The 72,089-nt window shown below is 38.3% G+C and overlaps 2 protein-coding genes across 3 annotated transcripts; one reads left to right on the top strand and one right to left on the bottom strand.

Moving 5' to 3' along the window:
• Positions 1-13,791: 13,791 nt before the first annotated feature.
• LOC306848879 (growth hormone receptor-like) lies at positions 13,792-38,726 on the top strand. 2 transcript variants are annotated; one of them, XM_079383657.1, is made up of 9 exons: positions 13,792-14,063; positions 24,230-24,330; positions 33,067-33,184; positions 33,379-33,548; positions 35,136-35,311; positions 35,412-35,565; positions 35,644-35,731; positions 36,386-36,458; positions 36,668-38,726. In XM_079383657.1, the coding sequence occupies exons 2-9, from the start codon at positions 24,234-24,236 to the stop codon at positions 37,202-37,204; spliced, it is 1,413 nt and encodes a 470-aa protein (XP_079239783.1). In that variant the 5' UTR covers positions 13,792-14,063; positions 24,230-24,233; the 3' UTR covers positions 37,205-38,726. The 2 variants fall into 2 exon arrangements, with proteins under 2 accessions (XP_079239783.1, XP_079239784.1); XM_079383658.1 differs by having other exon boundaries at positions 13,803-14,063; positions 36,389-36,458.
• Positions 38,727-47,905: 9,179 nt separating this feature from the next.
• Positions 47,906-57,223, bottom strand: LOC306847192 (phthioceranic/hydroxyphthioceranic acid synthase-like; the record flags this gene model as incomplete). The annotated part of the gene is made up of 6 exons (XM_079381005.1): positions 47,906-53,467; positions 53,570-53,751; positions 55,267-55,473; positions 55,906-56,066; positions 56,900-57,053; positions 57,166-57,223. 6 exons carry the CDS (start codon positions 57,221-57,223, stop codon positions 47,906-47,908), a joined length of 6,324 nt encoding a protein of 2,107 aa, XP_079237131.1.
• Between the last annotated feature and the right edge of the window lie 14,866 nt (positions 57,224-72,089).

Genomic DNA, 72,089 nt, shown 5'->3' on the forward strand with positions numbered 1-72,089 from the left:
GGTACCTGAACCTGGTATTAAACAAGCCTTGGGGCTAAATTACGATAAAACTGTAGTATCTGACGCTATCAGTTCAGGACCTGTTTTCAGGACCAGAGAAACTAAGAAAATAAACTTAAAATGTATTATTGGTATATAAATGTTATCAAGCCAACTGTTTCTATATGCAATAATATCAAGACATTCATTTATGATGTGTTTTTCGCTATTTGCAATCCAGAAGTGAGATCTCTCTTGCGTTTTCAGTCTGTGAGATTAATCCAATTTCATTTTCAAATTCGAGTTTGGCTTCCAAGAATTATGAAAACAACATTGTTAAAGTAATACTTTATTTATTATATGTAGGTGTTTATACATTTTATACCTTGGTAAATATGATCAAAGAAGGCTGTAAAAATTGATCTTTATTGTTAATCCTTTTGATCCTTTTTTGACCTTTCTCTAATACACATTGGCCAGAATTAATGGCACCCTTTTATTCAATACTTTTTGAAACCTCCATTTTTCAGTTTAACAGCTCTAAATGTTCTCCTATAATACCTGATGAGGTTAGAGAACACCTCACAAGAGATCAGAGACCATTCCTTCATCCAGAATCACTCCAGATCCTTCAGATTCACAGCTTCTTCTCTTCAGTTCACCTCACTCATTTTCTACAGGGTTCAGGTCAGAGGACTGGAATGGCCAGCAGAAGCTTGGTTTTGTGCTCAGTCACCCATTTTTGTATTGTTTTTGAGGTTTGTGTTTGGATTATTGTCCGGTTGGAAGATCCAAACATGGCCCATTATAAGATTTCTAACAGAGTCGGTCACTTATTGATTTTTTATCTGTTGGTATTTGATAGAATCCATGATGTCATGTGTCTAAACAAGATGTCCAGGACCTCCAGCAGAAATATAGGCCCACAACATCACAAATACAGCAGTATATTTCATTGTACACATGGGGTACTTTTTATCCCTGTGTTCACCAAACCCATCTTGAGTGTTTGCTGCTAAAAAGCTCATTGTTTAGTTTCATCTGACCATAGAAGCCAGTCCCATTTGAAGTTCCAGTCGTGTCTGATAACTGAATATGCTGGAGATTGTTTTTGGACGAGATAGGAGAATTTTTCTTGAAACCCTCCCAAACAACACGTGCTGATGTAGGGGCTGTTTGACCATTTTTTTAAAGGTTTTCTGACCCCGAGACTCAAGTATTTTCTGCAATTCTCCAGATGTGGTCCTTGGAGAGTCTTTAGCCACTCAACTCTCCTTCTCACCGTGCATTAGGATGATATAGACACATGTCCTCTTCCAGGCAGATTCATAACATTTTCTGTTGATTGGAAATTCTTAATTATTGCCCTGATGGTGGAAATGGGAATTTTCACTGCTCTAGCTCTTTTCTTAAAGTCACTTCACTAATTTGTGAAGCTCAATTATCTTTTACTGCACATCAGAAATATATTCTTTGTTTTTTTCTCATTGTGATGGATGATTAAGGGAATTTGGGCTTTGTTTTCCCTCTTATTTATATTTCTGTGAAACCGGAAGCCATTGCTGGATAATATCATGTTCGTAATCACCCTTGAGTGCTCAAAATTGTGAATATTGAAGGATTAGTTGGCTTTAATGATATGCAATTTCCTGATCAATCCTCTACTAACTGAACAAAACGGTCAGACAAAATAGAAATTGATTTTCACAATATTTTAGACCAGGGATTTCAACGCTACCAGAATAAGACGGACAAGAGGAAACAGAAGACGGAGCGTCGCAAGCGGGCCAAAGAAAGAACTGGAAGATCAAAAGATCTGTTTCAAACTAAAAGAGATTCTGAAGTTATTGAGAAAGCAAGAGTTGATGAACAAAAGAATAATGAAGTTGATGAGAGAGATGATTAATTTGTATGGTTTTTCAGCTGAGTTACAAATGTTAACAAATGATTTAGAAACAATGGCACTCCAAACTTTTATCACAGAAGTGTAAGTGTCAAAATGTTATGTTATAAGTATGTGCTGTATTTAAAGAGCACAGATATGAATTGCTTTGAAGTTATTAGCTATGTGGTTATTATGCTTGCTTTGTAAAAGAACGGTTACTGACCAGAGGATGCATTTTGCATTGTAGATGCAAAATGGAACTTCTAGTTAAAAACCAAAGCGTAAGGTGTTGTTCACACCTGCTAGGCGTTACGAGGTGTGTGGTCCACTTTTAACTCTGCCTTGAGAATCATCTATGGTAAAGGTTGCACTTCCTGTCTGCACGAGAGGCCGGGGCAGACACAGTCAGGGGGAGAGGAAAGAGGTTGTGTGCGAGAATGACACAGATGACTTGCAAGGCTATAAAAGGCTGGAAGAAGAGATGAACGAGGCCAGCATTTCCGTGGTGAAGACTTCTCGTTTGTTATTTTGTTATTTGCTTATGAGTTATTGTTTTTAAATAAAACGAAACCATTGTATTGGTGATTCGTTAAACTTTTAAATCCAGTCTCTGAGTAATTAATTATTAAATAACTAGTTATGAGAACCCGAATAAATCCTTATTTTGAGCTTCAAGTGGTCCGAACTTGGCTGAACTAGCACGGACACCAGGAGGAGAGATCTGAAACTTCATTTGATATCCATTCAACAGGAAGGTAATTATAGAATTGTCTATTATGGACCTGTTTTGAGAAATATGGATGTAAATAGTAGGTTTTAATCCCCCATACCGGTATAAAAATACTACAATATGAATGGGAATATACTTCAGAGATATTTTACTCATAAGAATTTCAAGGGGTGCCAATAATTGTGTCCAACGTGTATTAGAGAAAAACATTTATTTCATAATGATATTTCCCCCCCATTTTAAATTCTTATCCAATGAAAGCATATATTTTTAAAATAAAAGATTAAAAGGATTAATAATGCAGATCAATTTTCACAGCATGTCTACCTGTAACGGGGCGAACAAGACGTGAGACGTGCGGATCCATGTGCAAACCTTTATTTATAAACAGTCAATACACAGGCAGACAGGTATGGCATGGGCAAGACACAAGAGAGATCCTAGGGCAAGCGTGGGTCGACGATCGGCGAACAATATCCAATAGGGCAAGGCAGAGAGATAATCCAGGTACACAAGCAATAATCTAAACAATGTGCAAACAGGGTCCGGACAGTCAGGCAAAGGGTTAATCCAGGAAACACAGGCAGATATCAAAACACAAGGACACAGGCAAGGCAAGACTTAGAACAATTGAGTGGGCTCTGTAGAGTAACTATCGCTAGGATATGTGCTATACAATACTCGGCAGAGAGGAAGAGGATGTCCATGGTTTAAGTAGAGTGTGTGATAGTTCTCAGGTGTGAGCGTGATTAGTGCAATCAGCTGTATGTGTGTCGTCAGTGATGATGGGAATTGTAGTTCGTGGGTGAAGTGCAACAGTACTGTGGTGCAAGAGTCAATGTGATGGAGGAGTGACCTCTGGTGGTGAGTAAACAGAAATCTACAGACCAGATTCGTGACACTACCAAGGGTGCCAATATTTTTGTCCATGACTGTATATATTTATTTATAACATATAAATAAAACAAAGTGAATCAAATGTATTACATTGTTTATAGACCCACTACCATCTTATCAACCCTCTGTTAATATACTCAAGTTCTTATAAAAACTTTTTGTAGTTATTTTATCATCAATTTTACTTCCTGACATGCAGGTGATGCACAGATGTGAACAGGTTGGTGGGGCTCCAGGTTTTGAACCTTGGACCCTAAACCCATTTGTTTTTCAAGCTGTTTATGGAACATATCGCCAGCTCTTTGATGACATGGAAGACACAGTCCTTAATAGGTTAGTAACAGTCTTACTTGATGTTAACTAAACTCAGCATTTCACATTTTGCAATCCTTTTACAGTACAGGTTTTACATAAGTTACACTAACAATTTATTGAGGGCCATGACATCCAGGACAAATAAAAATTGCCTCCAAACTTGGTCTGCTCATGCAGTCCCAGTTACACCAGCCTTTGCAAACTTCACATTCAGTCAAAACACATAAATTAACAGTCATGCAAGTTTAAAAATACACAAAAAATATAAGAAATCAAGAACCAATCTCAATAACAGTCGGTGATGGGGGCTATGTGGATGTGAACGTATGCATCTTTCAGATCCACAGTCAAAAACAAGTCCTCGGGGCAAATGTGCGCAAGGATCTGTTTGATAGATAACATCTTGAACGACCGGAGCATAAGCGAGTGGTTCAGACGGCTGAGATCCAGAATGGGTCTGGGCCCGCCATCTCTCTTTGGGATGAGGAAGTAGCGGCTGAAAAGCCTGACTCGCTGTTTGCTGGGGGCACTATTTCCACAGTGCCTTCTGCAAGCAGCGTCTGCACCTCCTGTCGGAGAACGAGCGCTTCATTGTCCGGAACAGAGGTTTGGCGCTACAGTAGAGATGGAGTGATGGGATAAGACACATGCCTTTGGTGTGAGAGACCCGGGTTCGAATCCACTGTGAGACACCAATGTGTCCCTGAGCAAGACACTAAACCCCTAGTTGCTCCAGAGGCATGCGACCTCTGACATATATAGCAATTGTAAGTCGCTTTGGATAAAAGCGTCAGCTAAATGAATAAATGTAATGTAAATGTTTGATTGACGCCTCTGAAGAGAGGTGGTCTGCGAGAGAACTGAAGCGAGTAACCTCGCCGAATTGATTTTAAGACCCAACTCGACACTTCCGGAATGGCTGCCCAAACCGTGAAACAGGAGGCGAGAGGGTTTATTTTTTCAAATAAGAGCTCGCCGAGAGAAGACGGGGAACTCGCGGGCTCAGTTTTTCATTGGGGCTGAGGCTGCGGAGAAGCTTGCTATTTTGTAGCAAAAACTCTAGTCTACCACATCCAGTTCTCACAAGTCTCTTGAACAAATGTTCTGTGTTTTATGGCCTTATTTCAGTGACTTTAATTTTTTTAGTTTTTCACTACCCAGGCATAAACGTTGTTTTCTCAAAAAAAAAAAAAAAAAATGTTGCTCACATATTACTGTAGCCCAGTTTGTGGTGATTACAGTGTAATCAAACTTTAGCCATTAATATGTTACTGAATAAGAAACTGAAAAAACACAAATGTCAGGGCATGTAAAACTTCTCCAGGACCCTAAAACCCCCTCAGACCCCAGAGGGTTAATCGAGCTGTAGATAGCTGCTTACATCTTTTTTGACGCATTAGCACAGAATTTCTGCGTTTTCCCCATCTTCACTGCACTGCTAGCCAGTGTTGCCAACTTCTTTCAACTGAAAGTATCTAAAGCCTGCTTGAAAAGTTGCTAGATGACATCATACACTAATTAGCATATTCACAATGTAATTGCATCATATTGCCTTTTACATCTGTTTGCTGCTCTGGGCTCACAAAGCTCAATATTGCAGCCAAATTCTCAATAAAACTGTTTTCATTGATATATTTTTCAGTTTCTGTTGTCAGAAAACTGGATGAATATGAAGTAGTGACTGAAATGTGGCCCATACATAACCAGCTGATTTATAATCACAACGTTGTCTAATGATATCAAATACATATAAGATAAAGGCAATGGCTGTGTTGTGGCTTGTGGCAGTATCGACGAGTCTCACAAACTAAATAAGGTATTGCTAGATTTGTTGCTAGGCGCTTTTTTTGGAAACATTTGCTAAAGGGGTCTGAAAAGCGCTAAATCTAGCATTTTCAAAATGAGACAAATTCATTGGCTGAAGTCAATTTCTCGTGACCTAATTCGCCAAAATGCATCACATGACATGCTCCGCTAGCTCCAGTGTTGCCCACCTAGTGACATTTTGGCGAAAAACAAAGTCACTAGGAGGGCAACACTGGAGCTAGCTAGTGATGCTTTTTGGCGAATTAGGTCACGAGAAATTGACTTCAGCCAATGAATTTGTCTCCTGGTTTAGATCAGCCTTTATTTTTTCCCTACTGGTGAGCTCTACATAGGAAATGACCAAATATAGACAGACTATCATTATGCTAAAGAGAATGAGCTTTCCGGTGACACCAAACACTCGCTGTTTTCAAACGCAACCACAGAGATATATATGATTGAAAAATGCTAATCTTAGACAAAATAAAGAAAAACTAACAAGAGATATGAGAACAAAATTAATAAAAAAAACATTTATTGGGAACTTTTTTTTTTGGTCAGTTTTATAGTATCACTGTTAAGTGAAGTGAAGTGACATTCAGCCAAGTATGGTGACCCATACTCGGAATTCGTGCTCTGCATTTAACCCATCCAACGTGCACACACACACACACAGCAGTGAACACACACACACACACACACACACACACAGCAGTGAACACACACACACACCGTGAACACACACACACACCGTGAATACACACCCGGAGCAGTGAAATGAAAATGGCTGACAATGAAAATGTTACAGTGTGATTTTCCAGCAACATCAGATGTCTTTCTGTCACTTCCACTTCAGGTCAATTCAGTGTTTCATTATTATCATGGCTACTAATCTTTTTTCCAATCTACTAGTTTAATTTTACATTTTCAAAAACACGTTTAGTATGAAATGGCATGAACTTAAACATTTTATTGCAGTAATTCCAGATCATATAAAGAAAAAGATGTTGAGACACAGACAGAACGTCCAAAGAGACAAATAAGAAGACCAAAAAGACTGATAGAAGAAATGTGAAGATGTGTCCAGATCAGAGACAAGTTTTTTTTGTTTTCAGGGTTAGCAGAGATTGAGTGGAGAAAGTTTTGTTTAAGTTTCAAATTTTTGTGGAGATGACTAAGAATTGCTAAATGGTGAAATACAAAGAGTTATCTGTATCTTGTAAAGGAGGAACAAATATTGTTTGTGTATGAAGTTATGAAGTATTAACTTTAAAAATAAAAAAGAAATGAAGGGAAGATGTATTGATATGCGTTCCATGCTAAAATGGCCACTAGATGACAGTATAATGCAGCGGTAATCCAAGTTCAGGACTGTGTTAAAGGACAGAATTAATGCATTTTGATAACAATACTCAGTGTGTGAGCCTCCACAATACAAACATGCAGCACATCTCTTCCATCACCTTCCATGTTGGGACTGAGGCGCAGGTAAATCTATACTTCATCGGTACTATCTGTACTGCGTTAGGCTAACCAAGACTTGTAATAGCACTTGCACGTTGTTGCTCTTTTGTTGGTTTTGATTGCTTCTTATGTCCTCATTTGTAAGTCGCTTTGGATAAAAGCGTCTGCTAAATGACTAAATAAACGAAATAAAATCGGTATCCTCCTCCTGCTCCACAATGTTCTCCCACTCTTCCTCAAACTCTCTTCTTTGCTGCGGGGCCAGCAGCAACAGGTGCATGAATCATAATTAGAATTATTGGTTAGGCCAAGGCCATCAGGCTATGATTAATACATTAATTTAGAGACATAATAATAAAAACACATGCAAAAGAAAATCTCACCGGCTAGTTGATCAGCCCTTTCTGCTGCAGCCTATCTGACATCTCGCCAGCTGATGGATGTCCCTGTCTGCGTCAGTGAACATCCTTAATTGACTGAACTTCGGCCGTAAGAATATGGCCAGTTGTGAAGTGCTGGAGGTGGACTTTCTTCATTATCCACTCAAGGTGTTGTTGGCGGATAATTGCTTGGGAAGAAGTGTCCAACACATCTGGTTGGCAATGGCGTTTCAGTTTGTGTAGCCAGGGCATGACAAGGTTCAGTGTTGGGTATTTATCCCCCTCCAACTCTCTCTGTGCGTCATAGAATGGGTGCAGAAACTGCACCAGGAAGGCTGTACCTGGTTTGGCCAGACCACATTGCTTTAGGTATCGGACTAAAGTCCTGGCAGCCTGAAGGGTCTCTGCTACTTCTGGGTCTGATTCTGCAAGCTCATCTGGGTTCAAGGACAGTGTTGAACAAGTGGTCTTGACATCCAGTCGCCAGTATGCGTGAAGAGCGGCAACAATATTAACCCCCTGATTGGTTACCCAGACAACATTATTCATTACTGATGCGTCAAAACCAAGGACTGAGAGCACCACTCACGTCTGGTATTACGGTGAACATTCGGCTACATGTCAGTTGTCGTGCCAACATTGGGGTCAGAGACTGAGGCGAATTTGAGGCAAACTTTATCGCTCTTGTGGTGGATTGCTTCGATGCTTCTTTGGGGTAGAGCGGAGGCAGAGTATTTTGGTGAGAGCGCATGAGCAGATCATGAACTTGCGCTTTTGAATTTCTTCGTGAGAAATGGATGCCAGCGTTGGATAGGGCTTGCCTGAAAGCGCTGACAGAGTTTGGGTGCTAAATAGGAAAACGATCTGCCGCCCGCAGTTGATTTTGATATTCTAGGTATTATCAAATGGCCAGAGTTTTGAGAACGCAGCAGACGTGGAGGACTATAATGTGATAAGAGCTCGCTCAAGTACTGAGGAGCTAAACCATTCAGGGCTTTATAAGTAATTAACAAGATTTTAAAATCTATACGATGTTTGATGGGGAGCCAGTGCAGTGTTGACAGAACCGGGCTAATATGGTCATACTTCCTGGTTCTAGTAAGGACTCTAGCTGCTGCATTTTGGACCATCTGTAGTTTGTTGATCAAGCGTGCAGAACAACGACCCAATAAAGCATTACAATAGTCTAACCTTGAGGTCAAAAACGCATGAATTAGTATTTCTGCATTTGACGTTAAGAGCATAGGTCGCAATTTAGATATGTTTTTGAGATGGAAAAATGCAGTTTAACAGATGCTAGAAATGTAGCTTTCAAATGAAAGATTGCTATCAGACAGCACACCTAGGTTCCTAACTGATGAAGAAGAATTGACAGAGCAGCCGTCATCTGTTAGATAGTGACAGGGCCGTGCAGACACCTTTGGAGGGGCAGGTGCTCAAAGTTTAAAAGGGGCACATGGAACACGGCTTTTAATAGGGCTGTGCTCCTTGCTGATACGTGTATCGAAATGGATGCTTCTGTATCGATACAGCAGCAAATGTCATGACGCAGGTTTGAAAAAGAAACAGAACAGAAAAGACCATTTTAAGTTTAAATGTTAAAGACATTTTTTGCACCTCTTAATTACTCTGGAATGATATTATTATTATTATTGTTGTTGTTTAGTTTACAGGGTATGGTGGTTTTGCTGTTGTTAACACTACTGTTGTTGTTGTTGTTGTAGAAAAAATATTCCTGACTTATTTAAAGAGAATTCTATTTTAAATCCTGTTCTGAATTTATAATTTTTTTCAATGATAATGATTATAAAAACAGGATTGATAAGTATAATTCAGAGGACGATAAAATCAGTATAAGCCTGTTTTACCAGTGTTGTGATGATTATTTTTAAGGCACTCTACGTTTTTTAAATAAATACTGTAATAATAATAGTTCAAAGTATGAATAGTTTTTAGTCAGATAACATAAAAAAGACAATACACCTTGACGCGCTTTTCCCAATTAAACAGCAAGAACGAAAGAGAACAAGCACCTTTGTTTTAATTGCTGTGTGTAGAACTACGTTAGCTGCATTTTTAATATTTTATGTAAATTCGTAAAATTAAAAAAATATATGGTTTATGTGTGTTTTTCAAGTTATCTTCAGGTAATAAATACATAAACTATATGAAAAATGCAGTACTGACTGACATATCATTTAGTATAGAAACTATAAAATATATTTCCTGTATTATTCTGTGATAAAAATGGGGAAAAGGTGTTCGTAGTAACCTTTATAAACCAATCATAAAATTGTCATTAGGAAAACAGGAACAAAAATATTACAGCCCCTTGCTGCAGCTAACCTCGTTTCCACAGGCTACACACAGCAATATAAACAACAGCTGTGAATGATCTCTTCATGCCGTTCTTGTAAAATAATAATAATTCAATAAGTTTACAAGCACACCACTCCACTTACCGGCAGCCACTATATGCCTTCAATAACGTATTAAAGGCATCCTAAAGGTGTCTGAACATGAGGGATCGTCCCGGATGAGATCGTCAGGTGAAAGGTCATCACGTGGATAATTTTATTTACGGCTAAACTATTATTAATTAATTTTACTAATAGTTAGATTGGGCAGGCCTTCACAAAAGGGCGTTTAATTACAAAAAAAATTTAATTGCCTTGACATAAGGGCACTTTGGGCATCAAGGGGAAAAGGGGCAGGTGCTTAAGCACCCACCGCACCCCCCTCTGCACGTGCCTGGACAGTGATCTAGGTTATTACATGCTTTTGGGTCCTATGATTAGCACCTCTGTTTTTTCAGAATTTAGCAGTAAGATATTACCAGTCATCCAGTTTTTTATATCAACTATGCATTCTGTTAGTTTTGCAAATTGGTATGTTTCATCAGGCTGCGAAGAAATATAGAGCTGAGTATCATCAGCATAACAGTGAAAGCTAACACCATGTCTCCTAATGATATCTCCCAATGGTAACATGTAAAGCGTGAAAAGTAACGGCCCTAGTACTGAGCCTTGAGGTACTCCGTACTGCACTTGTGATCGATATGATACCTCTTCATTCGCTGCTATGAATTGATGGCGGTCAGATAAGTACGATTTGAACCATGCCAATGCACTTCCACTAATGCCAACATAATTTCTAGTCTATTCAAAAGAATGTTGTGATCGATAGTGTCGAATACAGCGCTAAGATCCAGTAGCACTAATAGAGAGATACAACTAAGATCAGATGATAAGAGCAGGTCGTTTGTAACTCTAATGAGAGCAGTCTCAGTACTATGATACGGTCTAAATCCTGACTGGAAATCCTGGAAATTCTGTTCCTTTCCTATAGAAGAGAATGAGTGGAATTGTTCCTCAGGGAATCTACAGTATAGTGAATCTGATGCGATACTGTGGCTGACAGCTGCACGGTTACAATTTTATCTCTGATAGTATCGATCAGGGGTTGCAAGTAAGTTTGACATCTGTCCCAAAAACTTTTTTCGCCACTAGATGGCAGGCCAGAACATAGTCAAAGGATCATTTAAGAAATTAATTGATAAAAAATACAATTACAATTGCCTGGCAGACTGTTACAGTGTCTTCTGTAACTGGTAGTGAGCTGTTACTCTGTGTTAAATCCTGTAGTAGGACAGTCATTAACAAAAAGCCACATTTGTGAGGCAGTGTCCGGCAGAGTAGGCTATGTGAGCGGAGTGGAGCGTCAATGATATTCCCTCCGCACTCCGAGCATTTAACAATCACTCCGCTCCGGGTTCACCATTTCCCGCTCCTGCTCTACTCTACTCTTCGCTCACTGATACCGCTCTGCCTTCGCTATCTCGTGAAAAGTATTTCAGTCGGTTTGAAATATCAGTTATGTTTATAACGTATATAAAAAAATTAAATAAATAACAGGAGAGTTTCAACATGGCTTATTGGAACACTAGTGTGCAAACTTTTTTTCCAACCACATGACAAGCTAATAACATGGTTGTCAGCTTTAAAAGGTATAATTGCTGCTTTTTGCAGTGAAAATTTGGTTTGTGATGAAAATAACAGTACGTTTTCGTAAGTTATTTTACCTACGGATCGATGCATTTCTTACAGATTTCTGCTCATTCGAAATCGGATACAGATGAAGTAGCACTGTAAGATTACATTTGTTTGAATGCATTATTGAGAACGATTAAATAAGTATTGTAGTACTTGTTTAAATCATGCCTTCAGCTGAAAATATTCAGTAAAGGAAAAAAATTATTAATTGAGAACTGCCTTCACATTCTTTCTGATTTGAGAGATCCTTTTCTATCAAGCTAGCTAAATATGTTTAACATGTGAATTCTTGCTAAATATGCGGTTATATTATGGGTTGTTGGCATATACTCGGGATGCAGCGGTGGTGGAGCGAATGAAAACCAAGACGCTCCGAATCACACCGCTCTCCGCTCCCATACTCTGATTGAGAGTAACTGTTGCTGTCATGACAAATCTATTTCAGAACCAGCCGCTATCAAAATAATCTGGCTACAGGCGTGGGCCAGTTTTATTTAATAAGCATTATCAAAACAAAAAGGTAATTTTTTTGTCAACACACACGCCTAAACTGAACTGACATGAGCTGAATAATGAGACTTCTGTCTTTTTAGATTTGCTTTACAGCAGAATTGAGATTTTCTCCATAACTGTCTGTTTCCATAATTGATTATGATTGATTGATTGATTCTACTACAGAACCAAAGGTTCTTGACTTCACTGAGAGTTTGTGGCAAAATGTTATGATCTCTGAACATCCTCAGAGCTTGTAGAGAGCTTTATAGGTGTTCACTGGAGAACATGAATGAGATATTTACTTCCAGAATCCAACTGGTTAAGGTTAAGCGGATGACGTTAACAGATGCCATTTAAGCAAATGAATGAAACACAGCCTGTTGATTCGTGTTGAGAGGAAAAAGGTTGTTTGTCCCACTGGAGCGGCTGAACTTTTCATCATCTCAATGTTTCTGATATCTTCATTAACGCTTGTCCAATTACAGCCGTCGTCTGTGTTGTTCATGTGTCCACCGGGACAGTAAAGGTCAGTTTGTTTTCTTCTGTGGGCTGGTCAAATCACTCTACCTCCCATGAATTAATGCATCTCACACAGTCTTCTGGTTCAGAAAAATCCAGGATTATAGAATGATAGTGAGGTGTCTGCTGATGTATCCTCATGCCTCGATGGACAGTGAAAAGTGGATGAAATCTATTGATTTTTGAGTTTTCCTGCATGACATAACTCAAACTCTTCAGAGCTGGAAGTGATTGTTTTTGCATGATTACTGTCTGTATTGCATCACCAGCACAGGTTCTGCTTTATTTGGTGGTCAAAGACTTTGTATCTTTTAAAAGACATCTTAGTGTCTTAAATCTGTTGTATCTAAGCAGACTTGGATGGTGAGCAGATTTAGGGTGACCATACATGCCCTTTTTCCCAGACATGTCCTGGCCAGGATGTCTATATTGCCTAAAATATCGTGGTCTTGGCTTTGTTTCCACACTTGTTGAGGATAATGATTGAAAAGTAGCTTGACCAATAACATGCAAGCATTGTACATAATTCTGCTGTACTACTGCTGCTGCTTGGTGTCTTTTTTAATGTTGTCTAGCCCAGTCAAGGTGGGCTTTTTGCACTTAGTTTAAATAGACATCCCATGAAAATTATTATTATTATTATTTATTAAAGGTGCATAGGCACCTATAGGAATCATTGGCGTTAAAAATAGCACTCAATGCTTATACCAATAACTTTTGAAACTTAAAGTTTTGAAGCAAATTTTGATGACTTGTGGTCAATAATTATAATGAGATATCAAAAACCAATTTGTGATTTTTCAGCCAGTCTGAGTAAAATCACCTTTAATGGCTCATTGTTCACACACAGATGTGACAGATGAACCCTACATAGAGCTTCATCATAACACACAGTGAACACTGGGCTATTTTCACATTAAAATGGCTGTTCTGTGAGATTTATAAAGACAAATCCTGCTGCGTTTGCAGTGATGGTTGCACTTCTGCTCTATTCAGCTTCTGTCAGGACAAACATCTCTGCATAAATAACCTTTAGTTGTACGAACATCATCATGCAACAAATAAAACAATACAAACAGATGTGCGGTGAGCTTTGTCAAATTTGTGTAATATCGAGTGATTAATTTGTGCTGACGTGTGTGAGTGAATCTGGTTTGGCAGGTTTTAAGTCTCATTCACAGGGACGTGCTGAGTTTCCAGAACTGTTTGTAAGCGGTTGTCATGTGATATGCTGTATCAGGATTGATCCATTATCTCATCTGTAAGAACACACAAGCAGCACATTACTTCATGAGGTGTGTGCGAGACACACATCTTACTGCATCTGACTGAAGAGTGAACAAGCAGCAAGACCTTTGTCCCTTCAGAGAGCCGTCTGAAAGAGAAAGAGACGAGTCGGGTTCAGCAAGGTAGAGATCTTCAGCTGTTAAGTGTGTTTGTGCTGAAGCGGCAGGTGGCATGAGAACTGAACATGGACTCTGTCTGAAGCGCTTGAAGGGAACTCTGGGTTTTTATCGGACTCAATCCTGCTGATCTTAAAGGTCTGTTAAGCTTCTTTTCTACATAAAGTTTCTGCATTTCTCCTGCTATGGCTTGCTTCCTAATCTAGCGTTCTAATAAACCTGCCATTACCTTCTCTGAATATAGCTGGCTCTGTGACAAACAGCTAGTGTTTCTTTATTGTAAATTGCTGTAAATTTACTGAAGTATAAGTACTTGAAAACAAACATATCTGTCACTGTCATGGATCCTGTTTGCACATAAAACACCTAATATATCTTGACAGCATCTCATTATATCTTTAATATCATGTGTTAATATGGCTGATGGATGTCGCCCAGTTTGAGTTTTTTTGTGCGTCACATATGTGACCCTGGAGCACAAAACCAGTCTTTCCATTGATGTATGGTTTGTTAGGATGAGACAATATTTGGCTGCGATACAACTATTTGAAAATCTGAGGGTGCAAAAAAATCTAAATATTGAGAAAATCTCCTTTAAAGTTGTTCAAATGAAGTTCTTAGTAATGCATATTACTAATCAAAAATGAAGTTTTGATATATTTACAGTAGGACATTTACTAAATATCTTCATGGAACATGATCTTAATATCCTAATGATTTTTGTCATAAAAGAGAAATGTATAATTTTGATCCATACAATGTATTGTTGTCTATTGCTATAAATATACCTGTGCTACTCATGACTGCTTTTGTGCTCCAGGGACATACAGTATATAACACATTATGAAGCAAAAACAGACTAAGATAAAACTGTTTCAATAAAACTTGAATCATAGAAAGACAACAGATATTGACTAAGTCTACCCTTTAAAAAAAACAGTAGCTATTGGAATATTCTACAAATCTTTATATATATATATATATATATATATATATATACACACACAGTTTATATATATTGCTATTAAACACATTTTACTGGACTTCACTGCAGAGTCCTTCACGTAAATAGGCACGTTTTGTTAACTGTTTGTTTTAGAATTTATTCTTGTGTCTATGTTAAAGGTATTATTTCATTTGTTTTCACCTTGAAGATAACCCTGCTGCTGACATGACATTAAGAAAATAATAAATGTGTCCCTGCAGCACAGAAGCAGTCATCAGTAACACAGGTATATTTGTAGCAATAGCCAACAATACATTGTATGGATCAAAATTATACATTTCTCTTTTATACCAGAAATCATTAGGATATTAAGATCATGTTCCATGAAGATATTTAGTACATTTCCTACCGTAAATATATCAAAACTTAATTTTTGATTAGTAATATGCATTGCTAAGAACTTCATTTGAACAACTTTAAAGGAGATTTTCTCAATATTTAGATTTTTTTGCTCCCTCAGATTCCAGATTTTCTAATAGTTGTATCTCAGACAAATATTGTCCTATCATAACAAACCATACATCAATGGAAAGATTATTTATTCAGATGATACATAATTCTCACATTTACATTATGAAACCTAATCTTGTTCATTCGTCATGCAGGATGTTTATCATCAAATGTGTTACTTGCTGATGGTGTGGATCATAAGACAATGAGTTGATTTTCCAGATAGTTGCTTTCAAGAACATCAGGCTCCATTTGTGAGCCAAAGAGAGAAAGACACATACTTATTGCTCTTTCATCCTTCTTCTGCCGTTACGTGAGCCTTGAGCTGGAAAACTGTCAGACTAAATTATTTACAGTTGTGTTTTTAGTTTCTGCATGCATATGGCATTTGGAAACGAGCCTGCTGGTCAGTCGGTGTGAATCTCACGAAAACGTCACATCCAGCTCACAATAAAGGTACGAAAATAACCGATTAAGTGTGCCTTAATGAAACTTTTAAAAGCATTATTTACTTTTTAATTAAACACCCGTATACATTCTTATTACTGAAATGTGCAAAATAATAAAAAAATAAAAATAAAAGGCCAAATGAGAAAATCATTCAAGGAAATCATTCACACATTACAGCAATGAGAATTTTATGTAAAATGTGTTTAACTACCATGGCACTCAGGCCTTAAAAATCGGCTTCCTGATAATTACACAACATGCATTTTGTAATTAATTAATTAGGTAGTTTTTTTTATTATTGGGGTGACTTAATCCTGTTTTTGTGAGATTCACCCATGCAAATATTCACACTCTGTGCTCTGCTCCACTTGTTGAGACTCTAAAGCTTCATTCCATCAGTGTTTTGTTTTCAGCTTCAAGTCACTGGGCGCGTTCTCACGTTAAAAATCCCCCTCAGGTCACTTTAATCAAACAACATGAGCAGTCAGAAATTCAGTCAGAGATGTGGCTCCTGTGATCTTCAGCATCTAGATGTTTTCACGTGTCAGATGCATCCGGTCGGGTGTTTTTCTCACGTTCACAGGTTGTAATTAGCACCTGTCACACCACAGGACATTTGATCCTGAATGAAGCAGCAGATTGCCGTGTCAGATGTTGCTCCAGTAACCCAAAGCCACAGACAGTAGGTGCAAAGTAGATCAGAAGCGGCTTTAGTGTTCACGTCCAGCATTACCTGAATCAGTGTGAAGCACATTCAGAGATATGGAGCTGTAAATGACTCATTTGCTCTCACACACACATATGCGGTTCTAAAGCTTTTTGAATCCACGCTGAAGTCCACACTATTATCACTTCTGTTCACAGCCTCTGTCTGTCTTATTTACTCATTCTGTCGCTCCGTCTGAAGATCTGGTTCAATGATAGCTGCCTGTGTTCTTGTCATCAGCGTGTGACGGTTGTACAAACTTGTCTGTGATAAAGAATCTTTACAAAATCTGACCGTCTGAAAACTGTGATGCATGCTTGGTTTGGTCGCTGCAGTGAGAGCCCAGACGTGCTGTTAGGTTAGTGATGTGGTGTGTCAGTAGAGGACTGATGATGAGCAGAGATTCTCTCCGTATTTAATGGCTGTAACCACAATTTCTGAGCTTTTTCAAATCAAGGAAAGCATGGATCAGTGGCGCTCGTCTCCTCACACTCCACTTGTTTATAGAGATTAGAGTGGCAGGGTCAAACCCTGTTATGCAAGCCAAATTCACTTACATTTACATGTATCTAGCAGATGCTTAAAAAGCAACATACAAAAGAGGAACAAAAGCAATTTGTCAAAGAGCCAACAATATTCATAATATGCAATGCTGACTGACTCCTCCTAGTGTTTGACCACACCCACTGACTGACTCCACACATCGGCTGACTCCTCCCATGGATTGACTGACTCCACCCACTGACTGCTCAGATATCTTACCGTTACTTCTACCAGCAGATCATATCGTTCGTGAACAGCATCTTGCCATTTACAGATGCAATGTGTTGCTATGTGTTTATCTACACCTTTTTTACACTTAGAGTACCTATCCACTGCTAAAGTTTAAAGAATACTCAAGCTCCGTGGATGTAGTGTAGTGCGTTTCTAAACATGGTCATAAGTCATAACCAATTATGATGTTTTTACTGGGAGTCATAAACAGACACACAGTTGCACAGTGATTCAGTCATAGTACAGAAGCACAGTTTCGGCCCGATAACAGTACCGTATGGGTGCATCCCTAACATCAGTGAAATCAAGTCTTTCTAGCGTGTAACTGGAGGGAGTGACAGTAAGAATCCGCTACTCATCACGATCAGAAAAGGAAGGACCATCCGGCCAACAGTTATGGAAAACTGTATTTACCTTGGCATAATTAAATAATAAGAGTTCTGTACATGGAAATGACATACCGTGAGCCTCAAACACCATAGATTCCTCCTTATGTAAATCTTGTGATTAAAAAAGACCACTGAAATAGAGGCGAATCAGAACATAACACCGACTGTTACACAACAGGCAGAATCACTACGACCCTAACATTTGCATAAACCCGCCCATGTTCTAGGCCAGCCGCCAGCTGAACCATCAGACGTTCTGCAGGTATTGTGAAGAAACAAGCGAGGACAACAGTGAAAATGGCAGATCATGGAAATAAATGTCATGTTCCAGGCTGTGCAGGGATGGGTTGGCGTCTGAATTCAGAAAGGCACGGAAAGCAAATAACGCGAGCCACTAAAGGGACATGGTTAGCTCCTTGCTAGCTGTAGCCTGTTACATTACAGTACATAAGACTTCACTTACCACATAAACAGAGTGAGGAGAGATGAGGATGATTAACAGATCCTGAGCACCACTGACAAGCATCTGATCTTGTGAAATGTGTGGTAAGTACTGCTGCTCCATGGTATAAACACAGTTCGTGCAATTGCGTATCTTGAAAGTGAAACTATAACGCGGTCAACTGATCGTTCAAAAGCAGTTTCAATGCCTCGCATATTAATAGCGGCTCCCTCATGCCCGCATTTTATATACAGTATAATTACCCGACGATATAACTGCGAGAGAAAGCATTTAAATATATATTTTCCTCCCTGTTACCTTCTTGCTGTGAAATGAGCTGCACTGTGAAACAGCCAATCAGAGAAGAGCTAAACATTGAGCAGCACTGTGATTATTATTCAGGACCCTTCCAAATAAGCCAATAACAGACCATTACATTGTAGAGTCAAATCCTAGGGTTGTAAATGGACATGTAAAATGGTTTCTGGAGATTTGTTGCCCTTACCTATATATATATAAATGCATCATTCATTCATTACCTAAACCACAAACCTTCTATGTAGATACCAGAGAACATGTATCAATGCATTCCATGGCACCTTTAAGAAGGAAAGGCCATGGATGGTTCAAAACAGAGACACAAGTTAAGGAGCAGCACAAGAGTCAAGACCAGCTACAAGACAGGTTCTGTCATTGAGTATTGTTTAATGTGACTTTCAAAGATATGCCGTATCATGTATATGCTGATTGTGATTCATTATTGGTCTGGGTGGGTATGTATATTAAGAAGCTAAGAGTGAACGCATATTTTAAAAAGTTATGATTTTTACATAAGTGCCTTTCAAACGTATATTGCCCTAAACTGTAATTATTTAATGTTAAGGCTTAAGGAATAACTTATGGAATTATAGCTTATTGTCACTGAAATTTAAAGTGGGCTAGCATGCATATAAAGCCTTCAGTGACGAGTAAGGCAGCAGTAGCTGCTGAGGCATCTTAAGATGAGCCACGGAGAATCCAGAGGACTCAAAACTGAATGATAAGAAAGTGAAAAGATGTGAACAACGACTCGGAGCAAGATATGAGAAGTGGAAGTGGTAAACGATTTAAGAAGGTAAACGATTGTTGGCTGAATTCTCCTCTAATGATTTGTTGCAATAGGTTATGCAAGATTGACGAAAGCCTCTGCAGGTTTAGGCAACATGTATGAAGACGTGTGTCATGGTCAGGAATGCACCAAATTCCTGACCATGACACACATCGTAGAGTAAACATCTGTGAAGCAGTCACATGAAAAATGGTGGAGCTGGCAAAGAGTAGTCTAGAGGGGAATAAAGAAGGTGAGATTTACCATTCATGGAAAGGAAAGGACACCACATCGACAAGTCCAGTGTGAACACAGGGATCTCTAAGACTCCTACACAGTCTCAAAGTAAGTCAAGAGCTTCATCTAAGTGTTCAATTCTTTCTGTAGTCACTGCTGAGGTTACTACTAATGAAGCTACTTTGGAAGTTTTAAGGGAACAGGACTGGCAATTTGAAGAAACGCTGTGAAGAAGAGGCTATGATGAAATTTGGAGAAGCTTAAGAAATGAAAGCAGCTAGAGTGAGTTTGCAGATATGATCAAAGTGAAGCTACACAGGAACATGAAGAAGACATGAGTGATCTGTTTCATGACTGAGTTTAAAAAAAGATCAAAGTGGAGAAAAAGTATCGTAAACAGAAATTTGTCAACTCAGAATATTACTGCTCCACAATTTGAGAGAAATTCACAAGAAGGTAGTAATGTCACTCTTGTGACATTGTGAGGGGTGGTTGATTGTGATTTAACTTTTTTCAACTTTGGTTAGTGTGTAATGTTGCTGTTTAAGCATAAACAATATCTGCAAAGTTACGAGACTGAAAGTTCAATGCAAACGGAGATATTGTCTTTTAAAATTATGGCAGTTTAATGGCTACAATTATGGCTGGTATGGACTACAATGAGTTACTTCCTGGGTTTGTGACATCACAAATCCAGAAATTTACATAAACCCCGTCCCCGGGAACATGCAACACAGGACGGGGCCATGTTGCGCTGCTTTGGAGAAGAGGTTAAATCAACCCAAAGTTCAGGGTTTAGCTGAAGGTAAATTAACCGTGCTTTCTGGAACATACCCCTGAAGTAAAGGTAGACACACTACCTGTCTAGTATCAGCCCAGCACTGCTAAACAACAGGGGTGTATTCCAGAAAGCACGGTTAACTTACCTTCAGCTAAACCCTGAACTTCAGGTTGATTAACCCCAAACCTTGCTTACTCGAGGTATGTGGTTCCAAAAACGCGTCCGGGAGTAAGTTCATTCAACACAGAGTATGTTCCTGGTTAAGACTCAAGACATTCTCAACAGAGCGACAAAGCACTATGGTCACTATGGAAACGGACACTAAGAAAAAGCGCATATACATACATATATATATATATATATATATATATATATATATATATATATATATATATATATATATAGCTATATTATATAATGTTGTGCGCTATCTGTCAGGCCCACTGAATGCTGCTCAGTATGTCATGCATACACTGTTAGCATTGAAGTGAACTAACCCTGAACATAACCTACTCCGGAGCAGCTTATCTTCAGAAAGCAAGTTACTATGGTTACTTACATACCCTAAAAGTAACCTCCGATATTGGAACCGAAAGCCGAGTTTATCAGCTTGCTTATCCTCAAACTTACCCGGGTACGTCACATAACCTGCTTTCTGGAATACACCCCAGGAATATACTTGTAACAATCAAAAGCTACTCAAAAGGACAAATGTTCAAAGTTTACACCACACTCAACAGACAAAGATTTAGACAACACCCAACACAAGTCTGGGGCAGAGAAGAAGTGAACCTCTCCCAGCAGTGTTCAGTCTGCTCTTTTGTAGCAGCACACTCTGATGATCACCACCTGTGGGAAATTTGCAACTGCCAAGCAAGCAGAGAGAGAGAGACAGAGAGAGAGAGAGAGACAGAGAGAGAGACAGAGAGTTTCGCCAATAAAGCACATATTGAATTGAATTGAGAGAGACAGAGAGTAAGAGAGAGAGACAGAGAGAGCACACAGGGGAAACATAACCACACCCAAAGGGGCTGGAAAACACAGTTCAACAATGAATTTTTAAATACATACATCCTAGGGATGTAGCAATGTCATCACTCTGCTTTTGTGCAACACAATTAGATCAAACGTTGTTTGTTTGAGGAAACGGTGTAGAGATTAACTGCGATTACTGTCACTCACCCAGTTTCTTAACCATGTGAATATCCTGGGTTTCTTCAGTCAGCATGATCTGAGGTGCTTGAAAGAGTCTTTAATGTTCTCTTAACTCATGTTTCATCATGTTTGTTCTTCATCATCAAAACGTAATAACTTCGCCTCTAATGTCAACTGTGTGTTATTTGCTTAACTAATAGTCAAATATCGCTTTAGTTATTTCATGCAGGTTTTCTGAAATCAAACCAGTATTATTCCGCTTACCACACCTCAAGACATCGATCAGTTTATACATTTCAAGGCATTTGTCCGGTTTTTCTACTTAAAACGCTGTTGTGAGTAGGATTCATTTCTTCCACAATGCCTCTGTTGCTAATTCCAAAATTCCATCATTCTATTTTAAACCTAGTAACGGAGGCTTGAGCCGTTGATAATGCAGAGAGAGAGAGAGAGAATCTCTTTGCAAACTTGTACGACTTCAGACAGTCATGCAGAACAAGGCAATGAGGACATGAGGGCGAGTAAATGCTGACAGAACTGTCATTTCTGAGTGAACGATCCTCTGTGAAATGCTCTGTTGAGAGCGACTGAATATTGAATTCATGGAGCTTTTTATTAATTAGCAAGGTTTTGGAGGTTAGAGCAAGTGTTAATGCTCAGCTTGCTTTTTTCAACCTTTGGGTGGTTTGCAATGGAAACATTATCAATAACGAAGTATAAAGACAGTTTGGGAAAGTTTTGCAGTGTTGACTATTTAGATTTACCTGCTAAATTAAAGTGAGAATTTATCATCAAACTCTGATAAAAGTGCTTTATTCTCTGCTGTGTGTGTGATTTCACATCCATGATGAGCAAACACTGAAATCATGCATTCAATTTTATAAAAGTATTTTCTCATGAGGTTTCATCATCATTTAAAAGTTAAGCTTTACTCTCACTATGAGTCTGTGTGGCAGTTCCAGTATTTCCAGTTCCCATCAGCCTTTGTCAACAGATCACAGGGCTTTTAGACATAAAAAAAAAAAAAAAAAAGAGGTGTGTGGCCAAGTATGTGACCCATACTCTGAATTTGTGCTCTGCATTTAACCCATCCAAGTGTACACTCAGTAGTGAACACACACCCGGAGCAGTGGGCAGCCATTTATGCTGTGGCGCCCGGGGAGCAGTTGGAGGTCTGGTGCCTTGCTCAAGGGCACCTCAGTCGTGGTATTGAGGGTGGAGAGAGTGTTGTTTATTCACTCCCCCCACCTACAATCCCTGCCAGACCTGAGACTCAAACCCACGACCTTCAGGTTACAAGTCCAACTCTCTATCCAATAGGCCACAACTGCCCTCTGAAGTTCTGCATATGCATCAGCCCTGACATATTTTGGTTCTCTCTCTCTCTCTCTCTCTATACATATATATATGATTTACACTACCAGTGAAAATATTTTGAACAGTAAGATTTTTTATGTTTTTTAAAGTCTCTACTGCTCACCAAGCTTGCATTTATTTGATCCAAAGTAAAAAAAAAAAAAATACAGCAAAAGCAGTAATATTGTGAAATATTTTTACTATTTAAAATAACTGTTTTCTATTTGAATATATTTTAAAATGTAATTTATTCCTGTGATTTCAAAGCTGAATTACCAGCATCATTGCTCCAGTCACATGATCCTTCAGAAATCATTCTAATATTCTGATTTGCTGCTCAAAAAAACATTTATTATTGTTATGTTGAGTAGATTTGATTTTAGGTTTCTTTGATGAATAGAAAGTTCATTTATCTGAAATAGAAATCTTTTGTAACATTATAAATGTTTTTATCATCATTGTTGATCGATTTAAAGCATCCTTGCTAAATAAAAGTATTAATTTCTATAAATGCTGACTCCAAGCTTTTGAATGGTATAGTGTGTTACATACACTATATTTCAGATAAATACTGATCTTTGGATTTTTCTATTCACCAAAGAATCCTGAATAAAATGTTCTCAACTGTTTTAAGTATTACTATTGATAATATTAATAATAATAATAATAATAAATGTTTTTTGAACAGCAGATCAGTATAAAATAAATTCAAATAGAGAGCAGTTATTTTAAATAGTAAAAATATTTCACAATAATACTGTTTTTGCTGTATCTCGGATCAAATAAATGCAGGCTTGGTGAGCAGAAGAGACTTCTTTAAAAACATTGAAAGTCTTACCGTTCAAACACATTTTGGATAACACTAAAACGTCAGGTTTGACAATATCGTGTCTTTTTAATTTAAATCTAGATGGCCCATGGAAACCTCCATGAACATAGCCTACTTGACTTGACTTGGCCAAACAATTGCTGGGGATGAATTTACGTTTTCTTAAAAAGTGTTTGCGTATTCTACTCTCACTGATAGGTTAGATGCCTGCCTCCGTTGCGAGTCCCTATCAATCACTTTACCGATTCATCTGCTCTCCTGCTCTCCTGCCTGACTCTTTGACCCACATCACGCACCGGGAAAAGCCAACGAGGAAGAAGTTGTGGTGAAGTGTTCTTTAGGTGGAGCAGAATACTTCATCGCTCTGTCTATAGCGCACTGGCATTGTGATTGGGTGGTATACGCTGTCAGTACAGGAGACAAACCAATGGGCCACTGGCTGCTCGCTGTCTCTTCGTGATTGTCCTTGGCAAATAATAATAACAAAAAAAACATTCTGTCGGCCCAGCAGGAAAATGCCCGGTATGCCCGATTACCAATCCAGCCCTAACTGTCAGGGATGATGCTGTTTATTTACTGTCAGCTCATGCGGTGAAGTGTGTGTATCTGCTGAGGTAGCTGTGCTGTGTGTTTGTGTTGCAGACACATGATGCTGTGCTTTCTGCTCCTGACGCTCCACTGGATGATGGTCTCTGTAGCGCTGCAGTCATCTACACACACCGCTGCTGGTGCCCTGAAGGAAGGTGAGTGAAGGACATGTGTGATCGTGGAAAACATGAGTTATCTGTTCGGGGTGGGGTTTGCAGAACTCCACACACTGGATGAAAAGCATTATAATTGCACCAAATCTTTGTTGATGTACTATAAAAAGTCTAAAATTGCACATTTTACATCCTAATCTACATTTTAATATTAGAAACAGTTCTAATAGAATTTATTAGATGCCACAATATTGTCGCTATCCATTATACATTTGCATTTTAGTATTACAATATATTGTGTCACAATATATTGTTATACCCCTGCATTGTTTTGAATGTTGTACAATTGTATCAATATATATGTGTATATTCTATATCCCGCGATCCAACAGAGGATAAGAGGTACGGAGAATGGATCAGTTTTTATAGGGAAAGACTGCCTAGTTAAATGTTTAGCCATGTCACTCCTGATTTTTGAACTAATCAATCATGTTAACAACGTTACAGCACTTGTTGTGATTTTCACTGACACTGTAGTAGGGTCGCTTTGTGAAAACATCTAAATGGTTAATTATAGATCTAGTGAGACAGAAACTCACCTGTTCCCCACTCATATTGGTCTGAAAAGGTAAAGAGGTGTTTCAGGTCTCGGGAGACTAGCGTAAATTGACCAACAGCGCCATCTGCTGTTTTTGGAAAAGAAAGTTGCTCAATTGCACTCGTGTGAGAAAATCAGCCTGTCGCATTTGTGAGAAAATCAGCCTGTCGCATTTGTGAGAAAATCAGCCTGTCGCATTTGTGAGAAAATCTGCCCGCACTCGTGTGAGAAAATCAAGCCAAGTTTCCTCATAAAAAGGCAAATGAGTCTCACAGTTGTAACACACAATACATATATTTGTCCATACCTCTGCATTTTCTCTCAAATAGAGTTTTGTATTTGAAAATCACTTTGAGTTTGTTTGAAAGTCGAGTTTTTCTTTGCAAAGCAGATTGTGTTTATTTGCAAAACACTGGAGTAGTTTGATGAATATTGCCACAAAAATCGCTCCATACGGATTCCCTCTGGCGATCTCTTTTCTGGAAAATGACACAGATGTGTGACCCTGACTGACTTTACATCAGCTCTGATGCACAAATACATGGTCTAAATCAATTAGTTAACATCTTTAGACTTTTAAAATATGATTTTAGTCCTTCTTTGCCAGTGTTGGGGAGTAACTAGTTATATGTAATTTAATTACAAAATAAATGTAACTGTAATCTGTTACAGGCGCTGAGAAAAAAATGTTTAGAACTAAATTAAATAAATTATTTATTCAATTATTCATTTTAAATTTAGAAAAGTAATTAAAAAGCAATCAAATGTAATCATTTACATTAAGCAATTGAAATAGTTACACTCTGTAACCTATTACATTTCCAAAGTAACCTTCCCAACACTGTTCTTCACAAACTTGTTTACAATCATTTGTGCCTTGGTGTGAAAGAAATTGCTAGTAGTGTGAAAAATAAGTTATGATCATATTTCATGGGGCTCTGGTTTTCAGCTTTCCTCAGGTTTATCTTTCACGTGTGACGTCAACATATGATGACAGGCTGTTGTAAGTAAATAAAGCGGTTAGTAAACACTAAACCATTAGATCGGAGTCCTTCACTCACCCGCTAAATCATAGCACATCGAGTGTGTGGTGGGTGGTGATGGCGCAGTGGATAAGACACATGCCTTTGGTGTGAGAGACCCGGGTTTGAATCCACTGTGAGACACCAATGTGTCCCTGAGCAAGACACTTAACCCCTAGTTGCTCCAGAGGCGTGCGACCTCTGACATATATAGCAATTGTAAGTCGCTTTGGATAAAAGCGTCAGCTAAATGAATAGATGTAAATGTGTGTGTGTGTGCATATAGAAATAAATAAGTAATTAAATTGAATGGCGCAATGACTGCTGCTTATATAGGCTCGTAATGATGATTGACAGATAAGACCCATGTTTGGAACTTCATTTTACAAAAACAGTTTTTGTTTTGTGTATCTCTCCTCCCAAACAGCAGAACGTGGAACTTCTGACTTAACCTGAATTTGGGGAGGGGCTACCTGACTGACTGACAAGTGTTTGGAAATGTGTCAATCATTGTTCTGTGTGTAGATGCAGCAATGACAAGCTTCAGTGTCTCCTACATCGTTTTCAGTACAAGTTTTGTTTAACAGATACCAGAATCGAGTCTTGGCACAAACCTTGGCAACACGTTATTTTAAGGACCAACTCTCACCATTAACTAGCATGCATATTACTAGCATATTGGCTGTTTATTAGTACTGTGACGAGTCGACTGCCTCCCCCATTATCATCATCACCACCCCGTCCCGTATTCGCCACCCTTCACCAGGCTCCCGACGGGAGTGGGTGTGTGAGAGAGGAGGGGCTGGCGGCGTGTGATGAGGCGCACCTGATGTGAATAGAGCCTCATCACCGCCGCCGTTTAAATGCCGAGCGCGCCTCTCCTCAGGAGACCGGTCTCTTCCCCGTGCATGCACGCTGGTGTCCTCGCGGGTCCAGGAAGGGAGAGCGTCGAGAAGGAAGACTGCCGCACCGGTTACGGCTGACGGGCCAGGATGCCGAGCCATTTAATCCCCCAGAGGCTTCGGGGGCCAAGGAGTTGGACGTAGCCGCTGGAGGAAGCCGCCGCCGCCACTCGCTCTCGGATCCGAGAGGGGAGCGTGTGCGGCCACCAGACTCCGCCCCTTCCCTGGACCCTTCCCTCCTTCACGTACCCCGCAGCACGACGAGGACAACAGATCCCCTGTTTATTTTGGACACTTTTTCCCCTTGGACACTATTATTGTTTAATAAAAACCTCTCCGAGGCCTGACGTCACACCCACTGTGTTTGTCGTTTGCTCCTCCCGCCACAGTACTTATAAAGCACATATTAATGCCTTATTCTGTATGTCCATATTCTAGATCCCTTAAACCTACCCCATATGAACTAAATGAATAACTACCTTATTAACTATTAATAAGCGGCTAATTAGGAGATTGTGAGTAGTGAATAGTGAATATGTGATCCCTATTCTAAAGTCTTACCAACCAAATGAACTGTCAGAGTTTTGCTCAGATTCGTCTGGGGTTTTGAAGGCTGTGTGATGAAATGTGGCTCGATGCCAAACGCAGTTACCTGGTTGACTCGCGCGTTCAGGTGAAGACGTGTCGTGGTATTTCTGTAGGTGTTGTTCGTGTTTTTCTGCTGCTTGTGTGACATGAAGAGCTTGTTTGGCTGTGAAATTGCAGGCTGGTTCAGATATGTTTGTCATGTGAAAGGTCATGAGACCGGAGAGGAAGAGCAGAGAAAACATAGAAAAACAATAAATGTATATGTGTGTGTGTGTATCAGTGTTCATGTTCAGTCTTGCTGGTGTAATGGGTCCCACACGGGGACTTGAACCCCGTTCTCAGGCGTGGGAGACGGACACGCTAACAAGGAGACTAAAGACTGCAGCCACTACCGACATTCGCTAGTGCATCTCTTGAGATCAGGGGAGTGAGGTTTACCTGCACAGCACCTACTAGCTGGCCTCCGTTACACTGGCTTCTAAAGGGTGACATTAATTCAGATTTATATTCTCAGGTGTCTCTGCATTATGTATTAAATGTTTTCATATTATGTTTTTACTGTGAAAATTGACAGTGAGTATATCTGAGATATCAAATCGCCGGCAATGGCTTCTCAGATGATCCTGTATGAACTCTTCAAACTTTGCTGAACCTTTATTTCTCGGTCACAACGCTCTCTCTGTGTCTGTGTTTTGTAGGAATGTGTAGCTGCTAGCATGAGCACACATGTCCTAATCTCAAACACACTGAAGGCACAGCAGAGAAACCTGCCTAATGGAGTGTTTAGTGTTTTGCTCTCAGCAACTAAACTTGTAGCTATATAAGTGAGTTGATGAGCACACGTTTGATCTGATTAGCACATTTAATTCAGCAGGTCAGAACAGTATAGTAATGTAAATCTATGAGAGTTGCATGTTCAGGCAGGATACTTTAATGTAACTGTCAATCAAGCTCACATTGAGCTCTGCTCCGCCCACTATCCAGTAACATGAAGTTAAGTATGCTGTGTAGTGTGCGTCGCACTGATGAGTGACTTGCACTACAATCACTGGTGTGCTGTTATTAGATCACTGGATTGACCAATCAGAAGACAAGAACACAAATATCCATTTTTTAAATGGATTTCGGATGAGAATTTTGGACACTATGCGCAATAACCTTAAGTCTTACTCAAATGCACATTTTAGCTATCTTATTTAGTCAAACTTGACTAAACAAAAACAGGACAAGGTTGACTAAATAAGATAGCTAAAATGTGCATTTGAGTAAGACTTAAGGTTATTGCGCATAGAGTCCAAAATTCTCATCCGAAATTTTCGCACATTAAAAAATAAAAACAACCTCATGTTGTGTCAATCATGTTTACACACTGCCTCTGAAACTTTTGTCCATCATAAATTTTTTTGGACTGGGTTCGATTCTCTGCGTTTTTTCGCATCTGTAGCATGCATTTTGAGAGATATTTTGACAATTCAGAGCCACCCTACAAGTGAAAGCCAAAATCCAGAATGGCAAATGTCAAGTTTATCCACTTTGTCTCGGAGCACAAAGCACTGTAAAGATCCTTGCACACCGAGTTCACAGAAATTGATGGTCTTCTTTTTAATATGTGGCTCTAGTATCGTTAGTAAAGCATCAAACTGAGCCACTGACATCCTGAAGTAAACTTTGAATCACCCCTGATAATCCCGCTGCTCCTTAATAAGGAGGGGGAACTTATGGAGTCAAAACAATGCCTCAAATATTTGCAAGAGAATTGAAGTATTGTTAAAGAAATAAAGTTTTGCAAACGAAAATGAAAGTATTGAGAAAAAATAATGTGCTTTTTGTAAACAAAAATAAAGAATTGCAAAAGAAAATGAAGTATTGTGAGATAAAAATAATTTTTTTCAAATAAAAATAAAGAATTGCAAAATATAAATGAAACGGTGCAAAAGCAATAATTTTGCAATACAAATTTTCCATGGCTATATCTACTAATTTATTTGCAATGCTACTTTTTTATTGCATTTCAGTCAAGTTTGAGCTTGCGATACCGTTTTTTAACTTTGCGCTTCACGTTTCTGTGCGTCTCGCTTTGTGGCACTGTTTTGACATGGGGGCGGAGTCAAGGGATGGGGGCGTGTCCAACAGGCCTGGGCATGCCTCCCTGGAAGTGACGTCATCGGCCCCAGACACAGATCACAACTGATCCAGTCATTGAGCAGAGGCATGCGGGTGGATCGTTTCCTTTTATTCACTAGCTTTAAAACAAACATGCATGTTTTCATTGTATTAACAAATGTACAGGTCCTTTTCAAAAAATTAGCATATTGTGATAAAGTTCATTATTTTCTGTAATGTACTGATAAACATTAGACTTTCATATATTTTAGATTCATTACAACACAACTGAAGTAGTTCAAGCCTTTTATTGTTTTAATATTGATGATTTTGGCATACAGCTCATGAAAACCCAAAATTCCTATCTCAAAACATTAGCATATCATGAAAAGGTTCTCTAAACGAGCTATTAACCTAATCATCTGAATCAACTAATGAACTCTAAACACCTGCAAAAGATTCCTGAGGCTTTTAAAAACTGCCAGCCTGGTTCATTACTCAAAACCGCAATCATGGGTAAGACTGCCGACCTGACTGCTGTCCAGAAGGCCATCATTGACACCCTCAAGCAAGAGGGTAAGACACAGAAAGACATTTCTGAACGAATAGGCTGTTCCCAGAGTGCTGTATCAAGGCACCTCAGTGGGAAGTCTGTGGGAAGGAAAAAGTGTGGCAGAAAACGCAGCACAACGAGAAGAGGTGACCGGACCCTGAGGAAGATTGTGGAGAAGGACCGATTCCAGACCTTGGGGGACCTGCGGAAGCAGTGGACTGAGTCTGGAGTAGAAACATCCAGAGCCACCGTGTACAGGCGTGTGCAGGAAATGGGCTACAGGTGCCGCATTCCCCAGGTCAAGCCACTTTTGAACAGAGAAGCAGCACTGGACTGTTGCTCAGTGGTCCAAAGTACTTTTTTCGGATGAAAGCAAATTTTGCATGTCATTCGGAAATCAAGGTGCCAGAGTCTGGAGGAAGACTGGGGAGAGGGAAATGCCAAAATGCCTGAAGTCCAGTGTCAAGTACCCACAGTCAGTGATGCTGGTGTTGGTCCACTGTGTTTTATCAAGGGCAGGGTCAATGCAGCTAGCTATCAGGAGATTTTGGAGCACTTCATGCTTCCATCTGCTGAAAAGCTTTATGGAGATGAAGATTTCATTTTTCAGCACGACCTGGCACCTGCTCACAGTGCCAAAACCACTGGTAAATGGTTTACTGACCATGGTATTACTGTGCTCAATTGGCCTGCCAACTCTCCTGACCTGAACCCCATAGAGAATCTGTGGGATATTGTGAAGAGAAAGTTGAGAGACGCAAGACCCAACACTCTGGATGAGCTTAAGGCCGCTATCGAAGCATCCTGGGCCTCCATAACACCTCAGCAGTGCCACAGGCTGATTGCCTCCATGCCACGCCGCATTGAAGCAGTCATTTCTGCAAAAGGATTCCCGACCAAGTATTGAGTGCATAACTGAACATAATTATTTGAAGGTTGACTTTTTTTGTATTAAAAACACTTTTCTTTTATTGGTCGGATGAAATATGCTAATTTTTTGAGATAGGAATTTTGGTTTGGTTTTCATGAGCTGTATGCCAAAATCATCAATATTAAAACAATAAAAGGCTTGAACTACTTCAGTTGTGTTGTAATGAATCTAAAATATATGAAAGTCTAATGTTTATCAGTACATTACAGAAAATAATGAACTTTATCACAATATGCCAATTTTTTGAGAAGGACCTGTATATGTGTATTAACAACATTTGCTCAAGTTAAAGAAGTTGTTAATATGAACATCTGCTGTTTATTTCTCTCAACGTGCACACTTTTATAGCATTAAAATGATGACGTCACTTCCAGGGAGGCATGCCCAGGCCTGTTGTACACGAATGACTGAAACGCAATAAAAAAGCAGCATTGCAAATAAATTAGTAGATATGGCCATGGAAAATATGCATTGCATTTATATTTTGCAATTCTTTATTTTTATTTGCAAAACTTCTTTTTATATCACAATACTTCATTTTCTTTTGCGATTCTCTATTTTTGTTTAAAAAAGCGCATTATTTTTTCTCAATACTCGTTTGCAAAACTTTATTTTTTTATTTTCTTTTGCAATACTTCAATTCTCTTGCAAATATATGAGGCATTGTTTTGACTCCATAGGAACTCTCCTTCCTCTTTATTTCTCAGGATTGGATGGACACAATGTTTCCTTTCTTTTTCTCCTTTTAAGAAGAGAGAGCACAATAAAATCATTCTCACTGCTTGAAGACTCCATTTAGAACTGTTTTGTGAATTATTTCACAATGGATTAATTAATACGCATTAGACTCAGTGTGCAAGGTTTCAGTGTGTGACAAATTTTTAGGATAACGAATGTAAAAAAATGCATACGAAAATTTCGGACTCTGTGTGCAATGACCTTAAGACTAAATAAAAAATGGCTGCCAAAATTAATACTGCTGTACGGTTAATTAATAATAATCTTTTTGCAAAAATGTCAAGTTTTCATAGACTAAAACTAGATTAAAATGCTTCAGATTTTCTTTGACTAAAACTAAACTAAAATGTTGAGACTTTTAGTCGACTAAAACTAAATAGGATTAGGTTGACTAAATTCAGAGTTCTGGCATGAAACTCTCGATGGCGCATTCCGATAGGTCTATCTCAATCTGACCTAATGACATCATTATCACATGGCACAGCTGATTGGTTCTCTCCTGTATCGGTAGCCAATGAGTTCTCTGCACAACATTCAAATATATGACTAGTGCTTGTTGTAGCAGTTTCGCAGCGCGCTTCAGAAACCCTCCAGCTTCCCCAGCTCCACCTGTATAGATCTACTATGAGGTGAATCATATATGATATAACCCCCATAGCATACATGTTTTATTTGCAGCAGCAGTATTTCTTACATGCTCATAGCAGCATGTTGTGGATGTATTGGCAGTAGCAAGTCTCGGTACTTGCTCTGCCGCAGCAGCAGCGTAGCAGATCTTTAGATACATTAACATTGTCATGTACATTACCATGCAATCCCTCCAAGAGTTGTCATGACAGAAATATTATAAAAACTAACAAGGACATTTAGCACGGGACTAAGAATAAAATTTGAAAATAGCTGACAAAATTAATACTAACCAATACTAACCACCAGTGAAGGAGTCCAGTCTTGAGATGACAAGAGTTTGGACAAGTGTAAAGTTTTAATAATCTCTTTAACTGTAAAAGAACAGCAGTCCACACAACAACTATAACGATAACAACCAGATAAAGAATATCATTGGAATATATTTTTCACTTTTTTTTTTCCAGCTAATGAACAATTAAAAACATTGACAGCGTGAACTAATAATAAACGTAACGTTATCATGGATTCCTGTGAACGTTAATGTAGATGTAATTATAGTTGAATGTGCCTTGACTGAAAAAAAAAATAGTTTGAGTTTAGGATGTTCGATGTTCATTCTGACTCCAACTGTAGATGCTTCATGTAATTTGTCACTGCTACACTGCAATCAACTTCTTCTCTGAGATCTTCAGTCTTTGTTTCTTACATTGCAGATGACAAAAGGCCGTATATTTACCACTGCCGCTCACCCAACATGGAGATCTTCACCTGCTGGTGGCGTCCAGTTGCCAATCAGGACAACGTCACCTACACGCTCCTGTACACCATGGGGTGAGACATGAACCAAACGCACTTTACAGCGTGCCTTTCATGCATCTGTTTAATATTCAATCGCTTTGATTTATCGTCATTTTCACCAGATTAGTGTTTGTTATGTAGAGTGTAAATACCGCTGGTGATTAGATGATGAAATGATCCTTGTGAGAGTGCTGTGAATAGTGAACAGACGTCATGTTGCCCCGCAGTGAGCATGCTCCTCGGGAGTGTCCCGATTACGTGAGAGGCGGCTTCAACAGCTGCTTCTTTGATGCCAAACACACTCAGATCTGGGAGATGTACTGCATGAACGTGACCGCACACACGCGCATGGGACCCATCACCTCTCAGAGACACTGCTTGGACGTGGTTGATATAGGTGATGCTTTATGCTAAATATTAAATAATGACATTCAACCATTCACATGTACAGTTTAATATACAGTTATATATCGTATTGACCCGAATATAAGACAATGTTTTTTTCTTGAACTACATCTGAAAAACGCGGTCGTCTTATATTCAGGGCCTAGACTTTGACATGTCAGTAATACACCCACAACAATAGGTGGTGCCAAATACACGTAAAACGAGTGTGCCATGAAATATGTAATGTAATGTGTGTTGTAAAGATCACGATGGGAAAACAAAAGAAAAAGAAAAGCTTACAGCGGCATGAGTCGTGACTGTCATGTTAGCCTGATGGGAACAAACTTCCTCTTTAAGTGATTTTAAACCGTAAGACAATAGCCCACCCAGATCTGATAAACTACAATAAGATTTCACTTCTACTGATAATGGCATTTTTCTAGGCTACTATGAGATGGATAGCCTAATTGTTATATAATTCAGATGGGCTACCTGTTATTTTTATGGTATATCAAAAAGTGTATATTTCAAATGTGATTGTTGGTACATTTTACCAGTATTTACCATACTTTCAAAACTAAAATTAAAATAGTTTTTTTTATATATATTCAATTCAATTTGAGTTTATTTGTATAGTGCTTTTTAAGCTATAAATCGTTGCAAAGCAGTTTTACAGGAAATTAAGTTTCTACAATATATTTATATATTGTAGAAACTTAATATATTTAACTAATGGCAAAATTTTGTAATTCTGTATGTTGTCTTAGGGTTGGCATCCTCTGAGGGGTTGGCATCATCTTTTCTCAGGTGTTTGGTCATCTCAGATCATTTAAGGTTTGGATCCAGACTGAAGCTTGTGTAATTCCTAGTTAACCGTGGCAGAAACAGAGAAACAAATAGAGATGTAATTAGCGTAGCTGCTGTTCCATCCAAGCAACAATGATTTGTTCAACCCAAGCTAAAGAATAATAATGTGGATTTGAGCAGATATAACTGCAGTAAGAGATTACATTGTGCATTACATGAATGCTTGGCTAAAGAGATGTGTCTTTCATCTAGATTTAAACAAAGAGAGTGTGAGTGTGAAAATAATTTAAGAAAACATTTTCTTAATAAAACACAAGATTTAGTTTTCAAAAAGCCTTTTCCAAAAGGTACATCTTGAAAAAGGGGGGTCGTCTTATAATCCGGGTCATCTTATATTCGGGTCAATACGGTACATTAATTAGACTGTATGTTAATCTTGCCCTACACTCTTAAAAATATATATATTTTTTTTTATTGGCATTGACATTTCCATGAAAAACCTTTAACATCTTTGGAACATTACTATTGGACGAAATATACTTCATAGCATATAACTACCACTACGAGAGTTTTTCATCAAACTGCTGCTCTCTCTTCATACTGTCCAAATACTGAACCTACGTACAGCCTCAACAGCCTCCACACGGTTATAAACGTTCAGGCTTTCACGGCTTAGTTTGTCTTCGTGAACTCTCCTGTTCTAGGTTTCTCCTGAGGTTTGCTGGAGATGTTCATCAGCGCTGATGTTTCATCATGTGTGTTAATGAGTCTCGTGTGCTTTTGTCCCCAGTGGAGACCGACCCACCCCTTAACCTGACATACATCATGCTTAACGAGAGCATCGGTGAAGTCGGCCACAGCATTTTGGTGTCCTGGTTGCATCCGATTGAGCCACAAGTACAGGAGGGATTGGTCATGCTCTACGAGCTGCGCTACAGAAACCTCGCTCAGGCAGACAACTGGAGGGTACAGGCACAGAGAGTCTGTCTATCATGTCTCCATTGTTATGATAACTGTAGAAGAGACAGGAATGGAGACAAACATTTTGTTGTCTATTTGTCTGAAGGTAATGGAGCGTTTGCGCGAGCCTCATGTGGAGTTTTTGAATCTGCCGGTGGGATCGTATGAGTTCAGTGTGCGCTGCCGCTCCACCAGCAACAAACTCTGGAGTGCATGGAGCGAGTCCATCATCGTCACCATCAACGGCAGAGCTCTGTCCGGTACTCTCTCTCTCTCACACACACTTACGTATGCATCAACACGTCTGTCACGACTCTAAGTGTCTGTCTGTCTCTCAGATTGGATGTTGGCCTTGATCCTGGTGACCAGCATCGCCATCATGGTCTTCCTCATCATCAGTTTGGGGAACATCCCACAAGGCAAGAGGTCAGTGAAGCTTGTAGCTCTGGTCTCAGTATTGACGGACTGTCGACATGAATCACACAGATGTAATTCATGTCGATCTGTAGATCTGCATCATTAGCTCTCATGAGAACAGTTCAGTTCAGACACCTAGAGTCATGAATGTGGTACTACGCTTAGATTTGAGTAACAAAAGGTGCATAAACATGTATCAAAATATTAAAAAAAAAACCTAGTACATTACAAAAACCCAATATGTCAGGAAAATCATAATACATAAAAATAGAAACTAGTCTTTAGTAAAGAAATTATTTATATTTAAATATGATCTATTTTTCAAACTTTTGCAAACTCTTTTAACTGACCAAATGTAGGATACAATAAAAAAAAGACCTCCTCCTACACTGTGGGAAAATGTATTAATAAATATGCTAAATCATTTTTAGCTGAAAAGGTTAACATGCAAAAAGGTTTCTATGTGCGGTAGAGAATAAAAATACTGAAAATACTCTACTGGGATGTGCTATAAATAAAGATTTTCACATAGCAAAAAAACAGTAAGGGTCAGTGTACTGTTTATAAATACAATTTACAAGTCTATGGAAGGTCCTCGTTTAGCTAATGTGTCTGTGTGTTATTGTATCTTTGTCTTGTTTTTCACAGCTTGTGTTCTTCCAGCAGGATTACATCGTTCCTCCTGCCAGCTGTTCCCAAACCGCGCATCCTAGGGCTTGAACCCGCTCTGCTGAAGGTCTGAGAGTCCCGTCACATCTCACACACTAGTTACACTGTTTGCGTTATTAGTAGCGTTTAGATCAGCCAAACAGCTCAGATCAGAAAATATCTTAGCGACTGCATAGCAACATCACGACAACTAGCACAGCATTGTTGAATGATTCATTCGGAACCGTGTGAGGAACTTAATTTGAAGCTTCAGCTTCTGTTCTCTTGTTCCAACAGAAGGGGAAGATTGACGAGATCAATCGGCATTTCTCTAGTTTTCATGGCTACAAGTCGCCGCAGCACTGCACGGAGACGTGGTACCAGGTGAGCGTGGACATGAGTCCGGCTGCAACGGCCAGCAGCGTCCAGTCTGATGTTATACAGGAGGATGTGCCGATTACGCCAATCACTCCAATTGCACCGATCACGCCAATCATGCAGTACGTCACCTGCCCCAACGGACAGCAGTCTATTCAGACCAGCTGCACTCCTACACCTTACTGCCGTGGCCCCGCCCCCTACTGTGAGGAAGACACACCCCATCCAGACCCCGGCCCCGCCTCCTACTGTGAGGAAGACACACCCCCTTCAGACACTGGCCCCACCCACCCAGAGCTCACGTCTGTCCCAGGCATGGGCTACAGCATGATTCTAAACTCCGTCGGCGTGCTGCATCTGGTGCCCTACCTGCAGCTCAAAGAGAGAGCGGTTGACGAAGCAGCAGTTGGCGGCGCTGCTGGAGAAGCAGATGGAGGTGCTGTTGAGTACGATTGAGTCGGACCCGAGCGAAGCTGGCATGCATTCGCTAACTCATTCATCAGACAGGAGCTGCAGAAGCATCTAATAACACACATGCGATGTACGATCACACACACACACACAGTCTGTGCTGGTTTGTCTTGATGGGAAACGTGACTGGTGTTTCAGTTCAAGCTGAGCCTGATTCACAGTGCAAGTGTCAACAGAGACAGAAGAGTGTCTAATATCGTTCAGAATACTGAAAACACACATGCCAGTATAATTATTATTATTATTGTTCATGTCATTGTCATTTCAGACCAAACCGCACAGACTGCATCAAAACTCACAGACTGCACTGCAACACACACACACACACACACACACACACACACATGAACCGCTGAACTCGAGCTTTAATATAAGCGATCGCAGGGCTGCGGTCTCTCTTTTAAATCAGATACTGCAGGAATATTTTTGAAACAATGGACAGATGAGAGAACTGAAGACGATTCTTCTGTCCAATCACCTTCTGTCAGACGTCTAGATGTAATTCTTAGGGATTAGAAGCATTTCCAGCCCATGAATACAAAACATTGCCCACCAAAGACACATTGTGAGCGCGTCACGAGACGAGTGTGCTGAACTTCAAATGCTGTCAGTGGCAGCGAAGCAGAAATGTGAGTCCCGTCAGGATGAACATTATTTCTAAAGAAACTCTGTTGTAACACGGGTATATGGTTTGCTCGTTGAGTCATCGACGAGCTGAACTCAATAGTTCATAACACCCTCATTTTGAGCAGCTTATTTTATTAAACTTTGAATGTGGTAAACTCTGGAGTTTCTGTTTAAAGCATTGGACACAAACCCCAATATGTTGGAGTAGGTTGAACTACTATTATCTTACACAACATTAAAAGTCGTTCGTCTGTACCTCGTCAAATGTTTGAGTGACAGATTAATTTAAGCAAAAATGTTTTTGTGTTTGTAAGTGTGCCTTTTATTTGATCAGTTTTGTGTAATTTGTCTGTGCAATGTTTATTACTCGAAGGTCAAATCAGACGAATCAGGGTTTTAATCGCAAGAAACTCTCAGTCGTGTTTGTGCAGATTCATCAGCTCCGTTCACCATAGATGACTCTGTTTTGTACTGCATTCATAAAGATTGATGTTTAAAACACTACTGAAGATTTGAAAAACACTTCATGGTTAAAAAATGGCTGTTTTATTTTTATGAGTTTGTTCTTGGCTATGAAGAGGCCCTTATAAGCTCCTTATATAGAGAGATAATGTTACTGTAACGAGAATCTGTCTGTGTGTGTGTGTGTGAGTGTGTGTGTGTGTGTGTGTGTTAAAGAGACTGAAGCACTGTTATTTGTTCATGTCCTCTTGATGGATTATTTGTGTGTGTGTGTGTGTCGTGTCTGTGCCTTATAACTCCTGAGGGTTAAAATGTTCAGAAATGTTCTACCTGCAGATCAATTATAGAAACACGTTAGAGAAGTTCTGATATATTTGAAGAGAGGTTTATAGAGGAATAAATAAATCAGTTTTCACAGAAGTGCAGTATGTATTCTAACTAAAACATTGTTTTGTGCAGTAGATTATTTTAGTGTGCTTTTTGTAACTTTATATCAAAACTAGTGTAGAAAATGGCAAATGTAAATCATATAATTGAATTTTCATTTTGCATTTACATTTCCCCACACCATATGTGCAATGTTTAATTTCAATACATAAAAACATTGCCATTTTGCATATTACATTTCAAAATGAATCATGCTACCCATATGCTTCCATAAAAACACGTTTCACATGACTCCAGGGGTGAATAAAGACCTCCTGTAGTGAAAAAAAGCTATTGCTACAAATATACCTGTGCAACTGATGACTGCTTTTGTGCTGCAGGGACACATATATAATAATGATTGTAATTTCCCTACTGTAGTGTAAAGCAAAAATAATATACCTACACTGTAAAACCCAACAAGTAACTCAAACCGTTTGAGGAAACCGATTGCCTTAAACCATTTAAGTTTTAAAACTAATACATATGAGTACTATGACTCATTTACATCGAGTTAAATTAAATGATCTTTTTAGTGTTGGCTCAGTCCATTATTAGAGTAAACTGAACTTAAACATGTTATGCTAACAAGTCTTAACAACTTGGCTACTTAAACGGTTCATCAAACTCAAAGCAATAAAGTTACATAAGACTAAGCAAAAACACTGGTACAAAGAAATCATGACAGGAGTGTTTTCTCATGTATTTAATGAATAAATGTTTTCAAGCATAAAACTAAATCAGTGGGCTCTATATTCAAAAATATAACATTTAAGCTATCTTATCAGACCTTCCACCAAATAAGTCACGACCACACAAACCAGGAAATGTTTAACAAAATCCATTTTAAATGTTAAATATAATAATAATACTAATAATGAATAACTTAATTATTTTGTAATAGTTTTTCTGTAAAAAACAAAACAAAAACACTGCTTTCCTCAAGATTAACAGCACTTATATACAAACTTTAAGTAGTTAGTATACTGTAACTACGGGAATACTTTGGTTCCAAAAAAAGGACCGGTGCACTGACCCAAGACTTGGCAGTCATCATCTTCAAATACAAACAAAACATCCAATGGGTTTCAAGACAATGTTCCCTCTTCCTCCTTAACAGCAAAGATGGTGACAGCTGCCTTCTGTACCTGATCAGGCTCCCTTTTTCTAAATGCAGTAAAACGTTTTGTTATTGTATGTCACATACATACATGTTCATATTTAAACAAAGCGGACTTTATATTTAATGTTCATAAATGACAATAAAGGTGTGAAAGATCGGGGAAGTGTTTATTCAATCAAGTATGTGCCCATTTAAAACCCTGTAGTACTTTTTCACATCATAACTTCCAGGGTTGTTTATCAGCAGGGTTTTCAGGGCTGAATATAAGCTGAATGTTTTAGAGCTTGAATTGAATTTGTTCATTTACATTACTATTTCATTTGACAACCTAAGGTTCGTTAGAAAAACGGTGTTTAAAGTGATAGTTCACCCGAACATGAAAATTCTGTCATTAATTACTCACCCCCATGTCGTTCCAAACCCATAAATTCATCTTCAGAACACAAATTAAGATATTTTTGATGAAATCTGAGAGCTCTCTGACCCTCCATAGACAGCAACATTATCTGATCGGCTCCTCCCGACCACAGACGCAGGTTTACAAGCCACTTTTTCCTCCCTTATGAACAACACATTTTCGTACACTATAAAAGCTCTTTGTGTTTTCTTGGTTTGACTGATTTGAGCATGCATAAACAACGCAAAACACAGGCATTTTGAGTTTCTGCTACTGATTCCTATGGAGAAACATCACTTCCTGCCCTCCAGCTGCATTTCGCCCGTCATCAGAATCACGTGATTGCAAACAACCTATTCAAATGACTTAAAAACACCAAATGTTGTTGTTGTTTTCTTCCTTTTTTTTTTTTTTTGTGAATATCTAAAAATGCAGGACGTTTTGTATACGGGATATGGTTGGTGTGGGGGATAGAACATAGTTTGTACAGTATAAAAACTATTACGATTATGTAAAGTCTGTTTGCACTCACGTACAGCTCGAACATTTAATGTCACAAGCAGAACGTGTGGGGTTTCAGCAGATAGTAATCGTGAGCTTGGACGGCTCATGCACCCTCAGGCCTTCAGCTCCGGTTAGACTGGAATAAGGTCACCTTGTGAGTTAAGCAGAAATTTGAGGGAGCGTTGCACTTTATAGTCAAAAAGGAAAATATAATTTATGCTTGATTATATAATTAAATATAAAAACATTGTAAGCCATTCAAATAAAATAAATCACTAGAAAAAAAAGACAAGAAATATGTTAGGGAGAGGTGGAAATGACTAATGAGCCAATAAGTGCTCCTCTGCTGCCATCTACTGGTTATAGCGGTATTTTCCTGTCTTTTTTGGGGTCATCACACATTTACATTTATTCATTTAGCTGACGCTTTTATTCAAAGCGACTTACAATTGCTATATATGTCAGAGGTCGCACGCCTCTGGAGCAACTAGGGGTTAAGTGTCTTGCTCAGGGACACATTGGTGTCTCACAGTGGATTCAACCCGGGTCTCTCACACCAAAGGCATGTGTCTTATCCACTGCGCCATCACCACCCCATTACATTACATCACATTAAAATAAAATTTAAAATACCCCTATTATGCCATTTCTAATATTTCCTTTCATGCAGTGTGTTATGTCCCAGCAGGCACCAGACGTCTATTGAAAGTCAGGTTGACGTTGGACATGACGTCGGACAGACGTTGCATTTTGGTTGAACATGAAAATCGGGTTGACGTCGACGTTGACTTAATGTTGCATTTTGATTACACAACCTAAAAACAACAAAATCTCAAAGTCAGCTGACGTCGGTATTGGTTATAGCAGTGGAGTACTTGCTGGCACATTACTAAAGACTCCAGGAACTGAGATAGTGTGTCAGACGAAGGAGACGTTCATCAGCGTTTTGGATGAAAGTTAAAACACATGCATCACCTTTCTCCTGAAACGTTTAAAAGGATTAATCACTCAAAACAAAATTAAGAAGAAAAACGACTCGCTCCCTCTGTCGAAATCAAGGGGTCTGTCCATATAAACTTCCTCATCCACTTGACGAAGTGGAAGGCACTTCAGAATCCCCCTGGGGAGGTCCTTAGGGACATCTACGAGTATGTGTCTAAACCCATTGGAACGCAGCCTTGATCTCACCATCAGAGACACCTGGAGAAATCTTCCTACAAAGCTACAGTACTATGGAAAGTAGTATGCACTTGTGAGAAATGTACATCGAGGGTGTTTTAAAAAAAAATGCCATAAATAGATTTAGATTTCCATGTAGATTTAGCGTCTAAATTTCCTCTTTGGTATGCACGATTCTATAATTGTTTGAGTCTTGGTTCAATAAGACTATGTAACGGAGTTAAAAAGAACATTAATTCTAATGATATTCATGGTGTTGAATTACATGAAATTAGAGGGTAACTTAAATCATATGGTGTATTAGTGCCCCCTGGTGGTTAATACATTGCAGACATTCATTATTTTGTTCTTGCGCGCCTACCGTAGTTCAGCAGAAAATGGCTGACACTGCTGCGGGTAAGCATGTTTTTCTACTCTCCTGTTTATGGTGTTTACAAAAAGTGATAAAAGTGTGTTTAAAATGAGTTTTTCAAATGTAAACCTTCTTAGTGATTATATCAACAAATGTACAGTGAGCTGGACGGGTTTATATGTTTGATGGAAACTTATATCGTTGTGCCTCGTATCACATCTCAACAGTCATTCTGGTTTGGCTCAGTTAGAAGTTGAATTGTCTCTGAGCATCTGTTAGTTGTCCGTTGTAGGGCTTTTGGGTCCAGTAAAGGAGGGGATAGGCAGGATCTGTCAGAATCAGTAGAGGAATGTTAACCCCCTCAATGGATTTTACTGGGACAGGGGAAAAGTGTGCCGCCGCCTGTCTTTCTAAAAAGCCCTGCATTGGCAAAATCATGGAAGCTTCCGGCCCAGCCAAGGCAAACATCTGTAAAGATCCCCTTGTGGTCAACTAATGCTTGCATTACAATGGAATAATATCCTTTGCTGTTGTAGTAAGATCCACTTTGTTGGCCATCGGGGCTGTCTATTTACTATTTAACCCCCATTTACTGTAGAAGCCATCTACAACCTCTTGTGCCTCTTCTACTGTGGAGGGAAATTTAGGAACAGTGCAATTGCGACTCTCTTCTGTGCACACACTACTTGTCGCATCTGGGTGTTGTGTTTCTTAATGTGGGGTGCCAGCTGCTGGAGATGGAGAAGGTGGATGGATGGGTTTGAGGAGAGTTAAAGTACCCCCAAAGTAGCGCAATGACCATATCCCAAATATCAATACTCAAAATATGTGAACAGCGAGAGCTCATTCAAAAGAGACTGAAATACTCTGCATATTGATAGCGGCTCTCTGATGTGCAAAAATTATATGCAATATTAGAATGTTTGTGGGAGCAGAAAACAGAAAACAGTCCAGCGCAGGGCTTTAATACAAAAATGACACAATGAATGGTAACTGAAGAAAGCAAAAGCCGAATCCTGGACTAGTACATACGAATAATACATTACACAAGGCACTTTTCTGTTAATCAGAAATTAAAATGGATTTATAATATAATGGAAAAGAAGTTTAAAGCTGTTAGCTAAAATAGCATATTGCTAGTCATGTTTACAGATAATACTACCTAAAATGGCCACCTCATCCAAGACAGGGCCTGTACAGAAAATAAGTATTACGGTAATTAAAGGTAAACTAACATTCAGAACACCAACTTATTAAGGATTAAAAGTAGAATAATATTTTGAAAAAGAGGGTTCATTTCAAAATAGCTCAGCTCTTCTAAACCCATGTGAAAGAGGAAGCTGACATAGCAAATAGATTTGGGGGACTTGGACTCGGACTGCAATTATGAATGAGCTTGGACTCAGATGCACTTGGTGGATTTTGTACTTGAACTTGACATGAATTGGACATTTTAGACTAGAAAAGTTTCAGAGTACAGTCAAATCCACATCATGCGTAACATGAAAGTTACAAAAAATAAGTAGCAACGTAAGATAAAACTATCAAGACATTAATAAACGGCTCCTACTCAAAAAGTCGATTGGTTGAGGACTTTGACTCAAAGGCTCTTAGTCTCCGTGCAGGCTCAAGAAGTTGGAGGGAGTAGCTAGAAGAGGAAACTTCATAAAAAACTATAAGGTTTTGAAAAAGAAGCGAAGGTTGACCATAAAAAATATGAATACTTTTTTTCATTCGAAGGGTATATTTTTGCGATCAGAGCTATGGATACATAAGAAGAGCCAGATTTTAAAAAAACAAAACATGAATACCATGGCAGAAAAACTTAGTACTTGGCCTAGCATCAGTGGTCAAGTCAGCATGTTCAAGCACTACTGAAGATGAGCTGCTTGGCCTAGCATGTTAAGCCATATGCATCACAGTGACATTACATTGAGTCCCTTCAATACAAACATGGACATGACCTCTCAAAACATGACTTTATCTGGCAAAAATCCATCATTAATCAAGCAGTAAAAAAGATTTGACAAGTTACATAACATTTGAGTCACAAAAGTCCAAGCATTGCACTGAAAATTGGACAGTAGTATTTTTTCCATGCTGTAGAAGCCAATGGCTACAACATCCTTCAAAATACCTTCTTTTGTGTTCAACTGAAGAAAGAAACTCAAACAGGTTTGGAACAATATGAGGTCGTGTAAATGATGACAGACTTTTTTGAGTGAACTAAACCTTTAAAGGTGGGGTAAGCGATTTCTGGTAGCCAATGTTGATATTTGAAATCATCAAAAGGGTCTCGCCCCTATTTTGATAGCTCTGCCCTACACATACGTATGGCAACGATTAGTTCTGTGAAACAAAGCAAAACCAATGTTACTCACCGATTGAGAAGAAACAAACCAACCTCGGCTTGGTTTGTTAAAAAAACTCACTTAATTTTGACTTGTTTTTTTCTGAGAACAAGACAATAATTTTTACTTGTCTAGAAAATCCTTCTTGATTTAAGAATTTCTAGATATTTTGGCTGGAAACAAGACAAAAAAAATGAAGTAAGAAAAGCATTTTTTGCAGTGTGACTCTGGCTCAGCTCTAGCCAGCGAACGCAGATTTGATTTTAGCAGCTGATGATAGACGCACTGAACGTTCTAATCACGCCTGTGTGATTGTTTTAAATATAGGAAATATTAATCTGCTATTTTTTTGTCTTTTGGAAGCTGCATTCAAAATCCTTTGAATGGGCATGACGCCTTGAGAGATCGCCTCCCCTGCTCCAGTCTTGTTTAGTCTTGTTTGCTGTTGGGGGGGGCATAATTAATTGCTAAAAACAGGTAAAATTATCTGCCAGTGGGCTAAGTAAAATACACTTAAAACAAGATTATTTTTCTTATCACTGACAGATTTTACTATTAAATATAATTTTACTATTAAAGACTGTTTAAGTGTTCATCTACACCGTATTGTGACAAATGACCCGACCAACAGAAAAAGTTAAGCGGTGTGTCCCCGCGTTTGTTTTTCCGGGTTTTTTTTAAGTTTTTCTCTTTTTTTGTTTTATGGACAACTTAACATTAAGAGATGCGTTTGTGATGCAGATAAAAGGCTCCGGCATCGGATGGACACTTTGATAGGTATTTTTTAACAACCACAGTTCGCGAACGATACTTTTGTGAAACATACCCCAGATCTATCCGGTTTAATGTGATCCGTTCACATTGTTTTCGTTAAACAAAAGAAATGATTAATTTAAAATATTGACTCAAAAGAAACATCTATGCACGAATCGAATCATGAATTTGCATTACCGAACCAAGATGATCTATTCTAGAACATTTCAAATGAATAAAGACTTCAAGTTCATCTGTAAAGCACACAAAGCTATCGTTTGGCTTTATAAACTTTTATTTCATGCATGATTCGTATGGATCTGTTAACTGAATGCAAAGTGTGAAATCTAGGAGAATTCTGTGTCATTTTTCAATTGAATTCTTAGAAATATTAAAGGTAATGATTCAACACTCAAAATATGATCAAATTGAAAACTTTTATCCAGTAACTTTCTGTTGTGTCGTCCATTTATGTGTCGTGATGAGCGTATGCATTCTCACTACGAGTTGCTAAAAGAACAGCCGGCTGCACGCAGTTTTTTCTTTCAACGGAGAATCAGTTGCATTCTTGGTTAAGATCCCCAAACTGTAAATTTACATAAATATTAAATTAAGAAACTACATTAAAATGAATCACTTTGGTAATCTAAAATACTTTCAGATGTAACTGTAATTTGATTACCACCTATTTAAAATGTAATTATAATGAAATACAGTTACTCATATTTTGTATTTTGTATTTGTTTCAAAAGTGCGTTATCTTGAAAAGCACAATACAAAGACGTGAACAATCGCAAACAATTGTTTATTTATTTATTGTAGCACTATAAACATTCATTGTTAATTATGAAAATGAAAAAGTATTTTTCAGTACTTTAGTTTGTACTTATTTATTTGTGGGGTTGAAAACCGCCACTTCTTTTTTCCACTTCAAGCACTGATTGCATATCATATGCAGGCCAAAGTCAATTTCTGCATTTAAATCATATGCCAAATAGAAACAGAAAATCGTGCTGTTCATAGGCCTACATGTTCTCATTTTTTTTAAATGGCATATCTCACAATTATTTGTTGTACCATAGTTGTGCCCTTCTCAAAAGTTACAAAACATTTTTAAACAAAGTTGATGTAATGACTTGTGCTTGATGATATTTGTCATTTATTTATTTTGCTTTCTGGAGTAATGTGGATTTCTTAACCCGATAAATTAAATAGACTTATGTTAAAATAACACTGAGCAATAACATATTTTACATCTGTGCAGACAATGCATATACAATATTTGTAACTTAAGTAATAATAAAATAAAGAGACAGTTATTTAGTGGTGACTTTTGAACAGTCTTACAGTTACAACCGGCCCTTTGAGGGTAACCATAATGTTGAAGTGGTCCTCAGTAGAGCCCTGCATTGTCGGACGTGGGCCGGGCTAGGGCCTGAGCGTCTCGGGCCAGGGCCGGGCTAGGGCCTACATTTTAGGCCCGTGCAGGGCTCTAGTCCTCAGTGAAAATGAGTTTGACACCCTAATGTACAGTTTCTTGATTTATTGTCATTTTATACAGTATTTTAAACTTTGTTCAGCATACAAACCATAATGTTTTTTGAAAATACCACAACTCTCACTGACACTTTAGATTATATTCATCAAATAACATTTAATACTACAGATTTTATGCAATTTGTTGTCACAAATAAAAATGTAAAAGTTATCATAGCTTTAGTGAGAAAAAAAGATGTTGTGATCAAGAAAGAACAAATAAGCATGTCAGAATGTGCTCCTCATTTAACATTTACATTGTACATTTAAATTGATTCATTTTGCTGAAACTTATCCAAAGTGACTTACAAATGAGCAAAACAAGTGATTAATTTTAAGCAAAAAATAACATGAAAAGTGCTAGCAATACAAAGTTTCAAACATTGTTCAGAATAGTAAAAGTTACAACAGCAAGGGATGTAAGAACTAGTGAAAGATTATAGAAGATTTGTGTGTGTGTGTGTGTGTGTGTGTGTGAATACAGGTTTGGTGAATTAAAAAACAGATACATGAAGCTTTTTAATATCAACAATGACAGCAACAAATAAAACATGTTGAACGTAATATGTAATATCATCATCACACACACAAAATAAATAAATAAATCTGCAGGTACTTGGTTTGGCCCGTTAACAAAGAGGATGACTTTAGAACTACCAGGTATATGCCACCCAAAACAACAAAGTTCCCCCTAGTCAATCGTCCAGATCTCTGAGAAACTAAGCAAGAATCAAGATTTCAACCTACCGGAACTATGTCTGTAGACATACTTATTTAATGTCTTTTTACAATCTACCAATTAACTTATTCAGCAATATTAACTGAAGTGAAATGCATTGTTTAAACAAGCAATGTAGTTCAAAATACTAAGTATACTAAAAATCAATTTTGTAATTTAGCATGTTTCCTAAATAGCCTCTCTTGTGTGCTTCTTCATTTTAAGGCTGAAAAAAGACTACTTGAGCGCAAATCACCATTACAAGTATGTGGATTTGATCTCATTTTCACTCTGATATTCATCTGCACAGCTCTCCTCCAGGATTGTGATGAGAGTTGACAGTGTGCTATTTGGGTCCAGCAGAGTCACTAGAGGGACACTGACACCTCTATCATTGAAGATAAGATTTTGCAGGGTCATGGCTAACATTGAGTCAATGCCCAAGTCAAAAAGATGCACATCATCATTAAGCTCATCCATCTCAGCACCAGTCGTCTCACCAATCGTGAGCCTCAGATAATCACGTGGTGAGGAGGATGTCATGGATTTCTCATCTTTAGACATGTTCACTCCAGCTTTACTATTGGCTTCCTGTGCTATTTTGAACAACCGTACATTCAGTGATTTGTTTTGACTAAGAATGTTATTCCAGGTGTTTTTGAAATTAAATTTGCATACGACCTGTTGAGGTTTGTCAATCAGGAGGCACTGCTCAAGACTTTCATGGATTTCTGGAATCTCCAAAAGCATGATTCCCTTTGCCTCCAGAAATCTTTGGAAATGACCTTTGTTTAACAGAAGACCAAGATTCAAAGCCCCCCAATTAATGGACTGTCCAGAAAGCCCAAGGTTTCTGCGGTACTGACAGAAAGTGTCCATGAATGTATTAGCTGCAGCATAATTTGTTTGAGAGGCATTGCCAATGAAGGCAGAAATGGAAGAATAGCACACAAAGTAATCCAGACTGCATTGTATGGTAGCACAGTGAAGGTTCAACACTCCATTCACTTTTGGCCTCATAACTTTCTCATAAAGAGATTTATCAAGACGTTCAATCAGCCCATCATGCAGGACAACCGCACTGTGAAATACCCCTTTGATGGGACTGGATGGAAAAAGTTTTCCAATATTGACAATTATCTGGTCTACTTGCTCAGATACAGAAACATCACATGGCAGAGACTTAATGACAGAACCATATTGGGTACTGAGCTTACTTATCTCTTGTTGCATCTGAGGGTTTGGGCTACTCCTAGACAGAATGACAACATTCCCTCCTCCTTTCTGAGCAATGAACTTTACTGTCTCAAAGCCCAAGCCCGTTAGACCACCTGTGACAATATAGACAGAATTTTTATGGAATAGACTGCGTTTCGGCATTACTGGAATGTCAGACAGGTGGTCCTTGTCATCACTGTTCAGGGTGATCATGGGTAGAATCTGGCATGTGAAGTATGATTCAGATTCTTTTACAGACATAAGATCGATGTCTTGAGATTTCACTCTTTGAACAGCTGTTGTGTCCAAAGACAAGGACTTTCTGTCTAGATGCATAGATTTCATCCAATGGTAGATTTGTGGCATTTGTGTTTGCAGAGACCCTTTCAGCATAATTTGGGACAAGAAAAGGACATGCAAGTGGACTTCCTCATTTGCATTTTTGAATGTTGTAGTATTGAATGGAATTTCTGTCTGGTTTTCATAGACAAGAACAATGTCTTTGATACTTCTAACACTGCTAGCTATTTCAGCTGTTTTTCCATTATAAGGTGGAATAAGTACAGCTCCCACGACCTCACTAAAATCACAAGACAGCTGATCTGCCTGTGTGCTCACTCTGACATCCCAACCTGTTCTCTGCGCAATAGCAATTAAGACAGTCATCAACGCTGAGTCAGGAACAGTGGAAAAAATACCCAATTTCCTTTGCTGTTTAACCTTGGGTAAAGCTTTATGTAAGATTTCCCAAGCTAAGACCATATAAGAGACACAAGGGATTTCATTCAGGAATGAAAGCCTTTTTGCTTTGCAGCAAACAGCCGCTGGGAGAACTACTTTAGAGGTGGCAGCCACAGGGTAACAAGACACAACGTGATCACCAACTTTAAATTTGCTGACATCTTTACCCACAGCTGTGACAGTGCCACTGAAGTCAAGGGCCAAGAGCTTATGGTTTTCAGCTGTGTGCTTGTTCCAATACAATGTCTGTCCATAACTGAGGTCAGTCATGCTGACTGGAAAGTAATCTGATGTATGAACACAGATTTTACTAAGGTGAACCTTAATATTCTTTCCTGGAATCAGTTCAATGGAATTATCCATTTGAGAAGCTGATAGATTTGTCATGATATATGGATCAGATGTTTGTAAGCTGAAGACTTCATTGTGCAACATGTGGACATTTCTTGAATTGCTTGTCATGGTTGGCAATGGTGTGTGGGTGATTTCAGGAGCGAGAATTTTACCCTCCTTCACTACTACCTCTGGATATTTGTGACAGGGGTAAGAACTAATGACCTGAAATAAAGCTTTGATGTCTTCAAAAGTGACAGAGCCCACATCGATCAGCTGAAAGGACAGTTCTGGCAATTCAGCTGCACACGCTCTTGTCATGCCTGACAGCACAAACCCAGGGTTGATGTGGTCCACAATGCTCTCAGAGGATCTATAGGTTATTACTCTGATATTGCCTGGGAAATCAATCGTTTTAAGATATCCAACAATCTTTCGGAAAATCTCACAACACCCTGCCATGTTGTCCAAGACATTCTCTGATTTGAGAGAAGTTAGGTCTGCATCACTCCACAAGAACAAAATATCCTGGAAGTTTGTCTTTACACTGGAAACTCTCAGTTTAGACAAAAGAGCGTCAACTCCATATTCCAACAGTATGTTACTGTTTGAAGAGGACACGTATCTAGAGGCTGGGTCCAAGTGCTGTTGCAAAGCTTTAGAAATTCCAACCTTATCAGAAAAGACCAATGCTTTAATTGATGTTCTAGATGTGGCATCTTCAGAGATGACTTTGAGCTCATTGTGGAAGAAGTACTCCTCAACTACATGTGAATGGGTTCCTAGCATTCTAATCTTCACATGCCTGAGCTCAACCAAGACCCTACCCTGTTTGTTGGCTAAGCAGCCACAAATATCAAAATCATCTTCACCCACATGTATTGCTCTCAGATATACAACCATCTCCTCTTGCAATGGTTCAAATACAGTCAGGCTACCTATTTGTGCAGGAAATTGGGGTCTTGCTGAAAGCTCATGCACCATAGTTCCAGGAATAAGTTGCATGACATAATCCAAGACCACAGGGTGAAGGTGATAGTCATGTAATTGATGCAGTAATTCCTTTGGGATCCTGACAACAGATATAGCCTCTCTAAATTCTTTGCCATGATAAACATCTGCCTTATTTCTGAAGACTGACCCATACTCAAATCCTGTTTGACTTAGATGTTTGTAGAGTTCTTCAGTAGTTAAATGGAATGTGCATCTTTTGGAAATACAGTCCAATGAAATGAACTCTTCTTCAGGCATTCTACCTAGTTTTACTTCTACTGTGCCAAATGCATAGACTGCAGAAGTAGACTGTATTTTGAAATGACATGTATTGTCTTCCAAGTTGTCTGATGGATCCAGCTGTACTTTTATGTCAGGGGCATTCTTGGTGAAAATGAACGGACTCTGGAAGGTTATGCTGAGCTGCAGAGAACTGAGTGGGACCTTAGGCTTTGCATATGCTACGGTAGCTGCTAAGCCCAACTCTGCATAAAATGCCCCAGGAATGATGGCAACTCCATTGTGCCTGTGGTCTTGAAGGAAGGCCACTGATTCAGAGGATAAGTCACAGCTGAACACTGAACTGTCTGTACCCATTTGTGTCACTACTGGATGGTTGCCAGTGGGACCGATCAACTGCAAACGTGAAGCAAAGACAACTCTCTTCACATCATCAAACTGGTATCTAGGGTAGGGAATTGGTTTGGTCTCAAAACCTTTATAGAACACTTCCCAGTCCACTTTGACCCCAAGCTCAAACAGTTTAGAAACAACAGCAAGCATTGTCTCGTGATCTTTATCAGGCTGCACTGAGGGAATCACAGTGAAGTCATTTCCCAGAGTCTCAGTGATGTAGCGCTGCAAAGATCTTTTTGGGGCAATTTCAACAAATATCACATTCCGTTTGTTTTTAACTGCAGACTTCAAAGCTTGTTCAAATTGAACAGGCTCCCGAATATTTCTTGCCCAATAGTCACCAGTAAGAAAATTTGATGAACAGAAACTTTCACCAGTAACTGTTGAGAACAACTCTGTTTCCAAATCATGTGCCTGTAAAGAGCCTATACTCTCTTTCACTTTGGACACAATGGGATCCATCTTGTGACTATGGTATGCTGCAGGTACATCCAACATGCGGAGGAACAGATCCTTTCCACTGGCTGACTTGCTCAAATTCTGATGAAACCTGTCAATAGCATCTGCATCTCCTGAGAGGGTGCAAGACTGTGGGCTGTTGTAAGCAGCTAGACAAACCCTTCCTGAATAAGATGGAAGCATTTTTAGGATTTCAGAAACAGCCATATTACTGACAACCAGCATTTTCCCCCCTGTCACAGTGCTTTGCAAAGAACTGCGACAGTAGATGACTTTCACTGCATCTTCAAGTGACAACAAACCAGAACAATGAGCTGCAGCGACTTCTCCAATAGAATGCCCAAAAACAGCATCAGGACTGATGCCCCAGTGTTTTAGAAGTTTGACAACAGCGATCTGAATAGCAAACAGAAGAGGCTGGACAATTTGTGGATCAGATAATTCTTTACTTATGTCAGATTCCGTTTCCAACATCTCTATCAGATTCAAACTTCTATGGCTTTGCAACAGAGTTTCAATCTTAATGATTTCCTCTCTGAAAACTGGCTCCTGTTTTAGGAGCTGTTTGCACATACCCTGATATGTAACGCCATTGCCACAAAACACAAAAACTAGCTTGGAGTCTGTCTTTGATGGTATGAGCTTTTTATCCACAGCAGCAGTGAGTTTCTCTTGCAGATCTGTCAGTGAGGATGTTTGAAATATTCTCCTGTATTTGTGTTTCAAGTGACTTCTTCTACATGCAGATGTGTACAGTAAAGATTGTAGATCTGGTATTTTCCCTGCACTTATCTGTTTTGCTGTGTCTTCAATGGTATTTTTCATGGATTTTTCTGAAGCTGCAGAAACGACAAAATACCGATTTGATTTGTTTGGCTGAGCTTTGGGTATTTTTGACTGCACATATTGTCTGACAACTGCATGTGCATTTGTTCCACCAAAGCCAAAGTTATTGATTCCTGCAGACCTCCCTGATTTGCTGTCATTGATCCATTTTTCAGCTATTGTGGGGATTTTCATATTGAGAGATTCAACATCAATGCTGGAGTTTTCCACAGAGTAGAACAATGATGGTACAATAGTTTCATGCTTTATCATCAAAAGAACCTTTATAAGCCCTGCAACACCTGCTGCAGATTCTGTGTGTCCAATATTGCTCTTAACAGAACCAATGATGAGTGGTCCTGACTTATGAGGTCTTGCTTTAGCAATTATGTTTGAGATACTACCTGCCTCTATCGGATCTCCAACTGGAGTCCCAGTCCCATGAGCCTCAATGTACTGGACATTAGTCAGGTCAGTCTCTGTTGAGTAGATTTTTTTAAGTAGCTCCATCTGCTGTACCATGGACGGTTTGGTGATTGGACTAACGCTGTGGCCATCTTGATTTACTGCAGTTTTGCTGATGATGCCCCAAATGTGATCATGGTCTTTGAGAGCCTGTCAAAATTCAAACAACATATTGCTGTTTCTTGCAGTAGTTATTATTAGGTACATTGACTTCATAGTGATGTTTTTATAAGTGATAAACTTGTTGTTTACTTTTTTCAGAGGCTTTAATAGAATGACCCCACAGCCTTCACCTCTGCCATATCCATTTGCTTTTCTGCTGAAAGGCTTACTGGTGCCATCTGAGGAGATCATTTTTGCCTTGGAAAGACCCACAAAAATGGTTGGCTCCAATATACAGCTCACACCCCCACACATGGCCATTTCACAATCTCCTGTTGAGTGGAACACAGAAAATCACACATTCCAAAACTTAGAATAATGCAGAAATCTTGGGTTAGTTAATGAATTGTTGTAGGACACAAATTACATGTAAGGTGGTATAAGTAATCAATATCCTATACACACACACATATATATATATATATATATTCCAACTGATGGAATGATCCACACAGAGTTCTGCTTTCACCATCATCAAGTCTGTCTAAGATTACTTAAAGAGCCAGAGTTCTGAATAGAATTGTGGAAGCAATCTTCAAGAACTGTAAACTATTATAGAATGAGCTAAATCAAATCTAAATATTTTTTTCCCAGGTACACCTGTACACAATTTTAAGGGTTGTTTGCAGGTAAGCTGTTCCAAGCATTTTCAAGTAGTTTCCACAGTTCTACCATGGATTTAGGCTTTAGTCTCATCTGCTTCTGACTCTTCTTGTTAACCTGGAGTAATTTAGTGACAGTGAAATCAGAGACCTGTGTGGATCACGCCAGCTGTTGTATAAATATTAACAAAAATCTCACTGTAGTATTAGTAATGTTTGGAAATGTAAAACTGATTATTCCTATTGACACATTAAAGCAAAACATGTAAATGATCATCTGTGAAGCATCTAATATTTTTGGTACAGTACTGTATATTAGTACATATTTACTACATGTGTAGAATCTTCAACTGTACAAGTATGCTTATCCACAGGTTTTACCAGGGTTGGGGAAAGTTACATTTAAAAGTAATGCATTAAAATATTGTTATTCCCTAAACAAGTAACTGATTGTATTACTTAATTACTTTTTATAGAAAGCGATGTTATTTATGTTTTTCTTGCAGGAGAAGTTCCAACACTCTTCAGCAAATTGCTACTAGTTATTTTTAATGTTGTGGTGCTTTCTCTTTTTTTTCTCTCTCTCTCTTTTTTCTTCCAATTAATGTTTGTGTTTTGTTTTGTTTGTTTGCTATTATTTTGTGATTGTGATACATTGTGGGACCCCCTCGAAAACGAGATGGTATATCTCAAGGGGTTATTCCTAATAAATAAATTCAAATTCAGTAAAAAAAAAAAAATCATTTTTAAAAATTAATGTCATTTTTAGTATTATTAGTATGGTCAGCAGCAAAGACATTGGTTAATAAAAATTGTATTAAATACATATATAAAAAGTTTTGCTATTTAACATGAATTCTTACAGGGGTTTTTTCACTCTTTTTATTCATTTTGAGGAATACTGAATCTGTTTTTTTTTCTCGTCCAAGTAAATTTTCACATTTAGTCTAATGCTACAGTAAGCATAATGATTAAACTGCGCACACAACGCCTCTGCACTTCTCTCAACATGGGGACAGGAGAGGTGTCAGTCATTAAATGAAGTAACAGGTGTTATATTTTGTACATTTAAAAAGTGACATTACTTTAATGGTTAATTGGAAAAAGTAAACTGATTACACAACTCACATTACTTGTGATGCGTTACACTCGACACTGGGTTACATATACATTTTAGAAGACTACCTTGTTTAATGGCTTGACAAGCGATGTGAAGGGCAACAAGGGATGAGGAGCAGGCACAGTCAATGGCCAGTGAGGGGCCAGTGAAGTTGAATATGTATGAGATGCGGTTGGCAGCTATGCTCATAGCTACACCAGTACCATATGAGTGGTCAATGTATTTTGGACTAGTTCTCACACTTGCCAGCTCAAAGTCTTTGTTCATTAGGCCTGAATTAAAATAGGAGACAAAACATTCATATCAATATGAATACTGAAATGATTATTTAATGAAAATCAATATTTAATCATTGTATTAGAAAAGACGGAAAAAAACTTTTTGAAATTCAGTTAAAAGTGACAAAATATTGCTGTAGTTTGTGGGTTAGGAAATAGATAGAAAGACATGCAATTTTATATCAGAAACTTGGTAATTTAGCAGATGAGTTTTATCCAAAATTTCTTACAGTCTCAATAAAGTGAAAGCTTTGTCCTTGCAGGACAAAAATCATCCAGTATTTAGCAAAACATCTTAACCACAGATTGCTCCAAGTGGACTTAGCATGGAATTAATGATTTTATAAAACTAAACATGCATATATTTTATCCCAGACATTAAAAAGTAGCAAACAACTGACAATATAATTGTTCAGCTTATATTACCCAAAAATACTCCTGTTCTTGTTCCACTGGCCTTCTCCATCGGTAACCCAGCATCCTCTAGTGCCCTGTAGGTGCACTGCAGCAAAAGTTTTTGCTGAGGGTCCATATTGATCGATTCAGCATCAGTGATTCCAAAGAACTTGTGGTCAAACTGATTCAGACTACACAAAATAAAAAAAGCAAATGATAGGGTTATTGCTTTGGAAGTTTACATATGAAGTGCTGATTATTTCATGGCCATAGCTCTAAAAAACAACCAGAAAACATTCCATTTATTGTTTTTATCATCATTGTATTTTTTACACTTACTCAAAAATAATAGTAATATTAAAAATAATACAGCTACAAAGTGTCACATGATCTTCAGAAATCATTCTAATATACTGATTTACTGCTCAACAAACATTTTTGTGTTGCTGTCTTTAGCTCCCTCCCTCCCTGTACAATAAATCCATGTGAAGATCTATAAAATAAATGAATGTAACTTTACAATCGATATTGATGTCCTTCAGCACAGTATTCTGAATGCTGATAATAATGGAGCCTAACAGATACTAGCAGTTTAATACTCATCTACATTAATAAAGACAAAACTATCTAGTGTATTCACAGATGAAGCTGACCTGCACTTGAAGCCCTGAACAGGTCAATGATGTTGTTCAAAACCATTTGACGGAGGCGCAGAACAGATGTGACCCGATACATATAGTGCAGCGCTGCCAGTCAAAACTAACCAATTTATGATTTATTATCGAATGAAGAAAATTGGAAATGATCACTTTGGTACATTGAGAAGGCAGATTATATACAGTATATATATATATATATATATATATATATACACACTCTCTCAGGACCATTCAGTCCATGATCTTTTAGAAAACAATCTAAAAGACCCCCCCCCCCCCCCCCCCCCCAAAAAAAAACTTAGATCTACACAAATCACATGGGTCAGAAATCCAGAAAAATCAGGGCAAAAGAAATGAAATCTTACCCATCGATAAGTGCTGCCTTTGCTGTGTATGTTTTTCCAGCCTTACTCTCATCTGGATCATACCAATGAGAGAGATCAAACCTTTCGTTTGGTATCTGAACCGCACAATTCTCTCCATGAAGGAGGACTCTCCAGAAGTTTTCAAGTCCCTCACCTTAAAAAACAGATGGGAAAATACACGAACATAAAACTTCTGAAAATTACAAATGTTTTTGGCTAAATATAAACATAAAGAACAAACAAACACTGTAACTGTTCACAATTACCTCCAGGAAAATGGCATCCAATGCCAACAACAGCAATTTCTGCATCATCATCCATCATGTATCAGACGTTGTATGTGCAAATACATCTGAAGGTCTATAAATCAATAATGACATGGAATTTATTCAAAAGCATTAGTCCTCATCAGGAAAAACATTTTGACCATAGAATGGGTGAAAATACAATGTGAAATTAAATGAACTTACCTGGATACTTATAATGAGTCTTGTCTTGTTGAAACTCTTCAGATGGGGCCAAGCATCCCCAGTATATATTTAGCTAAAGGAGGAGTAAAGGTAACAGTTTGCCAATAATTAACAAAGAGATAATTTGATGACTTATCTACAAAAAATCTTTATTTGTTCTTTGGAACAGACTTACACCATAAATAACATTTTCCAATGAACAATTCTAGACGTACTGAGCAATATCACACAAGTAGACGTGCGATGTGAGTGACGTCACGTGGCATACGGCCCAGAGTGGTGACACATACTCTGAATTTGTGCTCTGCATTTATCCAAAGTGCACACACACAGCAGTGAACACACACCCAGAGTCAGGCGCTCTCTGTGGGTGTAATGAGCTCTGAACGGCCACTGAACCGATGGATCTCCCGTCTCTGAAAATGTTGAAGAAAAGTTTTATATAGACCTTATCTTTATTAATAAACCGCATATTTGAAGTCCAAGCAAGCACATTCTCATGTGAGAAATACGGCAACTTCGGCAAGAGGAGTGATACAAACGGTGAAGAGGACGAGGAGCTCTGTTGGACTCCAATGTCACGCTCCTATCAGCCAATCAGATTCCAGAACCAGAAAGAACTGTTGTATAAATTGTGTTATTGTGATTTATAGACAAAAATGATTTTGACACAAACTTTTCTTCAAAGGCAAACAAATCACTTTGATTATTATTAGTGTCTTACTTAGGTAACACTTTAGAATACTGTTTCTTACTTACTGCATAACTAATAAGGAATTACTGAAGAACTAACAGGTAATGATTCATTAACACTTAGCGCACTACTGTGAACTACTAATACAATTGTATGATTGTGTTAAGTAACAGTTAGCTACACAATAACTAATGTATTCTGTCACACCTCCTGAAGAACTACTATTAATTATCTACTAGTTAAGGTTCAATAAATATAACTATGAAATAACTGCTAGTGAACAATTATACGCAAATAGTCACTATAATAATCAGGTTGTGGCCCACAAATCAAGTACTTGAGCAAAAGTACAGATACCCAATAAAATATTACTCCAGTAAAATTATAAGTAGGCCTATTAATTTTTAAAATTACTTGAGTAAAAGGACACTATAGTACCAACTTTGTTACAGTCCACTACTACTATTATTAGCCTATAATGGAAATTAAATATGCATTTTGTTTGCTGCACACCCAAAAGGACTCATTACTATAATTGTACATAACGAGGGGTGAGAACCAGAAGGGCGTAAGTGACATTTTGGGTGAAATGGATATATTTTATATATATATATATATATACTGGCAAAAGTATACTGTCATCTATGAGAATACAAATGTTTATTATAAACGATTGAAATCAGAGCACAAAGTCAGATCAACCTATGGTAAGTGTTTGTTTTGGCCCTCCTGTACAGTTAGTGAAATGTCACTTAAGCCTTTCTGGTTCTCACCCCTCATGTTTTTGCCTGTATGGTAAATAATTTCCTTGTTCTGTAGGAAATCTGCTTCAGAAAGGAACCGCAACTCCACTGTCTTGCCATAACTATCCAACTTACTACAGATACAGTACACTCTGTAAAATGGTGGTTTGTTAATTAATCAATTAATTAATTAATTTATTTTCTGAAACACTGGGATGAAGCTGTTGGGTCATATTTGTTTTTTAGTCTTAGGTAGTTTTTGTGTTGTGTTAATGCCTAGTTAACGGCAGTTTCCCTGAGCCCAGCTCCCGTATAAGTAATTAATTCCTTATTAATTACTAAAGGTTTCGCTATAGTTTCACTTTAGAATAGGCCTACTCTTGCAGGTTCAAAATAAGTCCTGCATAATTATTTGATAATTATTTATTAATTACTAATGGGCTCCCTATGTTTTCACTTTAGAATACTGTTTCAGGTTCTAAGTAATTCTTGAAGAATTATCTAATAATCCTTTATTAATTACTAATGGGTTACCTGTATTTTCACTCTCGCTCAGTCCCAGCCTTACATACAGGAACTGAATTAATGGTAATATGGTAAATGCTGAGGAGGCACACATACAGTACTGTATATAAAATATAAAAACTAAGGTAAGTTATAGCATGGCACTGGAGAGGTGGTGGGGTTCCTATCGGATGCTGATTTCTTACAAAACAAACTCAAAACAATTCATTATACAGGCAAAACCTCTGTAAAATATATTGCATTTATTAATATTGCATTTTCATACTGCTACTACTGCTAATAACATTTATATGAGAGGGTCACAACTCAATGTGATTGTGTATAATTGTTCAGTAGCAGTTATTTCATAGTTATTTTTATTGAACCTTAACTAGTAGATAATTAATAGTAGTTCTTCAGGAGGTGTGACAGAATACATTAGTTATTGTGTAGCTAACTGTTACTTAACACAATCATACAATTGTATTAGTAGTTAAGAGTAGTGCGCTAAGTGTTAATGAATCATTACCTGTTAGTTCTTCAGTAATTCCTTATTAGTTATGCAGTAAGTAAGAAACAGTATTCTAAAGTGTTACCGTGTCTTATGTAGAATGCTGTAATGTTCCTACTTTTTTACTTAGTTTTTACTTAAATTCAACTCTGTTTCACAGTGTTTGATAAATGAATTTTAAGTACTACATTTTAAACATTTAACTTATTGTATTTCTGCTTTAACATAAAGTGTTTCTCTACAAATGTATCATTGTCATCTGGAAAATGCCAGATGAATAACATCACACTCTGATGAAGTTTTATAATGAGAATCTAATTACAAAATCATAACCTAAAAAGGAAAAAAGTCACTAAAACGTCCCCATTACTTTATTTTAAATATAAAAATATTGGAAAGAGTTTATAAATTTGACATGATGTCCTTTAAATAATAAAGGTAAGTTTTTTCATGTAAAGTTTAAGAGTGTGTCTTTCAGGAAAATGAAGTCAAGTCAGCTTTATTTATATAGCGCTTTTAATAATACAGATTGTGTCGAGCACTTAACAGTATCAGATTGGAGGATAGAGTGTCAGTAATGAATAATAATAAGATTAAACACTCAACTTTCAGTTAAAGGCATTTCATTATTGAGTTCAGAGATGTCATTGTCTAGCTCAGTTTAGTTTAAATAGTATCTGTGAAATCAGATTGACGATAATCACTAGAAATCAAGTGTCCCCAGCTGAGCAAACCAGAGGCGACAGCGCCAAGGAACCAGAACTCCCTCTGAGACAGAATGGAGGAAAAAACCTCGGGGGGGTCAGTTCTCCTCTGGCCAATGAACCAGCAGTTTGTTCCAGCTGCAGCACAGTCAGATTGTAAGGGCTCATCTGGTTCCTGTGGTCTTGTCTCGATGGCCGTCAAGGAGAAAGGGTCTTCACTGGGGATCAGTCTCTGGAGCTCATCTAGGTGTCTTGATCTCCGCTGGCGTTCGGGGCTGTAGAGGTCATCTCTAGGTGCTGATCCACCATCTGATCTGGATACAGACTGGATCCGGGTGGCTGCAGTGAACTCGGAATAAGAAAGAAAATATTAGCAAATATTAGCGTAAATGCCATTCTTCTTACAATGTAACGAGTACATCATGTGTTATGAGGAGTGTTCTGGTTGATCTAATTAATGCAGCCTAACAATCCTTTAACAAATTTGAAGCTGAAGCTTTTCCTGGCGCACCAGCAGGAGGTTCAAACTTCACTGGGCCTCAATGCGGAAGGCTCATACAGGAATCGTTTCATTCACCGGCGCTCTCTGGAACCAGTACGGGAGTGGATTATTCCTTTGTTTCCGACTGCCGCAGGTTCATGCGCGGGTTATTGCTCTCCCTGTTTTCACCGACATCACCACGCGTTACTGCGGGCAATTCAGTCAGTGGAGTCCAGCGATAACCCCCTACGGCTAAAGATGGCCTTGATCAACACCAGATCGGTGGTAAACAAGACTTTTATTATTAATGATTTTATCTCTTCCCGCGATTTGGATTTCGTATTTCTTACTGAAACTTGGCTCACGACTAGGGACTTGAGCCCATTTTCTGAACTCCTACCAACAAACTGTTCATTCTTCAATTCTCCTCGTACTACAGGCAAGGGTGGAGGCTTGGCCTCCATCTATAAAGACAGTTTTTCCTGTCACTCTGTCACTTTTAATGAATACAGCAGTTTTGAGTTGCAGTTATTTGTTCTGGAGCTTTCTGATCCTTTCCTCATAGCAGTGATTTACTGTCCTCCAAAATACAACAAGGACTTTTTACCTGATTTTGCAGATTTACTGGGGGAATTTATACCAAAATATGATCAAATTTTAATTCTGGGAGACTTCAATGTTCAAATTTGCTGCACTGATGACCGTTTAGCTAAGGATGTCATCAATTTAATATGTGCTTTTGATATAGTTCTCCAGGTCAATGTCCCTACCCATCAGCACGGACATACACTTGACTTAATATTATCGATGGCTCTTCTCTCTGTGACCTTGAGGTGTGTGAAAATGGTTTCTCTGACCACAAGACTGTCATGTTTATGATTCCTTGTGTTTTAAATGTTTCTAATCGTACTTCATCTGCTCGCAAGTCCTGGCTAATTACTTCGACTACCAAAAATGCTTTTTCCATGGCTTTCTGTGAAGCCACTCTATCCCTGGATGATTCTCAAACAGATTTGAAATGCTGAGGAGCTCCTATCCAGGTTTAATTCTATCTCTGCTAATGTCTTAGACTCTGCGGCACCTTTAAAAACCTCACCACAAAAACCTAGGTCAGAGCCCTGGAGAGGTGAGAGCATACGCTCGCTCAGGAAGTGTTGTAGAAGAGCAGAGCGTAAATGGAAAAAAGACAAACTCCAGGTAACTTTTGAAATATTAAGTGATTCGCTATTGCAATACCAGAAAGCAGTCAAAAATTTGTCATTCATCGCTAAAATCTTGGAGAAAATTGTCCTACAGCAATTGCAAGGTTTTCTAGATGACAATATGATTTTTGAAATATTTCAATCTGGTTTTAAAAAACATCACTCTGAATTGTTGAGACTGCATTGTTGAAAGTCTTAAATTATATTTTAGTAACCTGTGATTCTGGTAACTATGGTGACTACTTTGTCGATCACAAAGTTCTTATTGCTCGGTTGGAGCAATGCGCAGGTATAAAGGTTACTGCTTTAAATTGATTTAAATCTTATTTTTCTAATCGAAGGTTTTCAGTAAATTTTGGAGATCTTTTTTCGAGTGAAGCATTTTTATCATGTGGGGTTCCGCAGGGATCCATTTTGGCTCCCATTCTTTTTTCAATATACATGCTCCCACTTGGCTCTATTTTTAGGAAGTATGGGCTGTCATTCCATTGCTACGCTGATGACACCCAAGTTTATTTGCCCTTAAAACGTAATTCAGATGGTTTGGACACTCTCATGGCTTGCTTGTCAGATGTAAAGTCCTGGTTGTCTCTAAACTTTCTGAATTTGAATGAAAGTAAAACGGAAACAATAGTTTTTGGTTCTTCAGATTCAATTCATAATCCCAAAACAAATCTTGGTGGGCTGTCTTCTTGTGTGAAGACATTGGTGAAAAACCTGGGTGTTGTCTTTGAGTCTTTGAAATTTGATAAGCAGATAAACATGGACATGAAATCATGCTTTTTTCAGTTGCGAATGCTATCAAAAGTAAAGTAATTTCTCTCCTTCAAAAAATTTGAAAAAGTAATCCATGCCTTTATATCTTCCAGGCTGGATTACTGTAATTCTCTATATGTTGGGATTAGCCAATCACCTCTTTCCCAATTACAGTTAGTTCAAAATGCAGAAGCCAGACTGCTCACAGGTACTCGAAAACAGGACCACATCACTCCAATTTTACGCTCTCTTCACTGGTTGCCTGTGCGCTACAGAATTGATTTTAAAATATTACTCATAGTGTACAAATCTCTAAATGGAATGGCCCCATCTTATCTTTCTGACCTATTGATTGAACATTTTTCCAGTAGATCACTACGGTCGTCTAACCAGAGACTGTTGTTCATTCCAAGGTCGAAGTATAATTGTAGAGGTGACCGTGCATTTTTTGTAGTTGCCCCCAGACTCTGGAATGAATTACCTGTCACAATCAGACTTGCTCCCTCTGTATCTGCTTTTAAGTCTAGCCTAAAAATGTATCTGTTTGATAAGGCTTATAATGTGTATTGATACTTTCTTGCCTTACATTTTATTGTTGTTATTGCACGTTGTGTATGTTTTTGTGTTTTTATTATTTTTCTATTTTTCCTTTGCTGTAAAGCACATTGGACAACCATGGGTTGTAATTAACAGTGCTATATAAATAAATTTGCCATTGCCATTGCCATTGAATAATAGAAGTGTATTAGTGTATTATGTGTAAGCCAGGTTAAAGAGATGTGTCTTTAATCTAGATTTAAACTGACAGAGTGTGTCTGCCTCCCGAACAGTGTTAGGTAGATTGTTCCAGAGTTTGGGTGCTAAATAGGAAAAGGATCTGCCGCCCGCAGTGGATTTTGATATTCTAGGTATTATCAAATGGCCAGAGTTTTGAGAACGCAGCAGACGTGGAGGACTATAATGTGATAAGAGCTCGCTCAAGTACTGAGGAGCTAAGCCATTCAGGGCTTTATAAGTAATTAACAAGATTTTAAACTCTATACGATGTTTGATAGGGAGCCAGTGCAGTGTTGACAGAACCGGGCTAATATGGTCATACTTCCTGGTTCTAGTAAGAACTCTAGCTGCTGCATTTTGGACCAACTGTAGTTTGTTGATCAAGCGTGCAGAACAACCTCCCAATAAAGCATTACAATAGTCTAACCTTGAGGTCATAAACTAATTAGCATTTAAATTAACTTCTCTCAGACAACACTTAAATATTGTATCAATTTACAAGTGACGTTTTGATTGTTGGTAAAGTCTTGGTAAAAACCTGCTGAAGTAAGAAAATCACAAATAAGAATTTTAAAGCAAAATTGACCATGTACATGTTCAGAAATACTGTGCACTTAGCAACAATTTGCTGAATTATAAATTTGACTTTACATCATTTACACACACACACACGCACGCACAGCTGCTAATGTGCAAGGTCTAAACAGACCTGAATTTCCTAGGAAAATATTGCACCATGACAACCAACCTCATAAATAACCCGTCATCCCTTCATAATTGCCCTTGTCTCTTAAGAATAAACATGACTCTGCATGTGAAATGTCCAATATGTGAGTCTATAACTGAACTTTGATCTTGTCTTAAAAATAAAAAAAACAAATACACAAGGCTTCCCCTCTGTACACTCACCTGTTGCTAATTAGCCCTGTGTTCTCCTGTGTATTAAAAGCCTTTGTGTTCTCAATACAGTACAATACAATATTTATTTATAAAGCACATTTAAAAAACAACCAAAGTTGACCAAAGTGCTCTGCAGAATATAATAAAAACTTGGAAATATAAGAAATAAAATAAAACTATCAAATTTAACCCACAACAATAAAACAGTAACTGAACCAATGATCAAGAGGTATTGTAAGCTAGAGAGAATAGATATGTCTTTGGAGCAAACTTAAAGCAGAAACAGAGGGAGCTAATCTAATGTGAAGAGGCAGACTGTTCCAGAGTTTAATACCCGCAGCTGCAAAAGCACAATTACCTCGTTGTTTAAGTCTAGATCTAGGCACGATGAGTAGACAGAGATTACTGGATCTCAGTGTGTACAGACGGAACAGGTTTGTCAGGTACTGAGGGGCCAAATTATTGAGGGCTTTATAAACAATAATAGAATTTTAACATTAGTTCTCTATTTGATGGATAACCAGTGCAGGGAGTTACCGACTCATACTTGCAGTACCCAGAGAGTAGCAGCAGCTGCATGTTTACACACAAGAGAGGGAGGACTGAGAAACACCATTATAAATTGAATTACAATAATCTAAACGAGTTTTTACAAAAGCCTGAATCACTGTGATAACAAGGGGTTTACTTTAGAAAGTTTACAGATGAAAATAGCATGCTTTTACAACAGTACTGATCTGTTTGAAAATGTGATGTGGGGCACAGATATCGCTGACTCGTATATTAGCTTGACTGTGCACTTTGTCTACGAGGAGTTTGAACTGAAAAGCCACTGCCTGCAAACATCGTATCTCCTGGACGTCCACACAGGAGAGAACGTAGCCTTGGGCTTGAGAGAGGCACTGGCTGCGTGGGACCTCTACGAGGAGCATCAGGTCGCCATCACAACAGACTATGGCACCAATATTGTCAAAGAGGTGGAACTTGAATCCAGTGTTCTGGGCATAGACTCAAAAAAATTTAAATCAAAAATCAAACCCAGACTGTATCATTAGAAAGGTAGAAATGCAAAAAGTGTTTAAAATTGAGTAAGTGTGTACGTGGTTCAAACAGAATCGGACTGTATGAACCATGTGTGTATCATATGGTACTGAAACTGGGTTTTGTTAAATTATTGTAAAGTTTTGAATGAAGTGTTTCATTTTGCAAAAGATCTGAGATGTTCTGCTACTTGTGTGTGTAGATGTGTGAACTGTGTGTAGTGTTTTGACAAAATGAGCCTTGTTTTTAAAATCTTGCCTAAGCAAAAACTGTAAAGAACATGAATTGACCAAACACAATACACGAGACAAGTGTTGCACACCGATGAAAGTATTTATTTCTCACCACATTGTAAAATCCTTCAGTACATCATTACAATTAGGCTGAAAATCAGAACATATTCTAAATACAATGTAGTACATAAACAACAAAAAAACACCTTAGAATCCTCTCTTCATGTATCTGAATAGATTGGTAGAAGCAAGACTGTTGTGGGAGGTTCTGGAAGAATGGAACCAGATACCTAGTCTGTCTAAAAATGTGAGTATGCGGTCGGTGTTAATCTTTTTTTATTAGACTACAGCAATTATTTTAAACTACTGTTCCTTTAATAGAAATTAACTATGGAGTTAGGGGTAGTTATATCGTCTATTTATTAATAAAATAATTTTAAATACAAATAGCATGCTTAACACTGTGTGTGTGTGTGTGTGTGTGTGTGTGTGTGAGAGAATGTGTTTGTTGTCATTTTGTGTTGACCCACACACAATCAGAAGTGGTCTAAACATTTCATCCATTGTTATTAAGGATGTAGTACTATCTGATCACTTCTGTATTTTCTTTGACCCACTGAATCTAGATCTGTCTCTGTCAGAAAGAGATGCATTAACGAGAATGCTAGTGTGCCTTAAAAACGTCTAGATCTGATTACTTCTCATCTCTTTTAGAAGAAAAAAACACAAAGCCAAGAAGAAAACTTCCCTAGCCTATGCAAACTTGCACAGAAATAATGGTAATGTTGTAAATGATGTCTGAAACCAGAGAAAGTGGATATGTAATAAGTTGAATATTTTAGAAGGTAACACTTTATAATAACGTTCAGTTATAAGTCATTTATAAGTGATTAGTTAATGATTAACTAATCATTTACAAAACATTCATAAGCGATTAATAAGTGATATGCTAACAATTTGTGTATGTTTTGTTAATTCATTTAAAAGTCATTTACAAGTAATTAGCTAATGATGAACTAATCATTTACAAAACATAACTATACATTCACAAATGATTAAGTAATATGCTAATGATTTATAAATCTGTCATAAGTTATCTTTATAAATAGCATCATGAAATAATTAAACACATCCTTAATGGTTAATAGTTAATATATTATTAATCACTTATAGATCATTGAAATGTCAACATTGTACTATTAGCTCAATAAACATTATAAATCATTTACAAAGCTTTCTGCATCCCCTAATCTAAAGTGTAAACTACTCATCAGTTGTAAATGTTTGGTCATCTCAGAACTTTGTAAGTGTTGGATCCAGACAGAAGCTTGTGTGATTCCTAGATGCAAGCCCCGTGGCAGAAACAGAGAAGCAGATAGAGACTAAATTAGAGAGAACCTTCAATGCTTTTCCTGACCGGTTTACCATAAATAAAGTCGAATAAACAACAGTACAAAGAACGTTGTATCTGGAAATGTTCCAGTGACAGACTCTCTCGCAGAATCTCCTGACCGTCAACACATAATTCAATGATGCTATCAACAAAAAAAGGCAGTTTTATGAGACTCTGAGCTTGAAGTTTTACAGACACTCTCAAAGTGACATTCTCATGACCTCCTGTTTCAACTCGCATTCCAAAAGGAAACGCTTTTCTTTTCCCCTTTTTGGACAGAACAAATGCCCCAAACTTTTATAAAGTATTTCAAAAGGACAATTAATAATCGCTGCTGCTATTCATTTGTTCCTTTAATTGTGCCCATATTACGCGCAGAGCACACATGGCGACTGTATGAAATACTGATTATATTATAAATATTACACATCGCCTGCGCAACGCATATTCGCATGCATTAGCATACAGGTGACAGTTGACCATGCAGAGCGTGGTTACTAATAAAAGTTAGGACCCTAAGTACAGTATAAGATATACTGATTTTAACGCTCGCTGGACGATTGTTGATAAAGTATAAATTAGACGTTTTGATTAATATCAATTAATCAAATCAATATGGAATCCCTACGATTCGATTTCCTAAAAATAAAATAATAAAATAAGAGCTAATTCTTACACCTTAGACCCGCCCTGAGTGAGCTGAGAGCTGTCCTCTACTGTGTCGACTCCGGTGCAGGGGAAGACAAGATGTCTCCGATTAAGCGATTGAGGTGTTTTTAATGTTGGATGTAATAATGAATATAGCAGTCTTCATTTACTCCCGACATCTGAGCCGCTGAAAACTCATAGGATTAACGTTACTTTCGTTTTTGAATGGAATGCGATGATCCCGATCTGCCTAAATGTGTCCACGTTCACATGAATCATTCATGATCCAGTTTCATCTACAGAAGGAGTGAGTATGTTTGTTTTTTTATGAATCTTTGCAAGTTGCCTTTCCTAATAATGTGCCAGTTAGCCAGTTTCATGGCTGAAGTTTACAGTCTGTTCATCACCCCACAGAAGAGAGGAGCTGATTTTGACAGGGTAAAAAAGGTGTTTTTTACACTACCATTGAGACATTTGAACCAAAGTATGTTATAAACATTTCCAGGCCCAGCACCAGAGGGGGGGGGGGGGGGGGGGGGGGGGGGGGGGGGGACTCACGGAAATCCCTGTGCCCCCCCTCTGCAAGCGAGGGGGACGGCCGGACTTTAGTTTAGCGTGTATAATAGTCTAACTCATAGTGTAAGATAGTCTACCTGATTGCTTTTAGATGGAAAAACTGCCCATAACTCCTAGTCTAGGATTTGTTTTCTTCATAATAATAGCATAACAAAATAGATTTGGCAAAGAATCCAGAGTATCTTCTGCTTTGGAAAGCGTCAAATTATTTTACAATGCATTTTCCAGAGGGGAGCAAAGTAGCCAATCACAGACACGTTTGTTGATTTCTACAACGCAATGGCCAATCAGAAGTGTTTAGGTTGTAATCCACACACTCACCACTCTTTGTCCAGCGCAGAGTTCTATCATGCTCGTAACTTCATAAAAAAAAAAAAAAGTTTCATTGTGTGGTCACATTCATTGGTTAAAACTGAACTTTGTAAGGTCGCAATGAATGAGTGACAGTTTTTAATAAATTTAAAGGGAGCGCTCTTTGCATGCTATATACGATAATATATTCAGAATTTAAATAAAACTTGTTTATCATGCTTGACAAGCGGCCACGTACGACACAGAGATAGCTAACTACACTATATAGATGAAGATAATTTCAGAAGCACAGCGATGTGATTCTGCAAACAAGCCTGGTCCATACGCAAGATTTAGGTAAGAAAACGGTTATTAATTATTTGTATTGGCTGGCATGCCAAATGCACCTGCTTGCTTTTCTGTGTAATTGAAGTGTTAGTGAATTATTGTAAAGTGTTTCCCAAATAATGCATTTTGTGCGTTTAAATTGTTCTTTTGAGCCAGTTCTCAGGAAGTAACCGGTCGAGCCGTTTCACAAATCGAACTGAATCGAAATTTAGTTCCGGGTTGATGACGCAGGATGCACAGCCGAAGTAGCATGTCCAACTCAAAAAGAAGCAAATGAGCCGCTTCAACCAACTGTCGAAGTTTGCTGAGGATTACCAAAGATTCTAAAGCCTGAGGCGCATACTGGAAATATGCTTATTATATGACTGTTATTAATTTACATTTTATCAAAGCTTTGTCGAATGATGTAAATAGTTTTACTATAGTTTATTGTGCATGCATATTATATTTAAAGTTGCTTAAGTGAAATCAAGGAGTTTATAAGACTGGTTTACTCATTCTTTATACTGTAGGCATGTAGAACATATCTGCCCTCCCCCTCCGCATCAACGAGCCCACCTTTTGGAAAACTTTTCCCTCCCTTTTCAGATCTCATATTGCATCGGAAAGGCATTTACTTTCAATAAAAAATAGGGAAATAATAAAAAATTTGAAAATAAAAGTATCGGGAAGGGTTAGTGTAGGGGTAGGGAGGGCTTTATTGTCCCAATAAAGTGGCATCCATTTAATAATCTGAATTAAAACTATAATTTACTCTCAATACCTTATTATTGTGTACTGTTTTATAATATACTGAGGTGCAGATAATTGCCACTATTTGCAATACGTAGTTATAGCAGAAAATCTTGCTATTTTAACATACTGTAAATAGCATCTATTGCTTTTAGGTATCTTATCCAAGTTGTAGGCTAGTCAATATTGATCAGTCAGTTGTATCTGACAAAAAGGATCCATGAATGAAACTGTGACAACAAACACCAATAACTGAAGTGAATTATGGCAATAATCATCAATATGCTTTCACACAAATAACTTTATTTTTTGAGTGTTTCAATATGTGTTGACAGAATTTTTCATTGATACAACATGGCACGGAGTTGTTAGAAAAGAAATGCTAATAGCTTGAAAAAAATTCCCATCCCTAAAGCCCGAAACACACTGCACGATTTTCGGCTGTCCCAGACGAAAGACTGGCATCGTTAAGCAATCGTGGTGATTTCTGATTGGCCACTCTTTTGTCTGGGACAGCCGAGAACCTTTAAACAAACAAGACCAGACATTAAACTTTTGCGAGGTGTGTCCTTAACTAGCAGTTCTGGTAATGAGGAAGATTACACGCAGGTGTGTGTGATTAGTATTATGATGAGAGCAGGCATTTTGAGTGGCTGGGTGGAGTGCCTGGCTGGTCTGTGACAATAAAAAGTTTATTTGTATTGCAATTTTCACAATACATTTTCTAAAGCAGCTTTACAGAAAATACTACTATTAGCTAATACTGTTTGAAGAAATTAGAATAGAATTCAATCTAACTCTTCTATTTAAGAAGAGTTAATTTGGTATCCACATCATCTAAATCAAATACTCCAGCCACACATTTTACTTTCCACCAAGAAAAAAAAGTTACCTCTTGTCCAACAGGAGAATTACAGAGCAAACACACAGCAGTGTGTACTGTACCTTTATGGCATGTGATGTAACTTTCCTCAGCACTGGTCTTTCCTAGGAAAGGTGTAAATTATTTTACAGTATATTGATCAAACTCAGATAAGACCCAGACAGATAAGATTACTCAAACAGTTCTGCTTTGTGCATGTCAGATATGGCATGTTGCATTACTCATTTTTCCTCAGAACACATGACTTAGATTAGATTAGATTCAACTTTATTGTCATTATGCAGAGTACACGTACAGAGCTAATGAAATGCAGTTAGCATCTAACCAGAAGTGCAAGAATATAGTGTTTTATATACATATAAGTGCATAGTAAGTGAAGATATGATTTACAGAATGTACAGTGGAATTGCTATATACAGTATTGAGCAGAGAATATTTTGCTATATACAGTATTGAGCAGAGTATATACAGAATATAAATAGGAATGCAATGTAGGGATTGTATGTACATTATGAACAGAGCAATGTAGGATTATATATACACATTATGAACAGCAGAAACGTGAGAACAGTGGTAATAAATACAGCTGGATGAGTGTGCAAAGTATTGATAAAGCAATGTATTCTATGCAAAATAGCAGTAGTGCAATAATTTAAAGAAATAGTTTACTGTGCTTTGGGGAAGTCGTGGCCTAATGGTTAGAGAGTCGGACTTGTAATCCAAAGGTTGCGGGTTCGAGTCTCCGGCCGGCAGGGATTGTAGGTGGGGGGAGTGAATGTCCAGCGCTCTCTCCACCCTCAATACCACGACTGAGGTGCCCTTGAGCAAGACACCGAACCCCCAACTGCTCCCCGGGCGCTGCAGCATAAAATGGCTGCCCACTGCTCCGGGTGTATGTTCACGGTGTGTGTGTGTTGACTGCTGTGTGTGTGTGTGTGTGTGTTCACTGCTGTGTGTGTGCACGTTGGATGGGTTAAATGCAGAGCACGAATTCCGAGTATGGGTCACCATACTTGGCTGAATGTCACTTCACTTCACTTCACTTCACTTCACTTCACTTTGTACAGTAACAACTTTAGACAGTTTATAGTGTAATAACTTTGACAATGTGCAGTCTGTGCCAAATATGAGTAGTGCAAATGCATGTGTGTAAAGTACTGTGACCAGTGCAGTAATAAGTAGGTGCAGGTTAGATTGGTGGTGTGGCGTTCAGAAGTGTCACAGCCTCGGGGAAGAAGCTCTTCCTGAGCCTACTAGTGCGAGAGTGTAGGCACCTGTAACGCCTGCCGGATGGAAGGAGGGT

Source organism: Barbus barbus (assembly GCF_936440315.1).
Source record: "Barbus barbus genome assembly, chromosome: 3".
Lineage (NCBI taxonomy): Eukaryota > Metazoa > Chordata > Actinopteri > Cypriniformes > Cyprinidae > Barbus > Barbus barbus.

What these genes read in the sequence shown, in the direction of transcription:
- LOC306848879 (XM_079383657.1), top strand. Translation starts at nt 24,234, where the DNA reads ATGATGCTGTGCTTTCTGCTCCTGACGCTCCACTGGATGATGGTCTCT. An exon ending in CTTGGACGTGGTTGATATAG is followed by an intron (nt 33,549 to 35,135) that starts GTGATGCTTTAT and finishes TTTTGTCCCCAG; the next exon opens with TGGAGACCGACCCACCCCTT. An exon ending in AACATCCCACAAGGCAAGAG is followed by an intron (nt 35,732 to 36,385) that starts GTCAGTGAAGCT and finishes GTGTTCTTCCAG; the next exon opens with CAGGATTACATCGTTCCTCC.